At 35.3% G+C, this 72089-nt stretch overlaps 1 long non-coding RNA gene across 1 annotated transcript; it reads left to right on the plus strand.

Moving 5' to 3' along the window:
* Positions 1-7036: 7036 nt before the first annotated feature.
* Positions 7037-36150, plus strand: LOC107130310 (uncharacterized). The gene is made up of 3 exons (XR_001492281.3): positions 7037-7189; positions 24000-24095; positions 35578-36150. It is a non-coding gene; the product is annotated as an uncharacterized lncRNA (long non-coding RNA).
* The last annotated feature ends 35939 nt before the right edge of the window (positions 36151-72089 follow it).

Raw genomic sequence — 72089 nt, forward strand, 5'->3', positions numbered from 1 at the left:
ACAGAGCACTTGCTCTTCAAGTGGACCACTTGGCTCTCTCCCAAGTGCACTTTCCTTTCTTTCCTGCCCTATAAAGCCTTTTAATAAACTTCCACTCCTGCTCTGAAACTTGGCCTCAGTCTCTTTCTCTGCCGTATGCCCATCAGTTGAATTCTTTCTTCTTTCTTCTGAAGTAGGCAAGAATTGAGGTTCTGCAGACCCAGATGGATTCACTACCAGAAACTCAAATACCTTCCACTAGTAACAAACTGATGAAGAAGAACTGACAATCATAGTTTGGCAAATTCATAAGTCAACTGGCTTGAGTCTTGGTTTAGACAAAAGATGAGACTCTTTCTCTTTGACTCTTTAAAGTCTCTTTTTTTTTTTTTTTTTTCCAGATGGAGTCTCACTCTGTCGCCCAGGCTGGAGTGCAGTGGCGTGATCTTGGCTCACTGCAAACTCTGCCTCCCAGGTTCATGCCATTCTCCTGCCTCAGCCTCCCAAGTAGCTGGGACTACAGGCTCTGAGTCAGTTGAGTGGTGGGCTTTTCTCTGGTATAATCTTTGTGAATGTGCAAAGTAAGATTTGAAACTAATCTCAAAATATCATACAGCTTTTAAGGTTGTTGATGCTGTTATTGGCATAATGATTTACTGATTAAAAGGAGACTGTTGTTCAGGCAGCAGGACTGGCAACTCAGTATGTGGTTTGCTTATAAACCTGTGAACACAGAAATTTCTGCTCCTAATAGGTAAGAATATTATCTTTTCCTAATCATTAAAGATGTGGTTGCATTAGCATATGGAGTGAAATACAAAGGCTCTATCTTAAATAAATGAAACAATTTGTCACTGCATGTGACAAGACTTCCTCCCTGTGATAATGAATACTTGTATAGGAGAGGAAACTGCAAAGAACTGGGAATTGGAATACAAAGAAAGGAGCTAAATCTCACCTTACTGAAAACAGAGCTTTTGCTTTTAAGTGTAAATCTACCATGTATTATGTCTTCTGTTGAGATAATGGCATTATTCAATGTGTTTTAACTGCGACCTTGAAAAATTACAAAGAAATGTATACTGCAAAAGAGAAAAAATTAATTAGGCTTAACACTAAAAGACTTTCTTTTGTTTAAATTATCTAAAGTAAAAAGAATTATTAAGCCTTTGTAAAATGAACTTTGACTCCTTTTCTAATTATCAAGTGAAAATTTCCATAACTAATTATTTGTTTTACAAAGATAAGTTTCCAAATCCATATTGCACTTGGAAGAAGATTCATTAAATTACATAATTGTATGCTGAAACTACATCTTAGATTTATGGAAAGGAAATTTTCACAACTGTTTCCATAAATAAATAGCAGACACTGTGAATAACCATACTTTGAAGGAATCTGATAAATGTAAAAATAGAACAATGCCTTAATTTTATATTGTACAGAATCTTGCAAACCAACATGTAAGACTCTGAGACATTCATTATTGTTTATAAAATAATTGCAACAATAGAGTTTAAATGAGAAAATGTATCTGCCATGAGAATTACAAATTATAGATTTATTATAAGGATAAAGTCTTATGTAATTGTGGGAGAGACTGAGGAGAAAAAAATCTAAGGGAGATTTGGGAGATCAGGGAAAAGTCACAAATCAGTCCTACAAAATAATGATTTACGCAAAAAAGTCAGGAGTTGCAGGGGATTCTGGGAAGCCAGTAATGTAGAGCTGCCAAATAAAATGGAAACATCAGAGAAGTAAAGGGAAAATATTAGGGGAAATTGTCCACATTGCATAAATCCTGCTTTTAAAGGTGTTCAGCAAAACATCTGATTGTGGGCTTCGGTTTCTTTTCAGCCTCAGGGCTGGCAGTGAGAAGAGCTGAACACACGGTAACACAAGACAGTACTAACAATCTTTTTGTCTGTCACAGCATTTAATTCAATCACCTTCAAAGAGTAATGGTAGCTGCTTAACTTCTGTCTTCTAAATGTGAAACAATTTCTTATTTTGGCTAACTCTATTCACAGTGACAGGAGGCAGTGAAATGCCTAGGCAAATAGGGACGGGTCCCCAGTGAAACCCCAGCTCCAAAGAAGACAGTTTAAAGCCTGAAAGCCAAGCTGCGAGTCAAATCCACAGACTGGATTAAGAATCTGTCTTGCCATTTGGCAGTCTTTCCTTTGATTGATCCCCACTCTTAGCCTCTTTTACATATACCTACCCTTTCCTAATTGGTTTTCTACAGTTGCGCCCACCTTTACACCGTGTCTTCTCTTTAACCTTTTTTGCATACTCAAATCCAATCTGCATGCCCTCCCCATTCTGAGTCCATAAAATTCCTGGATACAGCCACACTAGAGGAGAAACCCACCTGAGTATGGGGGTGAGGAAACACTCCCGTGTCCCGTCTCCACTGAGAGCTGTTCTGTCACTCAATAAAATTCTTCCCCACCCTCCTCACTCTGAATTGTCAGTGTATCCTCATTTTGCTTGGATGTGGGACATGAGCATGGGAACCACCGAATGCAAGTACAAGTTATACCACAGGCAGACCAAATGGGTGGGGTGTCTCCTGTGGCAAGGCCTGGCCTGAGGGAGGCCTGGGTAGCAGGGAGGCGTTGCTAATTGTGGAGGTTCCTGGTTGGCAAAGTGGCTGAGAAAAATCCTGCATCACTAGGCTGGAGGATATGAAATATGAAATTTAGGACAACAGTTTTAACATAACTAAGTTGACAGAGTACATACTGCTACATAGTTGAATATAAATTATATACACTTCCAAGTAATGGCTAAGAAAAATAATTGAGACAAGTGCATAGAAACTAATCTAGTAACAACCATATCGATTTTGCTTTTACCATTATAGAAAGCGTAAGTTTATAGAAGACAGAAATGTGTATTATGGTAATAAATTAAAATTGCAGAGACTTTTGGACTAAATTTAGTAGCATCTGAGAAAAAAACTCAGATAATGGTAGGTAAACATGAAAAAATTTACTCTGAGGATGAAAAGAACAAGCTCATTGATGGTCTGAGTGTTTTTGATATGGAAAAATATTACAGTTAATAGAAAATAGAAATATTTTAAATTGTTAGCAAAATTGTTATAGAAATCTCTCCAAAAATATCTTACATAAACTTAGTGAGGTCATTCTGAATGGAAAATGAATGAGGGTAATATGAAGATTTCACCCATGCAAATCACATCTTCTTTTACATGGATAGACCTTCCTATACGGGAATTCACTGGAACCTCAAAATCAGAATTTCAGGACAGTTTTGTCTTATGTGGGAACAGGGAGCAAAAGAAGGTAAGCAGGAAAAAAAAATAAGAGGTGACAAAATATTTTTATCTTGTTTCATCTTCAATTTTTCCCAACAATACATTTTTTAAAAATTTTAATCCTATAGAACTTTATAGTACACAACCGTACACCTTTTACTCAGGTTGACAAAATGCTAAGAGTGTGCAATTGTTTTGCCTATAAATACATAGATGGATGAATATGTAGATGGATGGATGGATGGATGGATGGATGGATGGATGGATGGATGGATGGATAGACAGAGGTAAAGTGTGTTTAAAATACTTTCTAGCTTCTCGTATCAATGGCAAGGTTGGTATCCCAACAGCCTGAATCCGGGATGGTCTTTTGTCTTGCTTTAATCCATGGAATGCAGCAGAAGTGACATCATGTGAGTCCTCAATCTAGGTCATGAAGCTACCTCTCTCCTCCTATTGGAAATCTGCTACAATAGGAATATGCTCCAGCTAACCTTCACAAAGTCCAAGTAGAGCATAATTAAGGTGCTCAAACCAATAGCTGACAAAGCACTAGGCATGTGAATACAGTGATCCCAGATCATCCACTCCCAGAAGGACTGTCAGGTGACTGACTCCATTATGATTGAGTTCAGGAAGATGAGCAGCATCATCCATCTGAACCTTTTCCATATTGGCAACCAGAAATATGTGAGTTAATAATTGATTGTTACACTAAGCCATTAAGTTTGAGGTCTTTTGGAACAGAAAAGTCTAAGCAATACAATCGATAAATGATTACTTTAGCCATTACTCAGTGAGTAACAGACCTAAAACTTGTTTGTTGTTAAGTACTTCAGCATATAACTTCCAAGAATATATAATTTCAGTGTAATTTTCATATTCAAGTAACTTAACTGATTAATATTATCTAATATGCGTACTGAAGTTTTCTTAGTTCAGTAATGTTATTATATCATTTTCAGTTTTTATCTGGTATAATCAAGGATCAAAATTAAATTTATTAGTCATGCCTCTTTAATATCCTTTAATCTAAAAGCATATCTTTAATTTATGGTGTTTTCATTTTTTAGAATCCTTGCCAATTTTTTTGCAGAATATTTCTCAATATAGATTTTTCAAATTATGTAGCTATGATTGGATGTAAGTAAAGCATTTTTGATAGATAAGACCTATATGATGCCATCTACTTCGCAGTGTATTACGTTAAAAGGCACATGATTTCAGTTTGTACTGAAATTGGTACAAAATTGATTATGCTAATTTTGATCATGGGGTTTAAGTGGAGTCCTATTTTATCATTTTTTTTTTTGGTACATCTTGATTTTTAATTACAGTAAGAAAGTCATTACCCATTTCCAGGTCCCAGGTGAATCTACCCATGCTGTGTATATATGCATTCTTTTGATTCTTTATGATTTGAGGTACAGATCCAATTTTACATTTTCTTAAATGGCTACTCAACTGAATTATACCATTTATTAAATATTATTATAGCATTGGCTTGATATTTTATCTTTATCACAAATTAAATATCCGTATTACTGGGTGGGTCAGTCTATTTTGACTTTCTATTTTGTGCCTCTCTCTACTCTTGAAGCAATATTGCTTAATATAGAAGCTCTAGGGCAATACAATCCAGTAGACTTTCAGAGATAATAGAAATGTTTAATAGCTGCATTGTGCAAAATGAGAGCCACTTGAAATATGGCTAATATGACTGATAAACTGAGGTTTTATTTTATTTACTTTTAGTTAGTTTAAATTTTAACTTACAAAGACATTTGTGGCTAGTGGCTACTGTACCAGAGAGTATACTATCAAGGGTGTTTTATATTTGTCAGGTGTCAACTGTCCTCATTACTTTCATTTTTGATAGTTTTTCTAGAATTTATCGAATATCCATTTTCTCATACATAATTTAGAACTGACTGTTCCCTAATCCCAGATAAAGAATGTTGATATTTTATTGGCATTATATCAAAACATATAAATTAATTTAGAAAAAAATAGCATATATGTTTCCATAGTAAACAATTCAACCTCGTCCCAAAAGAGGTCTGACCTTTGCCTTCGAATTCTAGGATGTGACTTAGGGTGAGGGCATTGGGTCATGCAATATCAGGTTGAACTGCAGACGGGATAGAGACTGAGGTCAACCTTCAATAAAAATCCTGGACACCAAGATTCAGGTGAACTTCCTTGGCTGTCAACGTTTAATGCCTATTGTAACACAGTGTTAATGTCGTACATGACTTTACTGGAAAAGGACACCTGAAAACTATATTTGGAGCTTTCCTGTACTCTGCTTTGTGGGTCTCTTCCCTCAGCTCATTTTAATGCATGCCCTTTCACTGTAATAAATGATAACTATGAGTATTGACAGGTTTCTGTGAGTTTTGTGAGTCCTTCTAGTCAATTATCAAAGCTGAATGTAGTCTTGAGTACCCCAATACTTGCAACTGATGTGCGAAGTAAGAGCGGTCTTGAGGACTAACTCTTCAGTTGGTGTCTGAATTAGAGTGATCTTTTGGACTGTTTTCTAACCTCACAATATGACAATGCATTTCATCCAAAGATGCATTTTCAGTTGCTTAAAGCTATTTTTATATGATTTGAATTTTTTATGGTTTTTCTTATATAGATTTTGCACTTTTTTTTCTAATTTTATTGCTAAAAGTTTTTTTCTTTCTTTTGTTTTTGGAATACTGCTAGTGTTAGAAGAGTTTTCCCTTCTGGCTTAACTCCTAACTACTTTTTGTTTGAGTATATGAAGGCTACTATGCTAATTGTATGTTTGGTTACTTTGGGAATTATTTGCCTTTAGTTCTATGATTATCAGATATTCTTCAGGTACATTATTAGTTCTTGTGGAAATAGGGATCATTTTATTTTTTCCTAATTTCTGCCTCAAATTCTTATCTCTTTTCTAATTGTATTCGATAAATTGAATAGACACATCTGCAAACAGGGACAATTTGACTTCTTCTTTTCCTAACTGAATACCCTTGATTTCTTTCTCTTGCCTAATTGCCCTAGCCAGAACTTCCAACACTATGTTGAATAGGAGTGATGAGAGAGGGCATCCCTGTCTTGTGCCAGTTTTCAAAGGGAATTTTTCCAGGTTTTGCCCATTCAGTATATTGGCTGTGGGTTTGTCATAAATAGCTCTTATTATTTTGAGGTACGTTCCATCAATACTGAATTTATTGAGCGTTTTTAGCATGAAGGCCAGCCCCATTTGAATCAAACTTTGGAATGTGTGGTAAGATATAAGGGAAAGTTTTACCATTGCAGAGTCCAGATTTTGCTGACTAGAACTCTGCCACAGTACCTCCTGATTCAGAAAAGAATAAACAGTGTATAAACCAAACTCTGCTGAAATAATCATTTTCATTAGCTCGATTTTCATCTGACCCTGAATTGACCCTGGAGCTCTAATTATACTTAAACTTTAAGTATAATTGTGAACATACGGTAAATGAAGAATACGTGAACCTGAGTAAATTTACAAAGTCAGCTATGTAAAAACAGATTCTTAGAGGTCAAACTAAACTAATATGTAAATCCATAATGGTTTTCACCTCCAGAAATAGAGGTTATTCTTTCCTTCAAAATAATTACTATCATTCTAGCTTTATAAGTATGCATTGTTATTGCTTTGTAAGACAAGCTGATTTCAAATCTTACTTTTCCTCTATTTTTGAATCCTTATTATAGTATTTTTATGTTGCTCTATTCTCCTTTTAAAATGTTTCTATTTCCTTAATGCAGAAACAATTGATCTTGATGGAACAATCTTGTTTTTATATAAAATTTCAAGCTGGTGATGACACGTATAAAAGGAAAAGTGCTGCAAGCAGTAAATTCTGTTCAGTTTTCATTCCATTACATCAGCATATCTAAATGATCCTCTTTAGCCCAGTAAGTACCTATCCTGTGCTTATTCTTTCCAAAATGTTTTCCATTTCTTTAAAATCCAAGTTGATGATAATTCTTTCATAAGGCAGAATTCAAGTAAATAGTGGAAAGGAAAAAAGACTTTGCAATGACCTTTTTATATGTGATTATACAATGTAATCCCAAAATATTTGAAGAGCTAAAGATTAGGCACTAAGCTGGGAGTTGAATGAGGAGACCTAAATCAATGATGATAATTTACATTTTATTTTTTAATGTAGAAAATATTTGAAGTATCATGTATATTTTTCTCTCTGTTATTATTTAATACTAACGAGACTTGGCTGTGACTAATTTATTTTTTGACTGGCAATTTAATTATGAATAAGCCAACAAGATTATCTCATACTTCAAAGAAATAGTCATTTTCCTAACAGTCTTTGTATTATCTGATGTATATTTAGGAAAATTATCACACTAACTTACCACCAATTATAGTATTATTGATATAAAAAATGAAGACCACATACAGAATGATTACAGAAAACTAACTACAAGACATTTGAGGTTAGTTTTCATGGAATTATTAAATGAAAACCAAAGAAAGCATTTGATTTAGATCAGGCAAATAGAATCTTCTCAACTCAAAGCTCCAACATCTTTTTATTTGATATTAAAGCATTAAAGTAACTAATTAGTAGTTCCAAACACGTTTGCTACAAATCTAGTCATGTTTACCTTTTAACGAAACTGTGGCCTCCATGCTCTTCCAGATTTGACGTCCAAATACTTTATGCAACTCCTCAATTATCTAGCAAAGCAATGGACAACAAATCAAGACAAGGTATAGGAGACTATAACACAATTGGAGAGCACATGCAGTTTTGAGATAGAGAAATAGAATGTTAAGACTAATAAGACATCTGGCATCGTTCTTGGAACAGTGGGTGACAGATTGTTTGTTACTTGATTGTAAGATTGATGCAATGACAATGTATGAACGACTGACTCCACTTGGCTAACTAGGATAACGCCACATGTAACGCAAACACATTCAATCACAGTGTTACTATAAAGCCCAGTACCAAGGCAAAAACACAAATTAGAAAGACATATGAGCAGCATGTGAATTATAATGTTAAAGATTTCACTTTTGAGTTATTTCATTTATTGAAGAATGAATAGGTTTATTCATGTCTGGATTTATTTTGCCTACTAGCTTAGCCACAGATACCCATAATGCTTGTCAATCAACTATGCTGGTTCTCTGTGGCCATCACAGTGAATATTTTTATAAAAAATACTGTGGAACAGATGCACACACAATAGGAATGTAACAGTAGGAAAACCATTTCTGCCACCTAAAAAGTACTCTACAGAGAGATTCTTAACTTTTAATGACATAAAGAGAAAGGATTCCATGAGCTGTAAGTTATATAGTATTTATAGCTTATTCATACTTACAAAAGGGATTATATTGAGTATTTAAAATTCTTATATAAGATTATAATGTTTCTATAAGCATTGCATTTTGAATTCTATCCTGAATAGATATTTGCAAACAGTGATGTCTCATATTAAACTGTAATTTGTATTTTTTCCAATTTTCCATTATGAATTCTCCTTGTAACCTATTCTAATGCCTTAAAATGTCCTAAGTGAAGATCATTATTATACAATGTAATAAAGATTTTCTGCTTCAGATGAAACTAGTCTCTTTTTTTTTTTCTGAATGTAGAATATCTGGTCATTATTCTTTATAATATATGCTTAAATTCTTTTGTTTGGTGAATGTTATTAAGTACCACATTAGTCCTATATCTACAGCATCTGTAAATAAATGTTTGAGAAATTAATGAGATTCTTATTTAAAGCACTTTTTTCTTTCATTTGAGTTTTGCATTTTCTACCTATAGTGTTCTTGTGCAATTATGATACTTCTCTTACTAGATTTGTTTTCTTATTTAATTTGTTTTCAGTGATCTTCTTTCTGATTTAACAATTTGGATAGAAATTAGGAGAATGATAAGATGGTGGCCTGATAATTTATGATAATTCCATATTCCTTGCGGAAAATTTAAAGAACAATTGAACATGGTTGGCACAGAGTAGGTACGTCAGGAGCGTCTAAAACTCTGCATTCTTTTTTGTTCTTGAAGTTTTTATTTTTTTAAAGTTAAAAATGAACTCTAATCACGATTTTGTGCATACTAACTTTTTAAAGTATCTAAAAAATTTATCAGTTTGCCTCACTAAGATTACACCATTACTCACCCATTCATTTATCACTCAATTTTTACTTGTCTTCAGCCTTATTCTTTTGACTGTACTTTATTACTAATAAAGTTCTTAATATTTACTCTTTATTTAAAGAGAATTCCTGTAGATAAAAAGAGCCCTGAAGTACTGAAAATAAGCAATTTCAGAAAAATATATATCAAAATTTATTAAGTTCAGCAACAGTAATACCGATTAAATTAATATTTAGGAGAAATCCTGTCAAATTGATAGAAATTATAGGTAAATATATAGCAACAAGTACTATAAAAATGCATTTTGAAAATTAACGCAATTTAAAAAATTAATGAACACTAAAACAAATTAAAAGAAAATTTAACAGCACTTAATGTTGATAAAATGAAATATTGCTTAAATTGGTCCCAAAACAAAGATGAATTTTTGGTGCTTGTTCTTTCCAAAAAAAAAAGTAAAATATTACACAAATGTCGAATAATAATAATTACGGGGAATTAAAAAAAGAAAACAAAAAAAAAAGGAATAAAAAAGGAAACAAAATTGTAATAGAGTAGAAATTGAAATATATGTGAAACAAAAACCAGGATAAATTGTGTGCCAATACATTCAAAGACTTAAATGTAACTGATAGTTTTACAGGATTATATTAATTAATAATTTTAACTCATGAATTTGTAGCAAACAAAATATAGTCATTAAATAAATTGAATTTGTAGTAAAACAGTTTTATAAAGGACAATTTTTATTGGTATGTTTACCAGTCCAAGAAGCAGTTAGTTCCTATTTTACACAAAATATTTTACACAAAGTAGGAAAGGTATCCAACTTGATTTTATACCAAAATTGGAAAGAATACAAGAAATTTGCAAACATTTTTTCAGTTAAAAATTTGAATACAAAATATTTTCAGACAAAATGAAGCAGAGTACCAGAATTTATATATCAGGATAAAGTAGTACAAATACCATGAATATAATGTCATTCACCATCACATAAATTTATCAATGTAATTTACCTCATGAACATAAAAATTATTTTGCCAAATGCAACAACTCTTCTTAATTTAAGAAAAAAAGACAGGCAAAGCAAAAAACTTGGTGAATTAAGTGTAGATGAAATATATTATCTGCTGAAAATTGTAGCAAATATACTTTTTATATATTTGGTATATTTGTACTTACTGTTTTCTTTTTTAACTAATTTATATATTTTTAAAATTACAATATTGATTTTTAAATCACAGATTTTTAAATGATAGATGTGTTTGTGTGTCTATGTGCCCATGAGTGTCTGTATGTGCATACACATATATTTGTGGGTTTGTGTGTGTGTGACAGAAATAAAAAATAAGAGAGAGAGAAAGTACCCAAAACTGGCTACCTCTAGAATACATACTGAGATTGGCAAGAGAGAAAGGTGTGTTGGAATTTTCTTATTTTATTGTGTACAATATTTAGTGTTTGTATATTTATACAATATACGTATTTTTTTAATTTTGTTTCGGAAACTTGTGAGTTATTTCTGGACTATTTCTTTTTTCAAAACTTTTATTTTAAGTTGAAGAGTACAAGTGCAGGTTTGTTACATAGGTATCATGGGTGTTTGTTGTACAGATTATTTCATCACTCAGGGATTAAGCCTAGTACTCATTAGTTATTGTTTTGATCTTTTCCCTCCTGCTACCTTCCACTTTCCAATAGGCTACTGTGTTTGCTGTTTCCCTCTATATGTCCATGAGTTCTCATCATTTATTAGGTTGGTGCAAAATCAATTGCAGTTTTTGTCATTAAGAGTTCCCACTTATAAATGAGAACATGCGGTATTTGGCTTTCTGTTCCTGCATTTGTTTGCTAAAGATAATGGCCTCCAGCTCCATCCGTGTTCCTGAAAGGATGTGATCTCATTCATTTTTTATGGCTGCATAGTATTCCATGATATATACGTACCACAAATTTCTTTTCCAGTCCATAATTGATGGGCATGTAGGTTGATTCCATGTCTTTACTATTGTGAATAGTGCAGCAATAAATATGTGCATGCATGTGTCTTTATAATAGAATTATTTATATTCCTTTGGGTATATACCTGTAATGGGATTACTGGGTCAAATAATATTTCTGTCTTTTGGTCATTGAGGAATCGCCACACTGTCTTCCACAATGGCTGAAGAAGACATTCATGTGGCCAACAATCAGGAAAAAAAAAGAGCAATATCACTGATTAGTAGAGAAATACAAATCAAAACCACAATGAGATACCATCTAACACCACCAGAATGCCTACTATTAAACATCAAAAAAATAAAAGATGCTGGCAAGATTGTGGAGAAGTGACACTGTTGGTGGGAGTGTAAACTAGAAAAGTCTATTTCTGATGTATTGACAAATCATTACTTAGACTATGGCAGTCAGAAAGCCAGTCCCTGTATTACAGTAAATTTATCATGGAAACGCCTTTCTAGGAAGAGTCTTGGGAGGCGACATGATAGCCTTCTCTTGGTGATATCTGACTTGACTGCTGGGTGCACATGACTTTTCTTCTGTGATTTCACATTTGATATTTGATATTTAATAAATATTATGACAGAATGGTGAAATTTTGCTTTGTACAATAAAATATATTGAGAAACTATGGTGTTCTGCAATAAATTAATATGTCTATTTCTCCTACATTCAAAAAACTTAATTGCTCTGAAGTGCTTAAATGTGAAAATAAATTGGCTAGATGAAAATGCATGTGAAAATTTGCCTCATCTCTGGATGAAAATCACTTTCAGGGCATAAAAGTAACAAAATAGGGTTGAGCGCGGTAGTTCACACCTGTAATCCCAGCACTTTAGGAGGGCAAGGCAGACAGATTGCTTGAGCTCAGGAGTTTGAGACAGCCTGGGCAACATAGTGAAACCCTATCACTACTAAAAATACAAGAAATTAGCTGGGCATGGTGGTGCATGGCTGTAGTCCCAGTTACTCGGGAGTTTGTGGTGGAAGAATCACCTGAGCCTGGGGAGGCAGAGGTTGCAGTGAACCTAGATCCTGTCACTGCACTCCAGTCTGGGTGACAGAAGTGAAACCCTGTCTCAATAATAATAATAATAATAAAATATTTTTTTAAAGTTAGTAGATTTTACTTCAACACATTACAATTTTATCTTAATATCAAAAAGTTAAAACTACAGCTGAAAAACAACCATTAACTATTAAAAAATAAGGAAAAAAGATAATATCTATGGTAAATTAACATTCAAAAGAAAATATCAGGTCAGGTGCTGTGGCTCAGGCTGTAATCCCAGCACTTTGGGAGGCTGAGGCAGGAGGATCACTTGAGGTCAGGAGTTTGAGACCAGCCTGGCAAACATGGTGAAGCCCTGTCTCTAATAAAAATACAAAAATTAGCCAGGTGTGGTGGCGGGCAAATGCAATGCCAACTAATTGGGAGGCAGAGGCATGAGAGTCACTTGAACCTGGAAAATGGAGATTGCAGTGAGCCAAGATTGCACCACAGCCCTCCAGCCTGGGCAACAGTGTGAGACCCTGTCTCCAAAAAAAATAAAAATAAAAAGTCAAAACCCACTCTTAACAGACAAAGACTGTAAAGAGACAATTCACAAAGGAGGAAATATATAGGATTAATAAAATTATAAAAATGTGCCCAATGTAGTAGTAAAATAAACACAACACAAAAATGAAATATCTTAACTGTCAAATTAGAAACAACAACAATATTAATATTTAAAGATTGAATGACACAGGGAAAGTCTAATACTACCATTTGGAAAGTAAAATAACAAACTTTTAAAGAAGCAATTTGTTGATATTTACTTAATTCTGTTGATCCATTCTTTATAAGGAAAAAAAAATTGAATTATATGTCCTGCAGGAAAAACAGTTGCAATCTCAGGCAGCCATCCCAAAAAATACAAAAAATAAAGAGCAATATTAAACATGCAAATTTGTGTTGCTAATATTTTGTTGGTACTAGTACCTCTGAAGTTATCGCCAAGCTACTTTCAGAATAAGTCTGGAGGCAAATCTCACCTAATCTCCCTCTCCCTCTCCCTCTCCCTCTCTGTCTTTGGTGGTGATAATGATGAATGAGAGGTAAGAAACTAGTTCTCTAAGTGGAATACACACACAGGGAGTGTATGCACACACACACATGTTGCAGTTTGGATTCTTTGGGACAATTGGAGGCCATGTCTACATGTCTAGGTTTTTGAGAGTGTGCTCTAGAGAATAATTAATTTTCTTAATGACTTCTCTTATTCGTGCTCTCTTAGTTTTTTTCTTCTTTCTTCTGTTCTGATCAATTCATTGTAGCACATAGCACATTCTCATAACCAAATACCAAACAAGATTTTGGCAAGAGAAATTAAAGTATTTGAGTCTTAACATACATTATTATAATTCTTCCTTAGAGATAATTTCTTCTGGAATTACTATACTCGTGGTATTTGCCAAGGGCATGCCCATGGGGAACATGAAATAAGGCAGCAGATTTAACTTTAGGTGACTGTAGAAGTAACTAGTAACTTTTATGCTACATGAAATATCTACATGGTTAAAACAAGCTCTCTCATATCAAGTGTTAGGCCTCTGTGTGGGCATTCCTAGAACATGTGGATTCCTCATTTCTTAAGGGTTTCATCTCCCGAAAGAAAAAATATTGTACGTGTTTATATAAGAATTTAGACCTATTAGCGTGCATCTTTTGGGATCCTTGAGAGGATTGGCTCCAGGACTGCTTGAAGATAGCAAAATTTACAGATGCTCAAATTTCTTATATACTTATCTCTATCCTGGGACTGCAAGAAAAATGGAGTAAGCAGAGCATTGATTGGAATGACTGTGAGACCATATGTGACAAGGCATGTACAATAAGGATACTTTTAATGTGACATTCAATCATTAAGAACTCCATCTTTGAAGACTTAATAAGTTTCAGAATCTATTCAAGGAGTTCAATATGTATTGACTTGTTTTATCCTCACAACACCACAAAGATAAAGGTAAATTTATTATCCTTATTTTAAAGCTAAGAAGATTGAGTTACAGAGAGTTTTGCTTGACAAGTTCACCCAGATCTTAAGTGACAAAGCAGGATTCAAATCCAAAAACTGTGTTTAATATACTGATCTCTGACTTCATTTCAGTGAAGGTATGTGCACATCTATCCAACTGCATTTAATTTGGCATTTATTTTTAAGCAAAGATTTTGTAAAATTTATTATCTGGTTGATTATAAGAACAATTGACAAATCACTATTTTAAAATCTTCATAGGTTCCATAAATAAGCTAATTTCCTTTAGTTGCTTTATTCTGGAGATTTTATAGAAGGCAAAGAGTTGCCAGTGAAGCACCCTCTTTTATGTGTACTTAACCCAGAATGTAGGACAAGTTTGAAGATCAAGGTGCTCAGAGTGCGTTTCTGGAACTTCTTCACGGATCAGCTTCTGTGTATGGAAGTGCTGTGACCTGAAAAACAGGAGTATCTGTGATAGAGAGAGGCTGTGTAAACCTTTCCCTTTTGTGTCTGGACATAAAACCAGGCCTTGTTTGCCAGTAGATGTTGACACTGGTGAGTGAGATAACAAGGAGGGAGTCACGCCTCACTCCTGCCCTCCTCCAGTATCTCATCTGTAACGTGATTATTATAGCAGTTCTCTAAAATTCTTTCCAGCTAGAAAATTTACGCACTTAAGTAGCTGTGAATATTCTCACTAAATCTCTAACTTTCCTAGTCAGAAACTTTTAAAAGGCAATCCCTTAGCACTCCAAGATTGTTAAATTCAATAGAATGCTTACCATGAATTCTAAAAGTGTTGCCAATGTGTCATTCAGATATTTACAAAATTTTCTCTTGACTTGAATAGAAAATACCTTACTTCTAAATTGAGATCCTTTGCTTTTGCTATCAGAAAAATTATGTTAACGGGAATTAAGAAGGTAGTAAGAGGGGAGGGGAAGAGAGAAGAAGAGAGAGAGATAGGGAAAAAGGGAGCTGGAGAGATAGTGCAGGTTTGTAGCACTGCAGAACAAAGCTAAATGCTAACTATGACAGAGTAAGGTTTATATGGCTATCACTTCCCATTGAAGTTACAGGTTTCATTTATTCAAAATGTTTTTAAAGCAGTCAGTTATTTAGCTAGCCCCCCCCCCAAAAAAACTTATATCTTCCTCAAAGAATGTATTCAATTCTGATTAATGAATAGCAGAGAACTAGCTAATTTTATTTTTATACTAAATTGCACAGCATTGAATACTCTTGATAGAAAAATCAATCATGTAAAATACCTCCTGTCTTCAGGAATGGAATATTTAAAGTGCTTCTGAAGAGAAAGGCATTAGATTTTAAATAATTGAAAACAATTTTTTCAGGAAATTTATCTTCCTTCAGAATTGTTTACTGAATAAAGGCTTAGAATAAAAATGACATTACATGTGAGAATTACCTTTCCAGGAAAGGTTCTTTTCAGGAAAGAATCAAGGAGAGAATACAAAAGGGTAGCATAGGAGGGATTTGAAACTGTCATTATGATGACAGATAGGACAAAATTTAGATAGGAGAAAATGTGTAGTCATTGATACTGTTTGGTTTCTGTTTGTTTGAAAATATGGAGAGGTAGACATGTTTGGAAGTGATTATAATACAACTTGGAGATAATTTGATAATGAAGGAAAAAGAGCTAGGCAATAAGAATGATGGGTATGATCAAACGAACAAGAATTATTATTGTCTCAGAAAAGAAGAGGGAAGAGTGAAAAGAAAGGCAGAAAAGTAATTTGAGTGGTTTTAATATCAATTTTAAAAAATAAGTTTATATTTTCAGGAGTGAAAATAAAGGAGATACGACTTTGGGAACCTTCTCATAACTGTTCCTTCTGGTTCTGCTGTAAAATAATCATATTTCACCATATTTCTGTCTAATAGCAATAGTGAGGGCAGTGACCCATGCCTAACACCAAACTGTAAACTATGAAAGTTCAGCAAATACTTGATTAAATCACAGAAGTCTATTAGGAATACTTATTGCAAATTATTTGAAACTGGACCAGATTTTAATAAAAAGCATAAAAATAGATTATATTACTTGAATTTGTTGATTTCTAAGTATTTTAATTCCTTAAATTATTTTATATCCTAATTAATTTAAGAATATAATTTGATGTTATAATTTCTAAATTCCAACTCAGATGCACATGAAATATGGCAGTATGACAAACTTCAGTATTGTAAGAAACTCAGCTACATCTTTATGACATTTAAATTGTTCTGAGCATATTCTGGAAGCATTTTCTCTGAAAAAAATTAACATTTTAGTTATCAACAAAAACATTCATTTCAATATATAGAAAAGTAGACAATATTATTCAAGTGATTTTTTCATTCTTATTGATAGCAGGAGTATAATGATAGCTTTGTTAATAAAATCACTGTAACAAACTTATTTCTTAAAGTTGTAGAAACTACAAATAAAGTATCATATGTAAAGTTCCTGGTACAGTACTTGGTATAGCATAATTATTTAATGATTGGTTGATAAATAATTATTTAATATTAGCCTCATTGTATTCATTCATCTACTTATCTATGCACAATTTACATACATGATATACAAAGCATATATAATGTAAATATATGCATATATATGTATGTGTGTAGGCACACATATGTAGATTATTTTAATTTGAACCTGTGAAAGGGCACTGAATAATTCTGTTGCATATATTTTTTCTGTGTCAAATTTCTTTGTAGGAAAATATTTAGGTTCTAAATATCAAGGGCTGCAACCATTGGCTCTATGAGCTCTCTGTCCCAAGTGCCTGACACATAGTACATGCTCTATCGATATTTATGGATTGAATTTGAAAATGAATGCAGTGTTTTGAAAAAGCACACTTCCTTGAGGTATCTTAATATTCTTCATATGTGCTTAATACCATGGTGTCTTACTGGCTTTCCTCTGTCTTTCCCATGATCTTATCAATGCATGTCCCATATATTACAGCCACACTCATCATGTTTTTGCAGATACGGCTTTTCTGTCTGAGGTTTTGTCATCTGTTTGTTCATAGGGTCTTCATTTTCTATAAATTTTTGTCACCTAAAAGCTGCCACACTCTTTCTCATTACTTATATTGCATTAGCTTCCTTCCGTATAATTATTTAACTTTTGGGGTAATTATCTCTAATTTCTTAATAGACTTTGAAATTAAGAGCAAATACTGTGACCCATATTCCTTTATTACAATTTATATTATTATTTATTGCATTTATTTTTATTTTCTCCAACAAGAGCTCAATAAATATTTAATGTCTTGGGAAGTTTCCCAAAGCAGAAAATTATTTCTCAATAATATACAATGGTGTGGGGAAATTGTCACTCTCATGTACTGCTTGTGGAAGTAAACTTAGTTTAGTTAAATAAATATCATTAGCTAGGCCTCTGTGAAAACCTCTGCCCCTTTTCACCTCAGCCACTATGAGAAGTTCCTCCATTTGTTCTTATGGCAAAGAATGCACAATCCTAGCACTTAACTGTGTCTCTCAATACTCTGAAATTTCTTTGAAAATGAGGACAGGGAAATGTTCTTGTTGTTCAGTCCAATCCCTATATAGCACTCACTGAATTAACGTCTGTTAAATGGATTCTAAAGTTATAGAATTTTTCTGCTTTTTTTAAATTATCTGCTATTACATTAACAAGAAATATTCTAAGATCATATGATGTTATCATGGAGTGATCAAAATAGTTATTTTCTAACAAATGGATTTTTTTGTTAACCTCATTATTCCTTATTTTATGTAGTAAAAATAATCTGAATTTATATGATTTTTTCTTTGTTTTGGGGAAAAAATTCTACCCTAAATTCAACTTTCTATGTCTTCCTATGACTAGTAAGTGTAAGATAATGAACTTTTTATCCTGATTAGAAGAAATAATTTTATGCCAATCTAAATACAGCCCCCATCCAGAGGGGGCAAACTGATATCCTCACATATAGCAACACTGCCTGCCAGCAAAAAGTTTAGTTCCAATCTGTCAACATGTTTATCAAAAAACAGTATCTGTATAATTATTTGTGCATTTTGCTGCATTTTCTTAATAAAAATGATTAACAGTAGTGACAAGAAGCATATCTCATAAACTGAATGCAAATTAAACAAAAATAATTTTTTTTTTTTTTTTTGGTGCTTCTCAAAATGGCTAGCCCTAGTTAGAAGGGGCTTGAGATTTAATTCCTCCATCTGTGAAGGAAAAGAAACAAATTGTTAAATGTGTGTGAAGTATTATGCTAAAGAACTATTATCAATAATTGTGTCTAAAGTTAAGTTTAATTAAGGTGGTTGTAACATTTTAAGCTCTTTTGAAAACAAAACCATGTTCATAGCTTCCAATTCAGTTGTTCAATGTTAACTATTCTTTCAAGAAGAATTTCAAGAACCCAATAATATTGAAACTGACTATACAAATCCAGATTATTACCTTAGTCTAGCCTCGAGTTAAAAGTAAACTCTGGGCAGCACCTTAGCATACAACTAAATAATACTCAGAATATTATTCAGAATGAATAAATGTGGAGTAGACAACTAAATAAATATTTGACTATGAAAATAAATTATCGAGAAAATAAAAATAACAAATAAAAGTCTGGCTTTTCTAGAAAACATGAAGAGCTTGCTCTTATTTTGATATATACAAACTTATATGTACCCCCACTTTAGCATATATTAGCTTAATTTAACTGTTTTCAAGTCTTTTTTTTCCCTTTTTTTCAAGACTATGGATATTTTGTGAGAAGAGCCAACTCTGTATTTCTTTTTTATTTTTCATTATAACTTTTATTTTAGGTTCAGAGGTGTACGTGCGGGTTTGTCATATACGTAAACTGCATGCCTAGGGATTTGATGTACAGAGTATTTCATCACTCAGATAGTAAGTATGGTATCCAGCAGGTATTTTTCTAACCCTCTCCCTCTTACCTGCCTTCACCCTCAAGTAGGCCTTGTTGTCTGTTGTTCTGCTCTTCGTGTCTATGTTTTCTTGTTGTTTAGCTTCCACTTATAAGTGAGAACATGCGATATTTCATTTTCTGTTTCTGCATTAGCTTGCTTGAGACAATGGCCTCCAGTTCCATCCATGTTACTGCAAAGAACATGATCTCATTCTTTTTTTCTGGTGGTGTAGTATTCCATGGTATATATCTACCACATTTTTTTTAATCTAGTCTACCATTGATGGGTATTTAGGTTGATTCCATGTCTTTGCTGTTGTGAATAGTGCTACAATGGACATATGCTTGCATGTGTCTTTATGGCAGAGCAATATATATTCTTTTGGGTATATATCCAGTAATGTGATTGCTGGGTCAAATGGTAATTCTGTTTCAGGTTCTTTGAGAAATTGTCACACTGCTTTTCAGAGTAGCTGGACTAATTTACAGTCCCACCAGCAATGTATAAGGGTTCCCTTTTCTCTGCAACCTTACCAGCATCTGCTATTTTTTGACTTTTTAACAGCAGTCATTCTAACTGTTATGAGATGGTGTCTCACTGTGGTTTTGATTTGCAGTTCTCTGATAATTAGTGATATCCAGCATTTTTCATAACTTTGCATTTCTTTATGAATTCTTATCACCTAAAAGATACCACACATTTAGCAGGTGTTCAGAAAAAATGTGTATTGAAAGAGAGAGATAAAAGAAAAAAGTTAAAGCAAATAAAGGAAGATCCAAGAAGCTTATTAACGGTAATATTTTCACATATTTGCTGTGAAGTATGAGACAAAGGTTAGGGAATAAAAACAGCTCTCACTACGCAGCAAAAGTATGTATAGATGTTGATACTTTTTCCTTCACCTCTGTCGGTATAATTGCAAAACTTTTAAGTAGTTCGATAGGGAATTCAGGTTTACTATATACTTTGTTGGGAGAAAAAAATATGAGATAGTTTATTTGTAGCTTTGTCTGGATAAATTATATATTCTACTCTTGATACTGATTATTGCAAAATAATCCTTATGCTATAGTGTGCTAAAATATTAGTTGGAAACTAATTGCTGTGAACTTTTTATCTGCAACCGATGAGCTTCCTACGAATTATTAAAAGGCTAATCAGGGCAAAATTGTTTCGTCAGCAAATTAATCTATATTGCATAAAACGCAAGCTTCTGCAAAGCTCAACCTTTTGGCTAAAGATTTTAGGTCACCACATTCCATATTTTGATCTCCATGACATTCAGATAACTGGTTTAAATGTTAAAAATTCAGTCAATGCTGAAGTTGTTTATGCCTACCTCATGCCAAACATCTAGTTTGACATTTTGTACTGAATTGCTAGAATTGATCATTTGTCTTGACATCAGGTGATTACAGTGATACACCTCAGATACACACATGCATGTAACACACACGCACAAACACGTACACAAACAGTGATGGCTTTTCTGCTTTATAGTAAGTTTTATTCATTGTAGGAAGTTACAAAATCCAGGTAATTGTGAATGTAACTGGTTTTTGGCATGAGTTGGCCTTCTTAGGTTGCAGGCAGAAAGTAATTTTATAGTTTTCTGTTAATTTCAGTTTCTGAAATAAAATGCTAGGGTAATCCCATGTTTTAAGATAATTTTTAGTAAGTACAAATTATTTTGGTCACTATTAGTTGCAAAAACATGCTCCTTTCACTAAGTAAATCCCCATCTACCACAAAAATGAAAATTCCAAATTCACATCTTTCTTGGAACGTTCTCATCCCCCATGTGCCAGCCTGCCTCTGAGTGGACAGTGAATCCTGAAGCAAAGGCAGAACTGGCTTCTGTCTTGCTCCGACTTCTCTCCTAGCTTGCAACTGCTTCTGACACCTACGTAATTAGGCTAGAACAGCAAGTGAAAAAAACAAGCTTTTCATTAGTTGAATCATTTGCAGTCTGGGATCTGGTTTGTGTGTGTGTCAAATGGACAATTCCTAGCTCTTTGTTTCATGGGAAAGGGACTGCTGTGATGTCTTTGATGTGGGTCTGCCTCCCCTGAGGGCGGTAGCTTAGCCCTCTCCTCGCAGAGCTACTTCTGTTGTGCTCTCTTTAGTACCAGTAGTCGTTGTTAGTGTCACTTATAAAGTGATTACAGACAGCCTGTCTGTTGCTGGGTCCACATTTGGACCCTTGAAAACATTGGCCATTGCCTACACATCAGTGGAAGTGCAACACTCATCTAGGTCAGCACTTCACAGTTGTTTCTTCCCAGACACGAGAAGTGCCAGCCACGTAACCTTTCCTCCTGCTTGCTAAAGGGTGAGTCAAATGGCAGTCCCTATGTCCTGCAAATTCTAGGATCACTGATCAAACTCTCTGAGTGATCTTGTTGAAATTCCCTTCACCTGAGGCAAAAGGAAGCCACCTCCATGTGCGGAGCACACGAAGTCTCTCAAAATATTTCCTTTTCCCTGCCTCCTAAACGTCAATCTCTTTCATGAGCCATATCTCAATGACAGGCCAGTTCTGGCTGAACTCGATTTGGACTACATCTTTTGCAAATCCTGGAAAAGAGGTGCAGCAACTCCTCAAGATGCAAGGTTTGTAGAATTGATTGGTTGTTCATTTTAGACTCTAGAGTCTCTTTGAAAACACTGAACAAAGAAGACAATTCACATTTAGTATCCAATTGCATAAAGAATAACACAAAAATTACTATCCAAGTACAAATGTTACTTATTTTTCATTCTTTTTCTCTCCTTTAATATAAACAGAATTGAATTCATATTGTAGGTAGGGTTATATATATCATTTGTTGTTACTCATTATTGTTTATGAGGTCATGAGCATTTCTCCACGTTGCTAAATACTCATCCAAAATGGAAATATTTAAATAATTGAATAGAATTATTGGATAGAGTTATTGAATAGAGTTATTGGATAACTTCTTTCTAGTTCATAATTGCTGGGCTTCATGGAGCCATGTCTTGACCTGTTAAAGAGGATATGTCTACAATCTGAAGTTCCTGAGCATTGACTGAGCTGGGCCAGTGACTGCTGGCTCTCTGCATTGGCTCACTTGGGAAGGAAATGAGTGGTTTTTAAGTATAGTTGGGAGAATGAAATGGAAATGTAGGCTATTTCTCTTTTCTTCTGATAAGAAACAAAATTACATTTTTGAGCCTCTTTAAAAGGTAGATACAGCCATGGGAGTAAGACGTGGGTAACAGATGTAGGCAGTGTGTCCCATAAAAACCTCCTCAATGATCTCTACTCTCTTGTTTTCTCCACTCATGTTAGAGTTCCAAGCTTAGAGCTGTATTAGATGACTTTGTGTTGAGGATAGTAGATTTTTTTTTAACCTTTTTATAGCAGGCTCCTGTTACAGACCAAATAGGCTCATAGCCCAGTGCTCACAGAGATTAATACCTATGGTTCTGGCTTTTGAGAAAAGAAAAGGTGTATTGCAGAAACAGCCTGTTGAAAGGCTATTGTTGAGCTTAAATATATCTATCCAATTTGAAGTGTGGGGCACATTTTAAGATATCAGAGGGCAAGAGAAAGGATTTAGGAATGTTGACTTGGCAGGGTCTGATTGGAGGGCTTCAAATTTGACCACTTACAGTAAGGTATGTTGAAGCAGATTTTACCTAAGATCTTCTGGTCCAACAGACTCCTCACTTCTGAGAAAGTTCTGCCATTCTGGCTCCAGTTGTGCATCAATCTTCTTGGCTCTGAGAGGAAGAATCATTTATTCCAGGTGTTGTTAGAAGTCAAAGCTTTTGCTATTGTGCATGCCCAGGCTGTATAACACAGTTTTTGGGTCTGTCTTATTGAATGATAATTTTTTTTTTTTTTGTATTTGAAAATAATCCAACCCTAAATCAACAGAGATCTCCAAATGAAGAAAGCAATAGTTTTCCATCAATTTACCTTTGCACTACTTCTTAGTAGACTTCGTTTCCTAGAATTCTTATAAATAAGCAGGAATATATTGTGACATACTGGCACTGTGAAGTACCAATCATTATAGTTAAGAGCATATTCTAACAATAAAATGTAAAAATAATTGGTCGGGTAAAATAAATGTAGGATTTTTTTAAACTAAAGTAAAAAAGTAAGACGTTTGTTTTAGAGATTTATCTATGTTAAAAAACCAAGGGTGGCATATAATATAATTTTGGAATAATAACTTTTAAAATTTGAATGTGGCACTTAAAAATAGGTATGTTAGCAATATTTGAACTTTTGCCAATCTCCAATGATGATTTTGTAAGTCTAATTTTTTAAAATTAAGAAATTTACTTAAAAAGAATTTATTTTGTTTTATGTGGAAGCTACAAGAATTTTTATTTGAATCCAAATTTAGCCTAGTAGATTGTCATTCAGTTAATTGTTGGAATACATTTGTGAGCTATGGGAGAGTTCTTGGATTAAAATAGAGATTCTATACTACTGACCTACTGACTGAACAATTATAACTCTTGGTTGGGGGTCAGAGATCTAACAAGAAGTGAACTTAACTTTATCAACAATTTAAAGCTAAGTTAAATATTAACAATTTATATTTTTCAAAATTCTTATTGTCTTGCTGATAAAAATTATAGAACTATCAGAATGAATTTTCCATGTCAGCCTTAAGAATGACCTTCTGGCATATAAGACACTTCTTACCATGTAATGCAAGGGAAAAAAATGTTCAGGTAAGGGGGTTCTCCCTAGAAACCACATAATCTCTGTCACTTCCACTTTCTGTTTTGAAGGAGTTCTCATATGTAAATTACCTGGTATTTCGCAATGTGACATTGCCACATCTCATTGGTATGGGCGGCCAAGTCTACTCTGACAGGTGAACAAAGATTCTATACTAGCTAGTGACTGAAATAACTAAATTGCCTCTGTTGGGGGTCAGGGATTGAATGTTGACATAGAGATCTAACCAGAAGTGAACTAACACAGACTTAAAGAAACCAAGAGACAGAGGGTAAAAATGGAAGCTGTGAAACCACAGAAACCATGGGTAAGCAAAAGTCACAAAGGGGAGCAATAGGGGAGAGAAAGTAGGTGATCATTGAAAGTGTCAGTAGACATAAAAGCAGAAACAGAATAATTGAATCACCGTAATGGGAACTATAGAGCTCTAAGCATTGAACACCTGCTGGTGAGGTGAGAACATGATTACTAGGTGGTTAGAACTGAATACAACCTGAGAAGAATTATAACTTCATTACACATGAAGCCATGCAGCCATTGAGGCTTTATAGTTCTTTCTTACTTCTCTGGTGGTGCGGAGGTGGCTTTAAAACAATGCCTCATTAGCTGCATTTATGTACACATATCTCTTTTACTCACAACCCATCTGACAATTCTAACACAAATGGCTAGAATGCTATTGAGTAGTCGTTTTTTATTTCATGATAAAGAATTGTAATTATACTCATTCGTTCTTGATTATAACAAGTCAGAACATTTGTGTTGTTTCAATTGTTTTATTATTCTGTCTTGTGAAAATTTTTATATTTCTTTCATAGATGAGATAATAGAGATAGAGAAGTCAAATACCTTGCCCAAATAGCTCTGACGAGTAAATGGAGAATAAGGGTAAATGCGTGAATATAAGTGCATATGATTTTTGCAAAAAATGAGAACATACCCCACAATTTGTTCCATAAATTGCTATTTTACCAATTATGTTAGATAGTTATTCCTCCGTGTAAGCATACATATTTCTTCCTCAATCTTGTTAACTATTGAATAGTATTTCATAGCATTGGAATGCTGGAATTTGTTTAATCATTTCTCTACTTATGGCTTATTTATTTCCAGTTTTTTATTCCTAGAAATGTAGCAAGATATCAAGTGATGGCTTATTTATTTGCAGTTTTTCATTCATGGAAATGTAGCATGATATCAAGTGAGACTTTTCTCATGCCTGGATACAAATCTGAGGACAACAGAGCTAAGTAAGTCACAATCTATGGAAAACTACAGAAACCTGGGACTAGTCTTCCTCTTAAAATGATTTAGAGGTGGCCCAGTCCTTCCTTAGAATGAGTACTAAATAGGAGGAGAAGGAAAGAATATTGTAATGTGAGTTGTCAGCCTGCCAGAGAATACTGAAACTTTTCCTTCATAAATTGGGAGTATGCTTGTATGCTTCTGCTTACCCATGGTTTCTGTGATTTCACACCTTCCATTTCGCCCCCTCTCTTTGGTGTCTTTGAATCAGCATTAGTTCACTTGCTGTTAGATCTCTATGTCAACATTCAATCCAAGTTGAGTAAGAAAAGTCCAACATTTGATCCACGTTGAGGGAAAAAAAGGTCCAAAAGTCCAGGTTGATTCTCTGAATTTGAAGATGCCTGAGGAAGGGAAAATCAGCATCCCATTCACAGCTATACATCTGCAAACATTCAGGTCCTCAAGCCCACTCCTTGCCAGTATCCCTCTTCTTTATAAACCAGGATGGTAAAAAGAGTTTGCCCTGACAAACATACTTGGCAACAGTGGTTGATTTAAAGATTCCAATGGCCATCCAGGATAAGAAAGAAAATAACCAATAAGGAGGGATGAGTAAATGCCAATAAAATACAAATATTTTATCAATATTTTGTCTTTTTCAATAGTTTACCCTGCTACATTACCAGAAAAGAGGACTGTAAAGGGGACTTAAAGAGTAGTTCATTCCCCTCCACCATCTGAGTACCTCAAGCCATACTTTAACCTGTTCTGAGAGAGGGAAGGACATAGTCTTATAATTGGATTTGAGATATTGACATTCAGTGTGATAATATAACCCCTCATTCAGATCATCTTTCCCACTGAGAGCAACTACAAACTCCAGATAAAACAAGACAAAAACAGCTACCTAAGTGTTCAGTGATTCAGTGGAGTCAAACTTAGAAAAATGACAAAAAACAAGTTGTCAGTTTCCCATTTTCTTGTAGTTTTTCCCTGCAGGCTGCCCACGGACGCAGAGCAGCTCATCACAGGCAACTAATTTTGATAAAAACCTCACTTACTTTCTGATATAGAAAAAAGGAAAAGGATCCAGGACAACCATGGCCAGCTGTCAGAAAGTGAGGGGAATTCTCGCAGGGGAGAAAAAATGGAGGATGAGATCCCATGATTCTGGGTATGCACTCAATCTCCGATTGATCCATAAACCACGTCAGTGGGGATGAACTCAAATCACTTCAGCAAAGGCTTAAGTAATAGGATGGAGATTTGAACAAGCATCCACAGAAGATGAGACTGAGCTAACAGAATAACTTGAAAAGATGAATTATTAGCTAAAACAAAAGCATCAATATAGAGGAATATAAGAGATCCTGGATTGAACACAACATACTATCCACAGTGCCACAGTCCAAAATTATCAACATTAAAACAAAATGAAAGCATATGTCATGAAAAAGATTTGGAAACAAGTGTTTATAGCCCTTTCATGTACAATAACAAAAAATTGGAGATAACCCAAATATCTATCAACATGTGAACATAAAATCAAAGAATATTCAATAGAATGCTGAAAAAGTCTGACTGTGCCAAGTGTTGGTAAAGATGTAGAGCAACTGGAACTCTTGTATACGGCTGGTGGGAATGTAAAAGAGCCCAGCTACTTTGGAAAACAGCTTGGCAATTTTATGAAAATTTAAACATATGCTTATTATATGTTTATATGAAACCCAGGCATTCCACTACTAGGAATTTATCCAAGAGAGATGAAGTCATATATCTCCATCAATATTTGTAGATAAATGTTTACAGCTACATTATTTGTAAAAGCTCAGAACTGGAAATAACCCAAACATCGATCCACAAATAAATGTATCAAAACGTTTTCCATAGAATGAAATACTACTTGGCAATAAAAAATGAATTATCAACACATGTTGAATCACAAAATAATTATGCTAAATGAAATAAGTCAGACACAGAAAGCACACATGATATATGATTGCATTTACAAGAATTTCTAGAAAATGCAATCTAACCTGTGTAGATCGGTAATTGGCTGGGGATGGGAGCGATGGGAAGATCAGTTTGATTGCAAAGAAAAACGTGGAAAATTTGGGGGAATGAAAGAAGTGTACACTGTCTTGATTGCAGTTATTTCACAAGTGTATCACATATTCCAAAACTTACCCAATTATGTGCTTGACATATATAGTTTATTGTACATAAAATATAGTTCAATTGAATAATATAAAAATATAGATTTGAGATAAAATTTAAACTGTAACTGGAAAGTTCTGGACATGTTCTGGTTGTAATGAAAGGGACTGCTACTCAGCTGGCAAAAGAAATTCAGTGCAGTGTGATTAGAAGTAGTAAAGAAAAATAATACTGTTTGATGATAGTAGCCCACAAATTTCAAACTGCTACATGCCCTAGATATCCAAATAATTCATTCATGACCTTTATTCATTTTGTATCTTGATAAATACTGCCAAATAGCCCTTCCAAACAGTTAAACTAATTTTAAAGTCTGACAAGAAATGCTTGTGACTGCTCATTTCCCCCTCTGCATCATCATTAATACTAAATAGCTACAATCTCTTTATGGAGTGAGATGATCAATGAAAACCTTAAAATAAAATGCAATGCAGGAGCCAAAAGGACTAGAGAAATCCAAAACTTGAAAGGTCCTAAGAGAGGGAGGAAAAGTGGGGGAGAGACGCTTTCCAAAGGATCAGTGTGAATAATGTCAAATGCTGTAGAGAAGTCAAAGTTTCTATTTTATTTAAGAACACGTAAGCTGTCAATGGTTTAGTTGAAAGCAATTTCAGGTTATCATGGTGAGAACAGAAAGTGATTATCATTGTTGAGGGGTAAATGAGGTGAATGAGAGAAAACATAATCAGTTTTACTGTTTTTTTTGTTTCTGGAGGATTTTTTTAAAAAGAATTTTACTGCGAAGGGAGAAGATAGTCACTATAGCATAAATGTTATTTTTTTGTTTATTTAAATTTTTGGAAGTGGTTTTACTTTGCATATGACAGATACTTGAGTATGTTACAACATTCACTAGAAACTTAATGGCAAGGTCATTTTCGTAAGAGGCAATAAGAGAAATTTGATATAATGAGATTCCAAGTGAATGAGATTCAATATGATTATATGTATAATGTTAGGATAAATGCTGTGGCTATTTTAGTATTTGAGAGGAAGGCAAGCATTTATGTAAATGCAATAAATTCTGTAAATCTGGAATTCTGATGCTCCTTATGAATGGATCTTTTCTCTGAGAATTATCAGGCTATTGTAGGTGCTCGATATTGTGAGGTTGAAAAAAATGATTCTTGAGAATGGGAGAAAGAAACAATTTGGCTTGGCAAGTATGAAAATTCAGCTCAGCACTGCTAGGGGTTTCAATAATCAGATAGGATATCCCCAGTCCAGGTATCTGGAAATAACCACAGGGTTTATCTAATTCCTTCTAAAGATACAGTAGGATTTATTTTCTTTTAATCTGCACTAAGGAATACAAAACATTTAAATGTAATGACATGGCAAATGTATGCCATCTATACTCATAAGTACAAACAAAATATACTTTATTTTATTTCCTATGATGGAGCTAAACTTTTCCTTCACATATTCCATTTTATCTACTAGGACAAATAAGAGAAAAATATTTTAAATTTGCCAATTACTGGTATCAGAGTCTTGAGTGTAAATAATCTAATTTAAATGGCTCTTTATTTTAGATAATTGTTAGTCATGTTCTTTTTTACATCCTTGCCCTTCAGCTTTCCTTCACTTCTTCACTCCTTTCCAAAAATTTGTGAGTATATAGGTGATTTTTATGGCAGTCACAGATGTTGTTCAATCATCAAATTGATAATACCCGGGGTGTGAACAGACTCAGTTGCCCTTTTGAATCACTGTACTGGCACACAACTATGCAGTCTTGGTCCTTTTGGTCCTTTTCTTCAGTTAAAAAGTATCTACATATCACTGAAACCCAGTTGCTATCATTTCATCTTCTTTGCAGCACTGACAAGGCACACGTGAATTTTTGGACACAATCTAGATAACTCACTACTCATGGGAGTCTCTCTTGGGTTAATCTAACTGGGACCTTCCTTCTGCTAAAGTAGTGCTATCCTCCTCCCTCAGTAATGAGTAGGACACCCATGTGGATGCAACCTCCTCTTAGCATCCTACAGTCTCCCTCAGGCAAGGCCAGAGGAAGCAAGCTACTAGCCCACTGTTCTTGGAATCCTCCATGCACATTTTGATATTTTCTAGTTGTGATTGGCACCAGGGCAAGACAATAGGTAGAGGTAGATGAGGATGTCTACAACAGGTAAAGATAGATGAGGATGTCAAATAAATAAATTAATTTAAGATCCAAAATACTGCTCCCCTTATTTTTATTTTCTGTAAATTTAATTTAATCCTAAATTTTACATAATAAAACATAAAGACTACATGAGGTATTAGAAAAATGAATTTTCAATTCTTTCTCAGTAAGTAGCAGGTAACAGTATTTAGTTCAGTAGAGATATTTAGAAACTAGTGTCTTTCGCGGTTCACTCTAGATTCCTCTTCTTCCACTTTTGTTATTCCTATCCTTTGTCTCACAGGTTTTGGCCCAGTACTCACATTTGTCAACATAATTTTATTCCCAGCCTGTACTTTTAATCAGAACCTTAGTACTGTTTTGTTAAGTAGACTGTCCCATCCAGCATAATATTCAAAATACTATCTGCTTTCACTGATAGCGCAAGAACAGCTGTAAAACCTTTCAGCTCTCCTCTCTTGGTCTTTCTCTCTAATTTGTGAACTTCACTTTCATAATCAAATGCATCTTCTTCAAATACAAATATTCTGTTTTTTTTTAATGGTGACTTTAATTGATCCTAGGCTGGAGATAGTTTTTGTTTGGATTCAGACTCACAGTAAATTCTCCTATTAGTTAAATATTGAAAGAATTGATGCTGCTGTACATTATCTCTCAATCATGATTTCAGCCAGGTAAGGCATGTTACCATCTAACCATTTCACTCTGCCATGGATGTTTGTCCCATATTTGCCTAATCAGCATCCACCCCTGCTTTCTATATCTGTCAGTCATAGTTTAGGACATGACTCCAAGTACAGCCACTGAGAGAAGCCCTGTTCCCACCACATGACACCTAGAGCATAAGCATGGGAGCTGGGATGCTGAATCTGGCCTGAGTGGAGGCAAGAATAATGGAGCAAAAATGCACTCATAGTGGCTGGCCTAAGCAATGTGGTATCCACCAATCGCGCTCAATGCTAGCAGCTATGGATTACTGCCAAATCATGGATATTAGTTTTCAATTTTCTGTATTTAAATCTTACTCTAAAAAATAACATTGTTCTCTTACACAAAATTCTTTCCATATATTCATATTTGCTCCTCATTCTTTTTAATTTTTTTAGATATTTAGGTTGTTTTTATTGCTTCTTTTTTTTTTTTAATTATACTTTAAGTTCTGGGGTACATGTGCAGAACGTGGAGTTTTGTTACATAGGTGTATACGTGCTAAGGTGGTTTGCTGTACCCATCAACCCATAACCTACATTAGGTATTTCTCCTAATGTTATCCCTCCCCAGCCCCCCACCCCCCAACAGGCCCCGGTATGTGATGTTTACCTCCCAGTGACCATGTGTTCTCACTGATCAACTCCTACTTATGAGTGAGAAACATGCAGGGTTTGGTTTTCTGTTCTTGTGATAACTTGTGAGAAATATGGAATATGGTTTCCAGCTTCATCCATATCCCTGCAAAGGTCATGAACTCATTATTTTTTATGGCTACATAGTATTCTATGATGTATATGTGCCACATTTTCTTTATCCAGTCTATTATTGATGGACATTTGGGTTGGTTCCAAGTCTTTGCTATTGTGAATAGTGCCGCAATACACATACGTTTGCATGTGTCTTATAGTAGAATGATTTATAATCCTTTGGGTATATACCCAGTAATGGGATTGCTGGATCAAATGGTATTTCTAGTTCTAGATCCTTCATGAATCGCCACACTATCTTCCACAATGGTTGAACTAATTTACATTCCCACCAACAGTGTAAAAGCATTCCTATTTCTCCACATCATTTCCAGTATCTATAGTTTCCTGACTTTTGAATGATGGCCATTCTAACTGGCATGAGATTGTATCTCATTGTGGTTTTGATTTGCATTTCTCTAATGACCAGTGACCATAAGCATTTTTTCATATGTCTATTGACTGCATAAATGTCTACTTTTGAGAAGTGTCTGTTCATATCCTTTGCCCATTTTTTTATTATACTTTAAGTTCTAGGGTACATGTGCAGAATGTGCAGGTTTGTTACATATATATACATGTGCCATGTTGGTGTGCTGCACCCATTAACTCGTCATTTACATTAGGTATATCTCCTAATGCTATCCCTCCTCCCCCCACCCCATGACAGGCCCTGGTGTGTGATGTTCCCCTTCCTGTACATTTATTGCTGCACTATTCACAATAGCAAAGACTTGGAACCAACCCAAATGGCCATCAACGACAGACTGGATTAAGAAAATGTGGCACATATACACCATGGAATACTGTGCAGCCATAAAAAGGGGTGAGCTCATGTCCTTTGTAGAGACATGGATGCAGCTGGAAACCATCATTCTCAGCCAACTATCACAAGAACAGAAAACCTTTGCCGAATTTTTCATGTTTTTTTTTTTTGTTGTAAATTTGTTTAAGTTCTTTGTAGATTCTGGATATTAGCCCTTTGTCAGGTGATAGATTGCAAACATTTTCTCCCATTCTGTGGGTTGCCTATTCACTCTGATGATAGTTTCTTTTGCTATGCAGAAGTTCTTTAGCTTAATTAGAGCCCATTTGTCAGCTTTGGCTTTTGTTGCCATGCTTTTGGTGCTTTAGAAATGAAGTCTTTGCCCATGCCTATGAACTGAATGGTATTGCCCAGGTTTTCTTCCAGAATTTTTATGGTCCTAGGTCTTACATTTAAGTCTTTGATCAATTTTGAGTTGATTTTTGTATAAGGTGTAAGGAAGGTGTCCAGTTTCAGTTTTCTGCATACGGCTAGCCAGTTTTCCCAACAACATTTATTAAATAGGGAATCTTTTCCCCATTGCTTTTTTGTGTCAGGTTAGTCAAAGATCAGATGATTGTAGATGTGTGGTGCTATTTCTGAGGCCTCTGCTCTGTTTCATTGGTCTATATATCTGTTTTGGTACTAGTACCATGCTGTTTTGTTTCTGTAGCCTTGTAGTATAGTTTGAAGTCAGGTAGCATGATGCCTCCGGCTTTGTTCTTCTTGCCCAGGATTGTCTTGGCTATGTGGGCTCTTTTTTGGTTCCATATGAAGTTTAAAGTAGTTTTTTCCAATTCTGTGAAGGAAATCATTGGTAGCTTGATGGGGATCGTACTGAATCTACAAATTACTTTGAGCAGTATGGCCATTGTCAAGATATCGATTCTTCCTATCCATGAGCATGGAATATTTTTCCATTTGTTTGTTTCCTCTCTTATTTTGTTGAGCAGTGGTTTGTAGTTCTCCTTGTAGAGGTCCTTCACATCCCTCGTAAGTTGTATTCCTAGGTATTTTATTCTCTTAGTAGCCATTTTTAATGGGAGTTCACTCATGATTTGGCTCTCTGTTTGTCTGTTATTGGTGTATAGGAATGCTTGTAATTTTTGTACATTGATTTTGTATCCTGAGGCTTTGCTGAAGTTGCTTATCAGCTTAAGGAGATTTTGGGCTGAAACAATGCTGTTTTCTAAATACACAATCATGTCATCAGCAAAGAGAGACAATTTGACTTACTCTCTTCCTATTTGAATATCTTTTATTTATTTCTCTTGCCTGATTGCCCTGGCCAGAACTTCCAATACTATGTTGAATAGGAGTGCTGAGACAGGGCACTCTTGTCTTGTGCTGGTTTTCCAAGGGAATGCTTCCAGCTTTTGCCCATTCTGTATGATATTGGCTGTGGGTTTGTCATAAATAGCTCTTATTATTTTAAGATACATTCTGTCGATACCTAGTTTATTGAGAGTTGTTAGCATGAAGGGGGTGTTGAATTGTGTCAAAGGCCTTTTCTGCATCTATTGAGATAATCATGTGGTTTTTGTGATTGGTTCTGTTTATGTGATGGATTACATTTATTGATTGCATATGTTGAACCAGCCTTGCGTCCCATTTTGTTGGAGCGTAAACTTAGGGATGAACTTCCTCATTCTCTTTCTTAAATAAAGTCAGTTCCTTGGGGTGAGCTGCAGTGCATTCTGTTCCTGTATTCTTTCCCTGAGGAAAAATTCTGATTTATTGCTTCAGAGTTATGATCAAGACAACAAAGTTATGATCCAGATCCTCTTGGAGTTACATACCTGTTTTATGAGCAGAGTTTTGAGCATAAGTGGTATCCTCTTGTCTTCCCAGCTTGCCTCTCCTCTGTGGAATTTCCATATTATGAGAGAGTAGGGTCAATGGCTATTGCGGTATTAGTGTTCTTGGTCTGTGGTGCCTGAGTTAGAGCCTCTGCTTTAAGGATGGGTGCCAGGTCAAAGATTGTAGTCTGAGATATCTTGGCTAAACTAATCTGGAATTTAGCCTCTGCAAAACAGAGCTCAAAGAGATGAAAAATGATGGCAATCTACTTTTTCTGGTGAGATATAGTAGCCTTTGATGGCGAGCTGGGACAAAAAGAATTCTTGTCTTCTTGTCCACACCTGCCTGGTGGAAAGTCTGTCATGCTGAGGTGGAGGGGTCGCGGCAGAAGGATGAGGCTGTAACTCAAGTCCGACAGACTAGCTTTTCTTACAGAGATTTACTAAATTTCCATGACTAAATGTTTCTTGGTTTGCTCTATTCCCTTGTGGCAATTTTTAGAGACTTTGAATGTTTCTTTGTGTTTTTTAAGTAATTTTCACCACTTAATGGTTTTGCACTGGGAATAGGTTAAATTATTATTTATGATGTATATTAAATTTCTATTTCTAGTCTAACAGTGTCATTGAAAGCCTGTTTTATTTTTTCATGCACATAACAAATCTATTTATCTGTGGAAGGCTAGATTATATGAAGAAAATAGTTTCTGGTATTATTTCCAAGACATATATACTTCTTTTTATGATTTAGTTTTTTTTTTTTATTTTTTAATGTAACAGTCCTATTGTGTGAAAGGCTTTTAGAGGAGTATTAAATTATGTGTTACATATCATAACATGCTAATTCTGAAGAACAGAATTTTTGGCAGTAAATTACCAAAAGAATATAGCTCAGAAATTTCTAGGATAAATGTCCATTGCTCTGTCTCTTTTTGGGTAAAATGGATATAATTGTTCAGTGTTGTTTTGAGGATTAAATTAATACATGCAAAATAGTTAAAAAGAGTACCTGGCACATGGTATGCACCCAGTAAATGTTGACAATTGTTGCTGTAATTGTTGTAGTTGTTATTCTCGTGAATGAAGATGGCTTGGTGGTGAAACATAGGTTTAACAATAAAACATTTTTGTCAGAATAGATTTTGATTTAAAAATATAAAGAAAGTTTCATTTTCTTTTTACTCTAAACATTAGTAAGTTTTCTGAGAGGATAGAGATATAAAATTAGCATTGGCTCATATTCAATCTTTCACAAAGAACAGTTTTTGATACACTCACCCTCTGATTTAAAAGCTCACTTAAATTCAAAGGAATGTAGTAATTTCTTTGATTCCAGTTCACATCATGAAGCCATCTTTTGAGAAATGCTATTGCTTAGCTTTGGAGCTGAATACAGATTCTTCTTGAATTCCACTTCATCCATGTTTCTAATCTGTTTTCTATACTGATCTCTTTGAGATTAAACAATCTTAAGTCAAAGCTTTATTTGTTTGAGCTATAGAATGTGCTGCAATTATTTAAAAATCAGAGGCTTCTTCTGTACTCAGCAGCTGGTACAGATTTTCAGAAAAAGAACTCGTGAGTACAAAGGGACAACACAAACATCAAATATGATAATAAATTTGACTTATTCACTACCCTGAGATTAAATTTCTAACAACTTAACTTATATCAAGTATAATATTTGTATTTTTTCCAAAAAATTATTTCAATACAAGCTCAAGAATACTGGTTGAAATTATGAGTACTGTAATATTGAAATTATTATTTACATATGTGAAACTAACATAAACCTTTGTCATTTTTCATCAGGTAGTTCAATAGGATGTTGGAAAAGAAGACTTCCACTCTAATAGGAGGTAAAAATGATCATCTATTTACCTCATTCTGATTTCTTTTAATTGCTTCACAATCCACTATAAAGATTTGCTCTGACCCTAATATTTTAAATTTTCTACCTTTTTTCTACTTTTCTCTCACATAAATTAGATGTTTCATTCTTTTTCCTACTTATTATTTCATTCACACAATTCTCTGTTGAGCACATAAAGGTGGAAGTATACAGCCTTGTTCTCTGTTTTTAACGCTCTGTATCTTTTTGTTTCCTTTTCTGTGGAATCAGTTTTTCATTATCCTTATAAGGAGATGCCATTTTTTTCCAATTCTTCCTTAAAAATATAACTTCTTTAGCAAGTCATTTCTGTTCCTTATAGAATAGTGAATGGGACTGTTCTTAGTGTATTGACTGGTCCCTTTACATCAACATTATAACTTTTAGGTATTAGTTTACTTTCATGTGATTGTTATTTCATATATCATTGTGAACATATTTTTTCCAAAAATAAAATACATATTGACCTAAAAGAAATTTCATCTAAAAGAAAACCTGCCTAATGTGCTACATTTTGATATTTCAGAGGAATTACTTTTAGTCTAATTATTATAATTTATTATAATCTCATAATCTTTTAATATGGTGGCCTATGCACTAGTTTGTGAACTGATTGCAACTGGTGTGGGAGGTAAGGCGCTCACAAAAATATGTAAAATATGTGGGTTTTTTTTTTTTTTTTTGTAGAAAGGCATTTTCTATGAAGGATAGAGTGTGTTTATTTCCATTCTAGACTAAGCTCTCTATCGCCTAAAAGACTGGTAACAGTCTGTAGACTGGCACTGGTTCACAGACCTCATTTTGAGGTCTATAGCATTGCTATAGAGAATTTTAATCCTCTTTAAACCCATGTACCTGAGAAAAATCTTTATGTTGCCTATTCCTGTAGAAAAAAATTATAAATTTACTTTCTGTGGGTATATTTTTTGGCATTCTTAAAATTATAAAATACGTTGATTTTGTCAACTACAAACGTACTGATTATAAAATTGTTCTTTTCCTTCATAGAAATAAACATGGCTTTATGGTTGAGAAATTTTATCTTCAGGGTACAGCATGGAAAATAGAAATATGCTAACTTTTCTAAGGGGATATCAAACAGATAATTGATTAAAAAGTGTTAGAAGGCCTGGTGTAGCAAAAGGGAGAGTTGTTGGCAGAATAGAGAGAATAAGTGTGTTTTCCAGAAAACTACAAATGCCACTGGACTAGAATCCAGGAACCAGTGCCTACTGCTGGTCTGCAGTAGGGCAGCTGCTCAGGGACTGAAACTGCTAAAAATGGATACCAGAGCTATGTTGGTGCTTGCTTACCAAGCAAACCCTAAGGAAGTTTAGCCCCTGATGGGGCTGCTGGAATTCTCAGTCACCTAATCTCATCTGAGCTATAGCAACATCAGCAATTTCCAGCACCTACCAGCAATTGCCACTGCTGTCTATACTAAAAGCTTCTCAGTTCTAACAGCCTTCAAATTACCTTCCAGAGGCAAAGAGGGAGCATGGTGAAAGCAACAGCAAGAGAGAGGAGAGAGGAGCCACATACTTTTAAACAAGCAGATCTCACTATCACAAGGACACTATCTTACCAACAGGACGATACTAAACCATTCATGAGAAACCACGCCCCATAATCCAATCACCTCCCGCTAGGTCCCACCTCCAACACTGCGGATTAGAGTTCAACATGAGATTTGGGTGGGGACACAGACCCTTATCACAGGCCAAGGTCAAGGCTTGGTTTGGTTTAGAAGAAGGCTCACCGCAACCTCCGCCTCCCAGGCTCAAGCACCTCTCCTGCCTCAGTCTTCTGAGTAGCTTGGATTGCAGGCTCACCCCCACTACCACTAGGCAAATTTTTGTATTTTTAGTAGAGCCTGGGTTTCGCCTTGTTGGCCAAACTAGTCTCAAACTCCTGACCTCAAATGATCCACCCACCTCGGCCTCCCAAAATGCTGGAATTACAGGGGTGAGCCACCATGCCTGGCTCGAGTTTTTTAATATATTAAAATATAGACTAGAAACCAAAGTTTTCTCAAATAAAATTAAGAAAGATGTATAGCAAGAAGAGCAAAAGGAAGTACAAACTTTGAAATCATAGTTTTGAATCTTTATTTCAACGTTTGTTCTGTTAACTTTGAAAAGCTGTTTTCTTCCCTAAGGTTCCTCACCTATGGAAATGAAAGTGCCATTTTATCAGGATTATGATGAGAATTGTCTGAGATACTGAACACAAATCATGAAATTATCTTTGACAGGAGTTTGTAATATAAATTTTTTGAAAGTGCTGAATTTCAAATTAATAATAAATAGCAATATATACAGTGAAAGGGTAAAAACTCATTTTGACATACTTAGTAAGAATAGATTAGATAAAATAGTATGATATATAGCTAAATATATGGCCTAATATAAAAAAATATTATTGCCATAAGCCATTATATTTATATGTGTGTATAAGTGGCTGCTAATGACAAAATTTATAAACACACACACACACATATCCTCAATAGCCATGTGTGTTAAGTGACTACTGTTTTGGACAGTGCAAGTATAGATTCCAAGTTTCACGTGGAATCCTAATTTTGTTCACTTTTCTTGTTCTGTGTTCTTGGACAGTTATTTAGCACATGTGCTTTAGTTTGCTCACTGGGAAGAAGAAGACGAGGAAGAAGGGGAGGAAACTGTTTCATAATTTATCATGAGAGCTAAATGAATTATGACATTTAAGGAACTTAGAACAGCACCTAGCATATGTTAAGCACTATGTAAGATTTTTCCATTAATTGCAACGTAGTTTTCTGTAAGGAGGTGATACATACCTGTGTTTAAGAGGATCAGTTTAATTCCTGTGGGGAAAATTTGGGAGCATGTTACAATATTTGGGTTGACGCATGATGGCATGAAATATAATAAAAGCCACAGGGATGAAGATAAATGGGACGTATTTGAGAACTATTTATGACATGCAGTTACAAAACTTGTTGATTGATTATACATAGCTGACAAGGGAGAGATGAGACAAGGTTGAAACCCAGGTTTTTGACTTGAGCAAAATGTAGGAAGATAAAGGACAGAAAGGGCAGGATAAATAAAAATATACCTAATTTAGCTTTGATAAACTCTTTGAGATTTCTGTGGGTTGTTAAGTGGAGATGTCTTAGAGATATGTTTGGAAATCTCTAGCATACGATAGGTAATTGAAGCCTTGAGAGTAAATGAGATGACACTGGAATGGTAAAATAAAAAACTTAGAGGAACCAAGAACCTTATAAAATAATAGTATAAACATCTCTATGCTGTACAGGCTACAAACCATCTTTATCTCTAACTCTTATAGCCACCATGTAAATAAAATACACTTCTAATTGTTCAAATTAGATAAATGGGATTTGGAGATTAAGCTTTATGCTAGTGGCTGCTCAAGAATTTCTGCAGGGGAGTGAACTACAAGTACTCTGGTTAGAAGGTAAACACTGAAGCTGGAGTAAAAGGGTATTTTACATAATGTGAAAAGTATCAAACAAATGGAAGGTGTTAGAGATTGTACAAGATGTAATAAGATAACCCCACTCCCACCTCCCTTAGCATCGCTATCAGCTGTTTTGCAAGATCCTCATATGAATAAGTTATGAACTGAGGGGTTATGTGTTGAAAACAAAAACAGTATGATTCACAAGAGATAACTTATTTCAATAGGCCTTGTCATTCATGCTTCAAGCAACGTTTTAAAATTTTCAAGAGGATTAAAATAGTGATGCCATGAATTACTCATTTTAATTATCTAGAGGCATCTGAGATAAACTTCATAATTCAATTATGAATTATAAAAAATGCTTACCTATTTATACTCAGTTAAATAAAAAGAAACTGAGGCCCAAATGGAACACATAAAACAGTTGTTAAGAATATGTTTACCTTTATTTTAAGCAAGCTTCAAATGTAAAATTCACTTTATATCTTATAAGGATTATAGGGAAACACAAAAGGGTCTCTGAATTATGACTGGTCACTAACCTCTTTATAAATTTAATGAAGCTCCACTCTAGCCTGGGTGACAGAGCAAGACTCCATCTCAAAAAATAAAAAAATAAAAAAATCATGAAGCTCAACTGATAAGAACCACTACATATTGAAATTCTTTTAGACTATGTTCCCTGGGAAACACAGTCTGAAAAACATACATGCTGAGGTAGAGGATAGAAAGCAAATACAAGGTGCTGAATTCCTAAGCTGGCGAGAGTATCACAAGAAAATGCAGCTGCCTCCTCAAGCATATATGGCTTCTTCCAGTCAGTTTATATGAAACTGTTGTTTTTTGGAACAGTCCATCACAGAGAAGGAAGGAAAGCATATCTGTCAGTTCCTTCCTATCTTCATATCTTACTCCGAGAGGCAGTAGTCTTATCCTTCAAGTACATTTGCAGTTGCTATTATCTGGTATCTTTGAACACATATTTGAGAATCCCATTTTTTTATTCCCCATGTTGGGACAATTCATCAGGGCTCAGAAGTGGTTAAAAAAATAAAAAGCCAGTGAGTCCAGTGTGGTTAGACTTCCTACTGATGTCCTCTCACTTGGAAAGGGCTGAGTGCCAGCAGTGAGAGGAGATAAGACAATAAGGACAGTGGCCCAATGTCTCCTATGAAGAAGCTGCTAGGGCCAAGGAAGAAAACAGCTGGAGCAGATCTGGAATGGTTTATGAACAGAGTCTGATACATAAGTTAGTTTGAATAATTACAGATGTAGTAATTTAGAAGTCTTTATCTAATCCTAGATCTCTACTCCAATTTTCAAAAGTAAATGCCACATGCAAGCAAATAGCGACAGAGTAAACTCAGGGAATCAGAATCTAGTGGTAGCGCTTCATAGTTCACTGTTTGCTTTTCTCCTGCTGAGAGGAAATTCAACCAATCACTAAGTGAACAAAAGCATAATATACTTCAAAAATCTTGTTCACTTACTATGGGTAAGGTATGATATTGGACTCTGGCAAAATCAAAGATAAATAACATCAAATGGAACTCAATAAACTTACAACCTTTTGAAAATGAAAGATATCTATTTTATCTGAGGTCTGGTTCCAAGATGGCCGAATAGGAACAGCTCCAGTCTACAGCTCCCAGCGTTAGCGACGCAGAAGACGTGTGATTTCTGCATTTCCAACTGAGGTACTGGGTTCATCTCAATGGAGCTTGTCGGATAGTGGGTGCAGCCCATGGAGTGTGAGCCGAAGCAGGGCAGGACATTGCCTCACCCAAGAAGTGAAAGGGGTTGGGGGATTCCCTTTCCTAGCCAAGGGAAGCCGTGACAGAGGGTACCTGGAAAATCAGGACACTCCCACCTTAATACTGCACTTTCCCAACAGTCTTAGCAAACTGCACACCAGAAGATTATATCCTGCGTCTGGCTTGGAGGATCCCACACCCACAGAACCTTGCTCACTGCTAGCACAGCAGTCTGAGATCAAACTGCAAGGTGGCAGTGAGAATGGGGAAGGGGCATCTGACATTGCTGAGGCTTGAGTAGGTAAACAAAGTGGCCAGGAAGCTCAAACTGAGTGGAGCCCACCACAGCTCGAGGAGGCCTGCCTGACTCTGTAGGCTCCACCTCTGGGAGCAGGGCATAGCTGAACAAAAGGCAGCAGAAACTTAAATGTCCCTGTCTGACAGCTTTGAAGAGAGTAGTGGTTCTCCCAGCACAGAGTTTGAGATCTGAGAGCGGACAGACTGCCTCCTAAAGTGGGTCCCTGACCCCCGAGTAGCCTAATTGGGAGACACCTCCCAGTAGGGGCTGACCGACACCTCATACAGCTGTGTGCCCCTCTGAGATGAAGTTTCCAGAGGAAGGATCAGGCAGTGGCATTTGCTGTTCTGCAATATTTGCTGTTCTGCAACCTCTGCTGGTGATACCCAGGCAACAGGGTCTGGAGTGGCCCTCCAGCAAACTCCAACAGACCTGCAGCTGAGAGTCCTCACTGTTAGAAGGAAAACTAACAAACAGAAAGGACATCCATACAAAAGCCCCATCTGTATGTCACCATCATCAAAGACCAAAGGTAGATAAAACCACAAAGATGGGGAGACACCAGAGCAGAAAAGCTGAAAATTCTAAAAATCAGAGCACCTCTTCTCCTCCAAAGGAACAAAGCTCCTCACCAGCAATGGAACAAAGCTGGATGGAGAATGACTTTGATGAGTTGAGAGAAGAAAGCTTCAGACAATCAGTAATAACAGACATCTCCGAGCTAAAGGAGGATGTTTGAACCCATCACAAAGAAGCTAAAAACCATAAAAAAAGATTAGACAAATGGCTAACTAGAATAAATAGCATAGAGAAGACCTTAAATGACCTGACGAAGCTGAAAACCATGGCACGAGAACTACGTGGCGTATGCACAAGCTTCAGTAGCCAATTCGATCAAGAGGAAGAAAGGGTATCAGTGATTGAAGATCAAATGAATGAAATGAAGTGATAAGAGAAGTAAAAAGAAATAAATAAAGCCTCCCAGAAATATGGGACTATGTGAAAAGACCAAATCTACATCTGATTGGTGTACCTGAAAGTGACGGGGAGAATGGAACCAAGTTGGAAAACACTCTTCAGTGTATTATCCAAGAGAACTTCCCCAACCTAGCAAGGCAGACCAATATTCAAATTCAAGAAATACAGAGAAAACCATAAAGATACACCTTGAGAAGAGCAACTCCAAGACACATGATTGTCAGATTCACCGAAGTTGAAATGAAGAAAAAAATGTTAAGGGCAGCCAGAGAGAAAAGTCAGGTTACCCACAAAGGGAAGCCCATCAGACTAATAGTGGATCTCTCGATCCAAGCCAGAAGAGAGTGGGAGCCAATATTCTACAAGCCAGAAGAGAGTGGGAGCCAGTATTCAACATTCTTAAAGAAGAATTTTCAGCCCAGAATTTCATATCCAGTCAAACTAAGCTTCATAAGTGAAGGAGAAATAAAAACCTTTACAGACAAGCAGATGCTGAGAGATTTTATCACCACCAGGCCTGCCTTACAAGAGCTCCTGAAGGAAGCACTAAACACGGAAAGGAACAACCGATACCAGCCACTGCAAAAACATGCCAAATTGTAAAGACCATTGATGCTAGGAAGAAATTACATGAAGTAATGAGTAAAATAACCAGCTAACATCATAATGACAGGCTCAAATTCACACATAAAAATATTAACCTTAAATGTAAATGGGCAAAATGCTCCAATTAAAAGACACAGACTGGCAAATTGGATAAAGAGTCAAGAACCATCAGTGTGCTGTATTCAGGAGATCCATCTGATGTGCAGACACACATAGGCTCAAAATAAAGGGATGGAGGAAGATCTACCAAGCAAATGGAAAACAAAACAAAACAAAACAAGCAAGGGTTGCAATCTTAGTCTCTGATAAAACAGACTTAAACCAACAAAGATCAAAAGAGACAAAGAAGGGCATTACATAATGATAAAGGGATCGATTCAACAAGAAGAGCTAACTATCCTAAATACATATGCACCCAATGCAGGAGCACTCAGATTCATAAAGCAAGTCCTTAGAGACTTACAAAGAGACTTAGACTCCCATACAATAATAATGGGAGACTTTAACAACCCACTGTCAACATTAGATCAATGAGACAGAAAGTTAACAAGGATACCCAGGACTTGAATTCAGCTCTGCACCAAGCGGACCTAATAGACCTCTACAGAACTCTCCACCCCAAATCAACAGAATATACATTCTTCTCAGTACCACATCATACCTATTCCAAGATTGACCACATAGTTGGAAGTAAAACACTCCTCAACAAATGTAAAAGAACAGAAATTTTAACAAACTGCCTCTCAGACCACAGTGCAATCAAACTAGAACCCAGGATTAAGAAACTCACTCAAAACCACTCAACTACATGGATATGGAACAACCTGCTCCTGAATGACTACTGGGTACAAAACAAAATGAAGGCAGAAATAAAGATGTTCTTTGAAACCAGTGAGAACAAAGACACAACATAACAGAATCTCTGGGACACATTTAAAGCAGTGTGTAGAGGGAAATTTATAGCACTAAATGCCCACAAGAGAAAGCTGGAAAGATCTAAAATGACACCCTAACATCACAATTAAAAGAACTAGAGAAGCAAGAGCAAATACATTCAAAAGCTAGCAGAAGGCAAGAAATAACTAAGATCAGAGCAAAACTGAAGAAGATAGAGACACAAAAAACCCTTCAAAAAATTAATGAATCCAGGAGCTGGTTTTTTTGAAAAGATCAACAAAATTGATAGACTGCCAGCAAGACTAATAAAGATGAAAAGAGAGAAGAATCAAATATCCACAGTAAAAAATGACAAAGGGGATATTACCACCCATCCCACAGAAATACAAACTACCATCAGAGAATACTATAAACACCTCTGTGCAAATAAACTAAAAAATCTAGAAAAGTGGATAAATTCCTGGACATATACACCCTCTCAAGACTAAACTAGGAAGAAGTTGAATCCCTGAATAGACCAATAACAGCCTCTGAAATTGAGGTAATAATTAATAGCCTAACCACCAAAAAAGTCCGGCACCAGATGTATTCACAGCCAAATTCTACCAGTGGTACAAAGAGGAGCTGATATCATTCCTTCTGAAACAATTCCAATCAACAGAAAAAGAGGGAATCCTCCCTAACTCATTTTATGAGGCCAGCATCCTCCTGATACCAAAGCCTGGCAGAGACACAACAAAAAAAGAGAATTTTAGACCAATATCCCTGATGAACATCGATGCAAAAATCCTCAATAAAATGCTGGCAAACCGAATCCAGCAGCACATCCAAAAGCTTATCCACCATGATCATGTGGGATTCATCCCTGAGAGGCAAGGCTGGTTTACCATACACAAATCAGTAAATGTAATCCATCATATAAACAGAACCAATGACAAAAACCACATGATTATCTCAATAGATGCAGAAAAGGCCTTCAACAAAATTCAACAGCTCTTCATGCTAAAAATTCCCAATAAATGAGGCATTGATGGGACGTATCTCAAAATAATAAGAGCTATTTATGACAAACTCACAGCCAATATCATACTGAATGGGCAAAAACTGAAGCTTTTGAAAACTGGCACAAGATAGGGATGCCCTCTCTCACCACTCCTATTCAACACAGTGTTGGAAGTTCTGGCCAAGGCAATCAGGAAGACGAAAGAAATAAAGGGTATTCAATTAGGAAAAGAGGAAGTCAAATTGTCCTTGTTTGCAGATGACATGGTTGTATATTTAGAAAACCTCCTCGTCTCAGTCCAAAATCTCCTTAAGCTGATAAGCAACTTCAGCAAAGTCTCAGGATACAAAATCAATTCGCAAAAATCACAAGCATTCTTACACACCAATAACAGACAAGCAGAGAGCCAAATCATGAGTGAACTCCCATTCATAATTGCTTCAAAGAGAATAAAATACCAAGGGATACAACTTACAAGGGATCTGAAGGATCTCTTCAAAGAGAACTACAAACCACTGCTCAATGAAATAAAAGAGGACACAAACAAATGGAAAAACATTCCATGCTCATGGATAGGAAGAATCAATATCGTGAAAATGGCCATACTGCCCAAGGTAATTTATAGATTCAATGCCGTCCCCATCAAACTACCAATGACTTTCTTCACAGAGTTGGAAAAACTACTTTAAAGTTCATATGGAACCAAAAAAGAGCCCACATTTCCAAGACAATCCTAAGCCAAAAGAACAAAGTTGGAGACATCATGCTACCCGACTTCAAACCATACTACAAGACTACGGTAACCAAAACAGCATGCTACTGGTACAAATACAGAGATATAGACCAATAGAACAGAACAGAGCCCTCAAAAATAATGCCACACATCTACAACCATCTGATCTTTGACAAACCTGACAGAAACAAGAAATGGGGAAAGGATTCCCTATTTAATAACTGGTGCTGGGAAAACTGGTTAGCCATATGTAGAAGACTAAAACTGGACTCCCCTCCTTACTCCTTATACAAAAATTAATTCCAGATGGATTAAAGACTTAAATGTTAGGCCTAAAATCATAAAACCCTCAAAGAAGACCTAGGCAATACCATTCAGGCCATAGGTATGGGCAAGGGCTTCATGACTAAAACACCAAAAGCAATGGCAACAAATGCCAAAATTGACAAATGGGATCTAATTAAACTAAAGAGCTTCGGCACAGCAAAATAAACTACCATCAGAGTGAATACACAACCTACAGAATGGGAGAAAATTTTTACAGTCTACCCATCTGACAAAGGGCTAATATCCAGAATCTACAAAGAACTTAAACAAATTTACAAGAAAAAAATCAAACAACCCCATCAAAAAGTGGGCAAAGGATATGAACAGACACTTCTCAAAAGAAGACATTCATGTAGCCAACAGACACATGAAAACATGCTCATCATCACTGGCCATCAGAGAAATGCAAATCAAAACCACAATGAGATACCATCTCACACCAGTTAGAATGGCAATCATTAAAAGTCAGGAAACAACAGGTGCTGGAGAGGATGTGGAGAAATAGGAATGCTTGTACACTGTTGGTAGGACTGTAAACTAGTTCAATCATTGTGGAAGATAGTGCAGTGATTCCTCAAGGATCTAGAACTAGAAATACCATTTGACCCAGCTATCCCATTACTGGGTATATACCTAAAGGATTATAAATCATGCTGCTATAAAGACACATGCACACGTATGTTTATTGTGGCACTATTCACAATAGCAAAGACTTGGAACCAACCCAAATGTCCATCAATGATAGCCTGGATTAAGAAAATGTGGCACATATACACCATGGAATACTATGCAGCCATAAAAAAGAATGAGTTCATGTCCTTTGTAGGGACATGGATGAAGCTGGAAACCATCATTCTAAGCAAACTATCACAAGGACAGAAAACCAAACACTGCACGTTCTCACTCATAGGTGGGAATTGAACAATGAGAACACTTGGACACAGGGTGGGAAACATCACACACCGGGGCCTGTTGTGTGGTTGGGGGAGAGGGGAGGGATAGCGTTAGGAGATATACCTAATGTAAATGACGAGTTAATGGGTGCAAGCACGCCAACATGGCATATGTATACATATGTAACAAACTTACATGTTGTGCACATGTACCCTAGAACTTAAAGTATAATTTAAAAAAGGAAAAGAAAGCCATCTAATCAACCAAGTTCCAAGCAATATTAGAAGCCAGAAAACAAAAATGTTCTACTTAGTCATGTCAAAATGGTTTATTTAGTTCTCAAAGAAGATAAAATGTCTAATATTTCTCAAAAAGGATATTTACTAATGTTCTATGTTGAAAAGTATGACAGGAATAACACAATATTACAGATTCACATGGGTTCTATGCTTGGTTTTATTATATTTTAGTTCTAGGGCTTCAGGGAATGGGTTACTCTCTCAAAGATTTGTTGCCTTTGTCTGTAAAATAAAGATATCAGAACAGACTATATCTAAAGCAAATATAACCACATATGACAAACCCGCTCCTAGTACATTGAACAGAGAAAAATGGAGAGCCTTTTCTCCAAGATCTGAAATAAGGTAAGGATGCTGCTCACTTTCACTATCTTTATTCAACATAGTTCTAGAAGTTCTAGCCAGAGCAATTAAACAAGAGAAGGAAATAAAGGACACCAAAATTGGAAAGGAAGAAATCAAATTTTCCTTGTTTGCAAATGAAATTATCTTAAATTTGGGAAAATGTAAAGACTCCACCAAAAACTATTAGAACTGACAAATTCTGTAAAGTTTTAGGATACAAAATAAACATACAAAAATCAGTAGCATTTATATATTAAAACAGCCAACAGTCTGAAAAAGAAACCAAGAATATAATCCCACTTACAATAGCTACAAATAAAACAAAATGCCTAGAAATAAACTTCATTAAAAAAATGAAAGATCTCTATAATGAACACCATGAAACACTGATGAAAGTAATTGAAAAGGAAGAGGACACAAAAAAAGGAAAGTTATTCAATGTTCATGGATTAGATGAATCGATAGTTAAAATTCCCATACTATCCAAAGCAATCTAATGATTCAATAGAACTCCTATCAAAATACCAATGATATTTTTCACAGAAATAGAAAACAATAATGCTAACATTTACATGGAACCACAAAAGACCCAGAATAACCAAAGCTATCTTGAGCAAAAGAACAAAACTGAAGGAATCACATTACCTGACTTCAAATTATACTATAGAGCAATAGTAACCAAGACAGCATAGGACAGGCATAAAAACAAACACATAAGAGCAATGAGACAGGACAGAAAACCCAGAAATAAATCCACACGTTTACAGTCAGCTGATTTTTATCGAAAGTGCCAAGAAAATACATTGGGAAAGGATGATCTCTTTAATAAATGGTGCTGAGAAAACTGGAGATCCATATACAGAAGATTGAAATTAGACCCCTATCTCTCACCATATAAATAGTCAAATTAAAATGGATTAAAGACTTAAATTTAAGACTTGAAAATATGAAACTACTATAAGAAAACATTGGAGAAACACCCCAGGATATTGGTCTGGGCAAAGATTTCTTAAGACTGCTAAAGATTTCTTGAGTAAGATCTAGGCAACCAAAGTGAAAAAGGACAAATGGGGTCACTTCAAGCAAAAAAAAAAAAAAAAAAAAGCTTTGCACAGCAGAGGAAACAATCAACACAATAAAGAAACAACTCACAGAATGGGAGAAAATATTTACAAACTACCCATGTGTCGTCAAGGAATTAATAACCAGCATATATAAAGAGCTCAGACAACTCAATAACAATAAAAATAATGCAAATTAAAAATGAGCAAAAGATCTGAATAGACATTTCTCAAAAGAAGGCATAAAAATGACAAACAAGCATAAAAAAAGTTCAATGTCACTAATCATCAGGCAACTGCAAATTGAAACTACATTGTGATATCATCTCACACCCTTTAAAATGGCTTTTACCAAAAAGTCAGGAAATAAAGGAGGCTGGCAAGGATACAGAGAAAAGGGAACCTTTGTACACTGTTGGCAGGAATGTAAATTAGTGCAGACACTATAAAAGACAGTATGGAAGTTGCTCAAAAAACTAAAAATAGAACTTCCATATGCTCCAGCAATCCCACTGCTGGTATACATAAAAAAAATCAATGTATTGAAGAGATATCTGCACTCCCATGTTTATTAAAGCAATATTCACAATAGCCAAAATATGGAATCAACCAAGGTGTCCATCAGTGAATGAAGGGATAAAGAAAGTGTCATGCATATGCATGATGGAATGCCGTTTAGCCATAAAAAAGTAAAATCCTGTCATTTGCAACAGCATGGTTGGAACTAGAGAAGATTATGTTGACTGAAATAAGCCTGGTACAGAAAGGCAAATATCACATATTCTCACTTATATGTGGGAGCTAAAAAATATTGGACTAATGGAGATAGAGAGTAGAATGATGATTACAGAGGCTTGAAAGGGTAGTGGGGAGGGAGAGATGAAAAGGGGTTGGTCAATGGGTACAAAAATACAGTTAGAAAGAAGATCTAGTGTTCAGTAGCACAATATGGCTACTAAGGTTCACAATAATTTAGGGTATATTTCAAAATAAGTAAAAGAGTCGAATTGGAATGTTCCTAACACAAAGAAATGGCAGATGATTGAGGTTAAGGATAGTCCATTTACCCTGATTTGATGATTATACATTGTATGCTTGTATCAAAATATCACATGTACCCCATAAATATGTAAAACTAGTATATATCCATAACAACTAAAAATAAAACATTAAAAAAATATAGTTGATTTATCCCTAAAATTATAAATTTTTTTGTGTGTTTTAGGAATACCTGTCTATATAATCTAAGATCTTGAGTTGCAGCTTCTAAATCATATCTCACATTTATATTTTCCCCATTTATTTTACTTTTGAAAATATGGTAACTTTTAAAAAGAAAATGTTTTTCCTCCCTCCTTTTTTAATGTTACAGTTCATAATTTTTTTACCATTACCATTACTTGCCATGAATGTTTAATACTAAGTCAGTTTTTCTCCCTTGAATCAAGGCATTTGCTTACCTGGCATTTGATTAGTGTCTAGATGAGCTCCTAATGCTTTTCAAATAAACTGCACTTTACTATATTGCCTTGTTAGGCTTTCTTATAAATAACCTTTTACTCTTTTATTATCTTCATCTTTTAAATTACATTTTCAGATATTGCACAGCTCTTCAGAAAGTAGAATTTTGTTTTCCCTTTGAGAAGTTGCTGCCTTGGTGATGATTTAGTTGCACATTAGATTAGTGATTGTTATAAATAATATAATATTAAGATAGAGTAGCATCTACATAGGCTGTCATGCCTTGAAGTGGTTTCCTGACAACTTGATATTTTTAATTGATTCTTGAAGTTGAGACACCTGGTTTTCAAAGAGAGCTACATGTAACATCCATGGTGGGAGCCAACATGAAATTGCCACATATGACATTTAATTATAAGATCTTTATATATAACAAGTCTGGCATATGTATGTCCATATTCTAAGCAATACTGAGCATCTGTGATCTATAAATAAATTCCTCTTAAAGATCCCAAAGTCCCTCTAGGAATGAGGCATTTGACAAGTGAAGTGTGGGAACTTTTTCTCAGGTTATACTTGGTGAACTATTTCATAAAACTCATTTAGTGATTGGTTGAATTCCTCTTGGCAGGAGAAAAACAAATACTGAATTATAAAATGGTAACACTAGATTCTGGTTCCCTGAGCTTACTCTGTTGGAAGCTATTTTCTTTCATATGGCATTAAGTTTGAAAAAGTTAGGAGTACAGATCTAGTATTTAGGTTAAAATTTCTGGTTCTATTTTCCACAATGTATCCAGGACAAGAACAATAGAATTATATACCTTGTCACATTAGATATCTAGTTGCTGGTGATAAATATTGACAGATACAACATATTGCCTAGTATAAAGTAGGTTTTAGCAAACAATAATAAAATTGTTATAGGGAAGGCAAAATTCCACCTCCATCCTTTTAGGGTTTCCAGTTCAAGAAATAAATTGACATAAGATAGATCAAAATGAAGAAGGGCATACAAATTTACTTAATACAAGTTTTACAGGTCATGGAAGCCCTCACAAGAAAATAAAGACCCAAAGAAGGAATTAGAATCAATCACTTACATACCAAATTTGACAAAGAATAATAAATTATGAAAATGTGATAAGGCAAAGGGGCTTGAGCCAGGATAGTTAACTGGGTAGAAAAGTGGCCAGGAAGATAGGAATTAAGTGTAACAAGGTTTGCACAAATTTTCTTTGGCTTCAGTTTTACATTTTTGATGATAATAATGCGATTTTTCTTCTAAGATAGGGAGAACATCTTTCACATGAGACTTTCATCTCTTGCTTTTAAGAATGCACAAAGGTCAAAGTCATCTTCTTATAATTGCTATTTTTCAATTGCCTTTAACTTAAATAATTAATATGCAAGAATTACTGATTGTGGATGGCATATTCTTAACTCCTTCACTTTAAAACTGAATTAGAAAAATGCCTTATTTTGGCAAGAATCTTGTTGTTTCACTCATTACTATAACTTTTGTGCATAGTATGGTTCCTGGCCCCATAAAAGTTGCTCAGTAAGTATTTTGCTTATAAATATTAAAATGAATTTTAGTCTCTATGTATAACCATAGCTATATATATATATATCCATAGCTTTAAAACCTCTGAGTCAGTTTCAAAATATTTGAAGGCACTTTTTGTAAAGATATGAGGACTGGCCTAATAGAACAGACTTCAAGTATTGGCTCTGCTAAAAATAAGATGTGTGACTTTGAATAAATTACTTATTTTTGTTGGTATTCAATTTCGTGATGAGTAAGATGAGTGAGTTGAAAAAGAAAAGTTAATATTACATTGATAGCAAACATTCTTCAATTTGTATTGACTTTTAAAAACAATAGCAAATGATATAAAATATAAACCACATGAGAAAGTAAAATATATGAAAAAACATGCAGTGTGCAGTCATGAATAAATGGAATTAAATTGTTGTATGATTCTAGTGTCTTTAGAAAAATATTAGGTTGGTGCAAAAGCAACTGCGTTTCTTGCCATTGAAAGTAATGGCAAAAACCACAATAACTTTTGCACCAATTTAATGGTAAAATAATAAAAGTGCTATGGTAAATGAAGAGTGTATATTTGTAGTTCATAGGTTAACCATTAAAGAATAATACAATATATGACTAAAACATCTTGTGTGTGTGTGTGCGTGTGTGTATGTGTGTGTGTGTGTGTTTGTTAAACACTATAACAAATATTTTCAGTCTGGATAAGAAAAAATAAGAAACTTATGCAGTTATATATATAAGCCATACTATAAATATTAAGGACACAGAAATATTGAAAATAAGAGGACAGAAAAAAAATACCACACAAACACTAAATAAAAGGAAAGCTAGTCTACTAAAAGAAGAGAGAGTACTTTGAGACAAGAAATACAATTAGTAAAAAAGAGGAACATTTTATAATGATGAATGTATTGATTCAAAAGGAAGACATAACAATGCTAAATTTGGAAGCACCTGAAAAACAAAAGAACAAAATATGAAACAATAAAGGGAGGTACAAACAAATCCACAGTTGTATTTGATATTTTAACCCAATGACCTCAGTATCTGGTAGAATGAGCAGATCAAACAAGTAAGGATTATGTATTATTATTATCGCTAACAACTTGATCCAGTTGGAATACGTAAAACATTACTTCCAACAAATATATAACACATTCAAGTGGACATAGAAAGTTATTAAAATATATCATATGTTGAAATGTAATAAAATTTTAAATGATGTTCTATGTATGTAAACTTAAAATAGAAATTAAGTTGTGAAGATAGACAACTCCTAAACATTTGGACAACACTATGCTAAAAAAACTTAGGGGTCAAAGAAGAAATCACAATGAAATTGAGAAAATATATTGAACTGAATGTTAATGAAAACAGGTCTTCTCTAATGGTAGCAGTTAAACAGGATTTGACTGTTAAAGATTCACAGGACCCCAAATGACAATGCATATAAATCTATGATTTATTGTAAGGAAATACTACAAAATAGGAACAAGTAAAAATAAACACAGTAGCCAAAGACTGCTTCACAGTTAGAAGTCTACAGAGGATAGGCACAATCTCCAATTCTTCTCTTCTCCTTATGTAGGGTCATAATTGACATTCTTCTCTCTCAGATCTTAAAGCACTGACATGTGAATGGAACACCCTTGAAACCAGGGAGCCCAAAATAGCGTGCAAAACCTATTTCCTTCTGATCACGTGGGCGTTTTCATACTGCATAGACATCCTCAATGGTAGAGCCCTCCAAGGTTTTACCTAAGATCAGGCACAAATAATCAGTCTCCCTGTTATCAATAAACAATGTTGACAAACCGTTATAAAGTATCCCAGACTTCACCTTGGACACATGGTTACAAAAAAACACTAATCAGTATACTCATCTCTTGACCAGTAATGACTACCATTTAAGCACATTTATTACTTCAACATAGCCCACAACAATTCAAGGCCTAGTAAAATTAACCCTCATAATACAAGGGCATTATTCCACTTCCAGGGATTCAGCTGAGGAGCTGAGGCATTGTTCAGAGAGAAATTTATGATAATAGTTGTATGCATTAACAAAAAGGTAGACACCAAAGATATCAACTTCCTACTTAAGAAGACAGTAATAGAAGAGCAAACTTAAACCAGAGGAAGTAGAAAGAAGGAAATAATAAAAATAAAAACAAAGTATAGAGATAAAATCTAATTGCAAATATATGATCAAAATAATCAACAGAGATAGAAGATTCTTTTATCAGGTTAATAAAAATTTTAAAAGCCTCTTTTAAGTTAATCAGGACAAAGAGAGAAGATAAATGATCAATACTGTCAATGAAAAATACATAATACTGCTATGATAACATGTCTAAAATACAAACAAATTGTTGTCAATAAATATAACAGTTTGGAGAAAATGGACAAATTCCTTGGAAAAACACAACTTGCCATAACTGAAATCAGAAGAAAAACAAACCTGAATGAATTTCTCTGTATTGCAAAATAAAGAGTATACAATCCCAGATGATTACACTGGCCCAGGAGAAATACAATTCCAGGCCTAGATAATTATACTGGCAAATTCTTCCAAATATTAAAAAGGAAATGATGCAAGGCTTCCATATATTCTTTTCCAAAATGAAAAAAAAAAGTGTGTACCCTTCCACTTCATTTATGAGGCCCATAATTTCTTAATCAAACCTAACAAGAACACTAATAAGAAAGAAAAATCACTGGCCAATATTTCTCATGAACATGGGCACTAAAGTCCTGAAAATGACATTGGGAAATTGAATCCATAGATATATAAAAATAATAACTCATCATGATCAACTAGAGTTTATTCCAGGAATGCAAGTTTGGGTTCACATTAAGAAATCATTCACTGTAGTTTATCACATTAACAGATTGGTGGAATGAAGCCAGGTAATCATCTCAATAGATGCAGAAAAGCATTTATAAAAGTCGATACTTATTCATGATAAAAAAAAAAAAACTTTCAGCAAACCAAAAATAGATGAGCAATTTTAAAATCTGATGAATGATATTGTATTACTCAGGGTTCAACCAGAGAAACACTCCAGCAGAAGATATATATTTGAGATTTATTGCAAGAAATTGGCTTACATGATTATGGGGCCTGCTAGGCAAGTTCGAAATCCTTGGGAAGGTCATGAGGAAGGGCAAGCTAGAATTCAAGGCATGAGCTGACATTGCAGTCCACAAAAAAATTGTATCCATAATGTATAAAGAACTCCTTTAAATAATTATAAAAGGCATAAAACAACATATGCACTTCACAAAAGTGGATACAGAAATAGCCAATAAACATATAAAAACAGCTCAACTTCATTAATGGTCATCAGAGAAATGAAAATTAAAACCACAAAACCTCATCTGTCAAAATGACTAAAATGAAAAAGACAGAAAATACCCATGATTGGGGTGAATGTGAAGGAAGTAAAACTCTGTTAGACTGAGAGTTGTGAGAACTCTTACTCGGTTTGGTACAACCACCTTGGAAAGCTGGGACTTACCTACTAAAGTTGATTGAACACAAGCCCTGTGACTCCTGATGACCCAGTAATTCTACTTAGGTCTACAAAGTGGTAGAAATAATTACATGCAAACATGCAAATACTAAAAGGCATGTACGGAATAGTTCAAAACAGTATAATTTATAATAACTCCAAGCTGTAACCAATTCAAATATATTTCAACAGGGGAATGGACACAATATACATTACAGCAGAATCATTCAATAAACTACTGCCAGCAAAAACAGTTTTAAAAACTTGTTATACACAAAGTGGATGAATCACACAAACAAAATTAGGCAAATGAAATGAGTTATACTTGATATGCTTCTATATATATAAAATCTCAAAACTGGCAAATCTAATCTAGTTATTATACTTTTGAGGAGGGGTATATATAACCAGGGATGACTATAAGCAGGATTTCTAAGGTGCTGATAATGTTCATTCTTATTCCAGGTCCTGGATTCAAATTTGTTTTTAAAAAAAATTGAGCTGTGCACTTCTCTCTGTGTATTTATTTTAAAAATTATTATGCTTACATGGTAGCTAAGAACACAGGTTCTGGGAGTCAAATGACCTATTCCACATTTATGAGGTTTGACCTTTGGGAAATCATTGATCCTTCTCGTTTTTAGGTTCCCCATAGTAAGATTAGAGATACTAATACTACCTACCTTTTAAGGCTGTGGGGGGAAGAAGTGAAAGTGCATGTAAAATATTTAGAAACAGAAAGTGCACAAACAAATTTATCTGTTTTTATTATAAAATCATACTGATCATCAATATGTGCATATTCATGTTTTTAGATGAGCACACATACATACATACATATATATGATATCATGTTTTTTTATTTATATCCATGGCAGTTCCTCCTTTTTTGTTCATCTTCATAACTCAGAATCTTATCTTTTATTGCCTATTTCTCTTTTGCAGTCATGTACATAAAAATCTGGTACTAAAATGTAGTTGATGACAGTGCTATGAGAAACAGACATTGCAATGGTGCCCTTTATTTCGTTTTTCAGGCATAACACTAACTTCTATGTAACAGCCTAAAGGATAATTTTGTGTCATTTTTAATTCATATAACTGGGGGATTAAGCCATATCATCATTACAAAATCCATCTTTACTACTTGTAAACAATTGACTGGTTTGTTATCCTAAGGCAAAACTAGGTGCTGTCAGCATATTATATATTATTTATGGCTATTGTGGAGACTAGGTCATTGGCATTAAGTTAGAAGAAAATAAAATACCAATGTCAGGCTTTTGAACAATAAATTGTTCAGACCAGAAAGGGTGATGATGCATTTTTTTTTTCTAAAATCTTGGAGACTGCATCATGGGCAGGAACTCAAGTGAATTTACATAGAGTGACCACATAATGGTTTTGACTAAACTAGGACATTCTTGAAGATGAAACGGGTGTTAATAATTTTGCTGTGACATCAGAAGTTAGCTAGGACTTCTGTAGGCAAACTGGAAATAGGGTCACCTTAGTTAGAAGGTGTCCATTGAAGGGAAATTTAGACCTAAGTGATGTGGGTGGTGGAGGCATCAGTTGGGGGGTAGAAGTGTATTACTACTTGTGGTGGGCAAAATTGTAGTCTAAGCTCTAAACAAATTTGAACATCAAAGGTCCCTGAATAAGATAGCACAGAACAGATATGTTTCCTACAGTTGTATACTCTCTCAATTCATACCTAGTTCAGTCACAAGAACCATATCCCTCTGTGTAACATTTGTAAGCAGCCATGAGTCTTCATGACTTTAAAAAGATACTATGAAAAATATGTAAGAAGCAACAGGCTCCCATACTCATGGTTAGGTAAATAATGCTATGACATGGAAAACATTAAGGTCAGAAATTTTGGTCTTGACACATAATGCTCCTACTGATTACCTATGACTGACTCTTGTAACATCCAAACCACTTACCCCACTCCAAAGAAGAGTTTCCTCATTCCCATGCCCAGTGTAGACACTTCTCCATATCCCCAGAGCACATTATGCACACCTCCATCAAGACACTTTTCACAAGGTCTCTCAAGCATTGATTACTTGTGTCTTTGACTCTTCTCTAAGACTTTTGATAGTACAGACCAAATCACATTTACCTATATGTCCCTAAGGCCAAACATACTTTCTAGTGCTCAGTACTTGGTGGTCATTAAAGCTTTATTAAATACATGACTAATGTTTGAATAAAACTTTGTGTTTTACAAAGCATCTATTTCACACCCATCTATTTTACTTAAGAATTGCTCAGAGTGGATGCTCAGTTAAATATATGAGTTGAATTTTTATCTATTCAGAATGATGCAGACATTCTCCTAAGTTTATGTTTCAACAAGTGTTTAGCATATTTTAAGTGAAAATCATAATGAATTGGTTTGTCTACAACCTGCAATTCAATTTGCATGGAACAGTTAGAGGAAGAAGTCATTCAGGCTTCCATATGTCTGGTAGAATGGCTATCTCAGCAGCAATGATTAATAGATTCGTTCAGTATATTCAAGGAACGTTGCAATATAACAGCAAAAGAGCACCAATTTCGTATACTGCGTTGTTGATCCTAATGTTTTATACATGATTTCTTAGTTCATTCCAGACACATCAAAGTTCATTACTGACCCCTGATAAACACATTTATCCTTGTCAGAGAACTTTGCAAGAGCTTCTTTCACTTTATTGTCTTATTTAACATACTCTAGCTACATCATCCCAGTGAGAACTATGTCTTAATGCTTCCATTGTTTGCTTTGGAATATTACTTTTTGTTTGTGTCTTTATTTGGAGTGGCCTTTCAAAATTTTACATTTTTCTCTACATATAATATTCCAATTAATGTTTATGTAGATGATTAGATACAGATGTTTTAACTTGTTTACTCTAGGACATCTTTATTAGATTATAAAGTTTTGTATTCCACTTAATTTCTATCTTTAATTTTTATATTACGTAGGAAAATCTTAAAGACTTTAACAGTGAAATTATTTATCTATAAATAGTTTTAAGTTTATCTTCAATATGTGTTATTGGATTCTCAGCTTTTAGTTCTTGATGTTAACTGCATGTGCCTCTGTTACAGCCCAAATAAAAACTGATGTTTATGGTGAATAATAGTTATGTGTATATATGTATCTTTTATTAGATATGTACCATATATATATATATGTATGTGTGTATATATGTTAGTTTATGCTTATACTGTGACTAAAAGTTGTTGGCTGCTCAAAAATGTTATATTTTATAACTTGTGTATCAGTATGAGAAAATATAGTCAAGACCAGTTTCCTAAAAATAAATCTTAAGAAGTAAAGCACAATGTTATTTATATGAGACTCTACTAAATATTAAAGATCACCTTTAAATAATATTGTTGATTGACTTTGGCAACAGAATTATGTAAAAAGCAACAATTAATACTTCAAGTATTCTTTGATGAGCACTGACTTTCATTCTTTAACTGTCATAATTTTTTAATAATATACAATACAACTTTCACTTTTCCATCTTAGTCTTTCAATTTAAAAACTTCTTTTTTGTAGTTCATCACACATTGTTATCTAGTATCCCTTTTTGATCTGCTCCTTGTCTTTATTCCAGGAATTTAGTTGACCAATTCAGGGAAATCGAAGCTGTTAAAGAATCCCACAGAAATCCTGCAGTGTGGATGTTTAGGATATACTCTAGCTTTCTTTTCTGTACTATAAAGCTAACAGTTTCAGATTCTGCCAGACATTGTCATCAATCAGTGTAGTGTTGTGCTTCTTATTTTGACTTCAGTGGTATGCGTTTCTGACCAACATGGAGGCCTCCTTTGACTCTCCTTCTAGTAAACGGAACATTATACTAACTTAAACTCGTTAAAAAAAAATACAGCAGCTGGATTAAGTATTAAGTATTTCCTTGAAAATTAGCTTTGCATCTCGGTATGTAGATCACTGTACCTTCTAATATTAAATATACTTACATATTCAATGTAAATACATTATAGAAATAATATATTAAAATTATTTAATGAATTGGATTTCTAAAAGGTTAATTTTACATGTAAAATATATTTCATTATTTTATTATATTAGGCTTTTAGATAGGTTTTCTTCCCATGCCAGTGAAAATCTAGCATTATGTTTAGAGAAACAAAGCTGTGTAGCAAACACCAACAGAAAATAGACAAGACTAATCAGACAACTGACTAGACACTTTTAAAGCCCACTGACTTAATCAGTTTCATTTTACAACAAGTTGCAAAGGACTCACTAGTTTGCTGGACTTGTTCTTAATGAAATAATGCGCATGGAACATTTTAACAGGAATCAGCAAGGGAAAAAACTTTCATTACTGAGCTGCTGAATTTGCACTCTAAAACCTCTAAGGCAAGGCTTACTTTAACAGAATTGAGACTTTAAAAAAATAAATAAGTAAAAAAAAATTTTTAAAAATTAAAAAAAAATACACGCAGAAGTGTGCAAAGAGAATTATCCCAGACTCAGATGATAATGATTAATAGCCTCAGATATAAAAGTGATAGCCACAAATCTAAAAAAGATGAATCCAGTTTTAACTTCAGAGCAAAAAGGGAATAACATTAACTTTTTTTCCTCACATCCCACACTATTATTCATTCAGCGTCCTATTTCAACTTCAGGATCATCTCAGTCTGCTCATGTTTGTGATATTTGCCTAATTTTTTGTTTCAAGATTTATGTTTTCACTTTTTATTTGCTTAGGGTTAATACTGTAAATATTTTAAATAATTGATTACTTTAAAGAAGGTTTGTTAAACATTTTTAATTTATTACTAAATGTTTCTTTAATATAAAATATCATTTGAGGAATGAAGAATTTAGACATGTACTGTGTTATAAAGGAATAAAGGAATGATTGATGTCTGATGATTATTTACTACTAAACTTGAAGAGCTAATCAGAAAATAAGGCTAACAATCTGTGTTGTATATGAGGCATAAAGAGAAATAGAGAAACAGTTAAGTAGGTTATAAATAAGTAAGTAAATAGGTAGTAAGTTGAGAGGTAGTTCACTACTCAAATAGTTATAGTTACAGGAAAAGGTTCTGTTGCAGAATTAAGGTTCTGGGATACATGTGCAGAACGTGAAGGTTTGTTACATAGGTATACACATGCCCTGGTGGTTTGCTGCACCCATCAACCCATCATCTACATTAGATATTTACCTAATGCTATCTCTCCCCTAACCCCCAAGCCCTCGACAGGCCCCAGTGGGTGGTCTTCCCCTCCCTGTGTCCATGTATTCTCATTGGTCAGCTCCCTCTTGTGAGTGAGAACATGTGGTGGTTGGTTTTCTGTTACTGTGTTAGTTCGATGAGAATGATGGATTCTAGCTTCATCCATGTCTCTGCAAAGGATATTAACTCATCCTTTTATATGGCTGCATAGTATCCCATGGTGTATATGTGCCACATTTTCTTTATCCATTCTATCATTGATGAGCATTTGGATTGGTTCCAAGTCTTTGCTATATGTGAATAGTCTTGCAGTAAACATACGTGTGCTTGTGTCTTTGTAGTAGAATGATTTATAATCCTTTTGGCATATGCCCAGTAACAGGATTGCTGGGTCAAATGATATTTCTGGTTCTAGATCCTTGAGGAATCACCACACTGTCTTCCTCAATGAGTGAACCAATTTATGCTTTCACCAACAGTGTAAAAGCTTTCCTATTTCTCCACATTCTCTCCAGCATCTATTGTTTCCTGACTTTTTAATGATCACCATTCTAACTGGTGTGAGATGGTATCTCATTGTGGTTTTGATTTGCATTTCTTTGATGACCAGCGATGATGAGTTTTATTTCATATGTTTGTTGACTGCATAAATGTCTTCTTTTGAGAAGTGTCTGTTCATATCCTTTGCCCACTTTTTGATGGGGTTGTTTGATTTTTTCTTGTAAATTTGTTTAAGTTCTTTGTAGATTCTGGATATTAGCCCTTTGTCAGATGGGTAGACTGTAAAAATTTTCTCTCATTCTGTAGGTTGCCTATTCACTCTGATTGTAGTTTATTTTGCTGTGCTGAAGCTCTTTAGTTTAATTAGATCCCATTTGTCAATTTTGGCTTTTGTTGCAACTGCTTTTGGTGTTTTGGACATGAAGTCCTTGCCCATGCCTATGTCCTGAATGGCATTACCTAGGTTTTCTTCTAGGGTTTTTATGGTTTTAGGACTAACATTTAAGTCTTTAATTCACCTTGAATTAATTTTTGTATAAGGTGTAAGGAAGGGATCCAGTTTCAGTTTCTACATATGGCTAACCAGTTTTCCCAGCACCATTTATTAAATAGGGAATCCTTTCCCCATTTCTTGTTTCTGTCAGGTTTGTCAAAGATCAGATGGTTGTAGATGTGTGGTATTATTTCTGAGGGCTCTGTTCTGTTCCATTGGTCTATACTCTGTTTTGGTACCAGTACCATGCTGTTTTGGTTACTGTAGCCTTGTAGTATAGTTTGAAGTCAGGTAGCGTGATGCCTCCAGCTTTGTTCTTTTGACTTAGGATTGTCTTGGCAATGCAGGGTCTCTTTTGGTTCCATATGAACTTTAAAGTAGTTTTTTCCAATTCTGTGAAGAAAGTCATTGGTAGCTTGATGGGGATGGCATTGAATCTATAAATTACCTTGGGCAGTATGACCATTTTCACGATATTGATTCTTCCTGTCCATGAGCATGGAATGTTCTTCCATTTGTTTACATCCTCTTTTATTTTACTGAGCAGTGGTTTGTAGTTCTCCTTGAAGAGGTCCTTCACATCCCTTGTGAGTTGGATTCCTAGGTATTTTATTCTCTTTGAAGCAATTGTGAATGGGATTTAACTCATGAATTGGCTCTCTGTTTGTCTGTTATTGATGTATAAGAATGCTTGTGATTTTTGCACATTGATTTTGTATCCTGAGGCTTTGCTGAAGTTGCTTATCAGCTTAAGAAGATTTTGGGCTGAGACGATGGGGTTTTCTAATACACAATCATGTCATCTGCAAACAGGGACAATTTGTCCTAATTGAATACCCTTTATTTCTTTCTCCTGCCTGATTGCCCTGGCCAGAACTTCCAACACTATGTTGAATAGGAGTGGTGAGAAAGGGCATCCTTGTCTTGTGACTGTTTTCAAAGGGAATGCTTCCCATTTTTGCCATTCAGTATGATATCGGCTGTGGGTTTGTCATAAATAGCTATTATTTTGAGATATGTCCCATCAATACCTAATTTATTGAGAGTTTTTAGTATGAAGACTGTTGAATTTGGTCAAAGACCATTTCTGCATCTATTGAGATTTTTGTCAAAGACCTTTTCTGCATCTATTGAGATAGTCATGTGGTTTTTGTCTTTGGTTCTGTTTATATGCTGGATTGTGTTTATTTATTTGTGTATGTGGAACTTTTTGATGGGGTTGTTTTTTTGTAAATTTGTTTAAGTTCTTTGTAGATTCTGGATATTAACCCTTTGTCAGATGGGTAGATTGTAAAAATTTTCTCCCATCCTGTAGGTTGCCTCTTCGCTCTGATGGTGGTTTCTTTTGCTGTGCAGAAGCTCTTTAGTGTAATTAGATCCTAATTGTTTATTTTGGCTTTTGTTGCATTGCTGTTGGTGTTTTAGTCATGAAGTCCTTGCCCATGCCTATGTCTCGAATGGTATTGCCTAGGTTTTCTTCAAGAGTTTTTATGGTTTTAGGTCTTTAATCCATTTTGAGTTAATTTTCGTATATGGTGTAAGGAAGGGAGTCCAGTTTCAGTTTTCTGCATATGGCTAGCAAGTTTTCCCAGCACCATTTATTAAATAGGGAATCCTTTCCCCATTTCTTGTTTTTGTCAGGTTTGTCAAAGATCAGATGGTTGTCAAAGATCAATGATTGTGGTGGATATGCTTTTTGATATGCTGCTGGATTTGGTTTGCCAGTATTTCATTGAGGATTTTCACCTTGATGTTCATCAGGGATATTGGCCTGAAATTTTCTTTTTTTGTTGTGTCTCTGCCAGGTTTTGGTATCAGGATGATGCTGGCTTCATAAAATGAGTTAGTGGGGAGTTGCTCTTTTTCTATTGTTTGGAATAGTTTCAGAAGGAATGGTACCAGCTCCTCTTTGTACCTCTGGTAGAATTCAGCTATGAATCCATCTAATCCTGGGCATTTTTTGGTTGGTAGGCTGTTAATTACTGCCTCAATTTCAGAACTTGTTATTGGTCTATTCAGGGATTCGACTTCTTTCTGGTTTAGTCTTGGGAGGGTGTATGTGTCCTGGAATTTATCCATTTCTTCTAAATTTTCTGGCTTATTTGTGTAGAGGTGTTTACAGTATTCTCTGATGGTAGTTTGTATTTCTGTGCCATCAGTGGTGGGTGGTATCCCCTTTATCTTTTTTTATTGTGTCTATATGTTTGTTTGTTTGTTTCTCTCTTTTCTTTTTGAGACGGAGTCTCCCTCTGTCACCCAGGCTGATGTGCAGTGGTGCGATCTTGGCTGACTGCAACGTCTGCCTCCTGGGTTCAAGCAATTCTCCTGCCTCAGCCTCCCTGAGTAGCTGGGATTACAGGCGTATTCCACCACACTCGGCTAATTTTTTCTTTTTTCTTTTTTGTAGTTTTAGTAGAGATGAAGTTTCACCATATTGGCCAGGCTGGTCTCGAACTCTTGACCTCAGGTGATATGCCCACCTCAGCCTCTCAGAGTGCTGGGATTACAGGGTTGAGTCACCACACCTGGCTTTCTAGTGTCTATTTGATTCTTCTCTCTTTTCTTCTTTATAGTCTGGCTAGCATTCTATTAATTTTGTTAGTCTTTTCAAAAAAGCAGCTCCTGGACTCATTTATTTTTTGAAGGATTATCCGGGTCTCTATCTCCTTCATTTCTGCTCTGATCTTAGTTATTTCTTGTCTTCTGGTACTTTTGAAGTTGTTTGCTCTTGCTTCTCTAGTTCTTTTACATTGTGATGGTAGGGTGTTGATTTTAGATATCTCTTGCTTTCTCCTGTGGGCTTTTAGTGCTATAAATTCACTTCTAAACACTGCTGTAGCTGTGTGCCAGAGATTCTGGTATGTTGTGTCTTTGTTCTTGTTGGTTTCAAAGAACTTATTTATTTCTGCTTTAATTTCATTATTTCCAGTTGTCATTCAGGAGCAGGTTGTTCAGTTTCCATGTAGTTGTGTGGTTTTGAGTGAGATTCTTAATTCTGAGTTCTAATTTGATTGTACTGTGGTCTGAGAGATTATTTGTTATGATTTGTGTTCCTTTTCATTTGCTGAGGAGTGTTTTACTTCCAATTATGTGGTCAATTTTAGAATAAGTGCAATGTGGTGCTGAGAAGAATGTATACTCTGTTGATTTGGAATGGAGAGTATTGAAGATGTCTATTAGGTCCACTTGGTCCAGAGCGGAGTTTAAATCCTGAATATCCTTGTTCATTTTCTGTCTCGTTGATCCATCTAATATTGACAGTGGGGTGTTATAGTCTCCCACTATTATGTGAGAGTCTAAGTCTCTTTGTAGGTCTCTAAGAACTTGCTTTATGAATCTGGGTGCTCCTGTATTGGGTGCATATATATTTAGGATAGTTAGCTCTTTTTGTTGCATTGATCCCTTTACCATCATCTAATGCCCTTGTTTGTCTTTTTAGATCTTTGTTGTTTTAAAGTCTGTTTTATCAGAGACTAGGATTGCAACTCCTTCTCTTTTTTTGCTTTCCATTTGCTTGGTAAATATTCCTCCATCCTTTTATTTTGAGCCTATGTGTGCCTTTGCATGTGAGATGGGTCTCCTGAATACAGCAAACCGATGTATCTTAACTCTTTATCCAATTTACCAGTCTGTGTCTTTTAATTGGAGCATTTAGCACTTTTACATTTGAGGTTATTATTGTTATGTGTGAATTTGATTCTGTCATTATGATACTAGCTGGTTATTTTACCCATTAATTGATGCAGTTTCTTCATAGTGTCAATGGTCTTTACAATTTAGTATGCTTTTGCTGTGACTGGTACAGTTTATTCCTTTCATGTTGTTTGAGGAGTATCTTTGTGGTGTTCTCTGTGGTTCCTGAATTTGAATGTTAGCCTGTCTTGCTAGGTATAATCTACTGAAGTGTGTTTTCCAACTTACTTCCATTCTCCCCATCACTTTCAGGTACAACAATTAAACATAGGTTTGGTCTTTTCACATAGTCCCATATTTCTTGGAGGCTCTATTTCTTCCTTTTCATTCTTTTTTCTCTAATCTTGTCTTCATGCTTTATTTCATTAAGTTGATCTTCAATCTCTGATATCCTTTCTTCTGCTTGATCAGTTCAGCTATTGTTACTTGTGTATGCTTCACGAAGTTCACGTGCTGTGTTTTTCAGCTCCATCAGGTCATTTGTGTTCTTCTCTAAACTGGTTAGTTAGTAATTCCTCTAACCTTTTTTCAAGGTTCTTAGCTTTTTTGCATTGGGTTAAAACATGCTGCTTTAGCTCAGAGAAATTTATTATTACCCACCTTCTGAAGCCTACTACTGTCAATTTGTCAAACTCATTCTCTGTCCAGTTTTGTTCCCTTGCTGGAGAGGAGTTGTGATCCTTTGGAGAAGAAGAGACATTCTTGTTTTTGCAATTTTCAGCCTTTTTATGCTGTTTATTTTTCTCATCTTCATGGATTTATCTACCTTTGGTCTTTGATGTTGGTGATCTTCAGATGGGGTTTTTGTGTGGACGTCTTTTTTGTTGATGTTGATGCTATTCCTTTCTGTTACTTAGTTTTCCTTCTAACAGTCAGGCCTCTCTGGTGCAGGTCTGCTGGAATTTGCTGGAGGTCCACTTCAGACCCTGTTTGCCTGAGCATCACCAGTGGTGGCTGCAGGACAGCAATGATTGCTACCTGTTCCTTCCTCTGGAAGCTTCGTCCTAGAGGGGCACCCACCAGATGCCAGCCAGATCTCTCCTGTATGTCGATGCCTGCTGGGAGATGTCTCCAAATCAGGAGGCATGCGGGTCATGGATCCACTTGAGGAGGCAGTCTGTCCCTGAGCAGAGCTTGAGCACTGTGCTGGGAAATCTGCTGCTCTCTTCAGAGCTGGCAGGCAGGAATGTTTAAGTCTGCTGAAGCTGTGCCCACAGCTGCCCCGTCCCCCAGGTGCTCTGTCCCAGGGAGATGGGAGTTTTACCTATAAGTCCCTGACTGGGGCTGCTGCCTTTCTTTCAGAGATGCCCTGCCCAGAGAGGAGGAATCTAGAGAGGCAGTCTGGCTTCAGGGGCTTTGCAGAGCTGTGCAGCTTTGTTTACAATATGAGAGGAAAACGACCTACTTAAGCCTCACTAATGATGGACACCCCTCCCCCAGCCAAGCATCCAGGTCAACTTCGGACTGCTGTGCTGGCAGCGAGAATTTCAAGCCAGTGGATCTTAGCTTGCTGAGGTCCATGGCAGTGGGATCTGCTGAGCTAGACCACTTGGCCCCTGGTGTCAGCCCCCTTTCCAGGGCAGTGAACAGTTCTCTCTCGCTGGTATTCCAGGCACCCATGGAGTTTTGGAAAAAAAAAAAAAAAACAAACAAACAAACAAAAAAAACACTCCTACAGCTAGCTTGGTGTCTGCTCAAAGAGCAGCTGAGTTTTGTGCTTGAAACCCAGGGTCCTGGTGGTGTAGGCACCTGAAGGAATCTCCTGGTCTGTGTATTGCAAAGACCATGGGAAAAGCATAGTATGTGGGCCAGAATGCACCATTCCTTACAGCACAGTGCCTCATGGCTTCTCTTGGCTAGGGAAGGGAGTTCCCTGACCCCTTGTGCTTCCTGGGTGAGGCAACGCCCCACCCTGCTTCTGCTCTCCATCTGCGGGCTGCACCTACTGTCTAACCAGTCCCAGTGAGTTGAGCTGGGTACCTCAATTGGAAATGCAGAAATCATCTGCCTTCTGCATTGATCTCACTGGGAGCTGCAGACTGGAGCTGTTCCTATTTGGCCAGCCATCTGATTTTTATATTTTTTAAAGACTTTCTTAAACTGTGCATTCCAAGACTGCTCAACCAACTCTTATTGGTTGAGAATAATATAATGTATGCATCATAAAAAGAATAAAAATGAACTCCTCTAAAATATTTTCAGAAAAGTTGTTTGAATTGAATGATACGATGTTAAAAATGATGATCTGCTCTCCACTGGAGTTTAGAGTCCAAGTCTGTGTGGTGCACAGGATATATTTAAATGAATGCTTGAATAAGTATTTCTGCAAAATCTCCTCTATAATTGTCAAGATGCATTAAGTTTATGCTACTTCCAAACAATTTTTTGTCCTCTAAAAGGCTCTAGCCTTTATGAGTTATTCAATACACGTGTGTAATCAGGCTATAAATAAAATAGGTTAGAATAAATCATGCAGCTTTTCTTCCACCTTGTGTAACATTTTATCACTATGAGTCAAGACAGGAACTGCCTGAGGAAAAATGACAATTAGTTCACTGCATGATTAATATTTTTGTCATTATAAATATCTTTTTAAAATTCTTGTTTTATTTTGTATCTAGAATTTGTATTTATAAGAAACCTTTTGTATTTAATCAGATCAATTTCCCATTACTCTCCAAAAATACTCATTGCCTATTCATTTATTATATTTTCTTCTAAGCCAGCTTCTTCTTGAGAAGTTAGTTGAACTTCTGAGAAGCAGGAAGAACAGTGATATTATTTCCTTTCCATTACTGCACCATCCAATAAATCCATAAATAAAATCTAGTGTTCAAATTCTAAAGCAAAACTGAAGAAGGCAACATAAGCTGGTGGAAGTACATTCACGAAAATCTTAGGAGCTTGGCCTTGAGTGTAAACACATCTTCAGGTCAGACTCTTTCAGTGAGGACAAGTCACATGGCCACCACGCACCATAGTAAGGGAGGCTGGGGAATAGGAACCGCCTGCTCTTGTGACTCCATTTATTTTTATAGCCTTCTTCTCACAGAATGATCACTCACTCTCCTCCCCAAAAGAAACAATCCAAAGGCAAACTCCAGGATCTCAGGGTGACTCAAGACCAGTCTACTAGGTTTACATGTGGTTCCTCATGTGCTAGTGATTAGAACACAAATTGACTTCTGCCATAAACACACACATCCATACATTAATGCCTTGGCCTAGAAGTAGCATGTATCATTTTACCTACATGTCATTAAAGGATAGCAAATGTTCCATTTGACACTGAAAAATTTAGAAAATTATTCAGCCAGTTGCTTTTCATAACGTGCACATATTGAGAAGTATTTATTTTTGGTATTATCTGACAAAACATCAAAATGATTAGCTAATATTTCCATTATTGTAGACATGTATCATTGATTACATATACTCACATCTTTCTGCAATAGACTCTCTCTATAGTACTTGCCTTTACACACATATATACTCATAGGCATTCTTCTGAAAGTACTTTAAGTATTTCAGTTCATTTAATTGGGTTATGTAAAATAATTAATGTGTCGCTAAAATTTCTAGTAGCTGAAAGCTATTATAGTTTTCTAGTGGCTGAAAGCCATTATAGTTTTAAATGGCCCACCCTCACTAAGTTTTAAAACTATAAGCCAGTTTTAAAACTTATGTAAAGCCATTATAGTTTTAAAACTAAGTGAGGGTAGGCCATTTAAATTAGTAAGCCTGTGTTTTCATCATAAATCAAAGAAGTGGTGAAATATTGATTGTATAATATACACATTTTAAAAAATTCTTCAGTAGCTTGAAAATTATACTTTATTTTAATGTTTTCTATAATTACAAAGTAATTAAAACAATAAAAATAATTGGTATAATTTAATTTTTTATAGTTCACCAAATTCCATAATGATATTGATGTTTTCCCTCTTCGAAGGAAAGTTTGTATTGCTATTTATAATAAATGTATAACTTCACACATCTTATAATTGAAATAAATTTAAATGGATTATGACTTTACTGGATCCTTCTCATCACAAGGAACCCATCTTAGCTCACAAGGCAAAAAAAATAGTTAAAACACAAACGACTGTCCCTCTTTTCTATCCTCCACTTTGCAAGGAAGTCAGGACAAGTCACAGTAATCCAGTGAATTCCTGTTCAGAAGGGGTATTACTCAAAGTCTGAAGGGACCTCAAATCCATCACAGTATAGGCAAAAAATCCTGTCCTTCCCACCACAGTGTCAACATATATATCTGTTAAACTTTTGTACATAATTTGTTCTGTGGTCAGTTTCCAAATGAAATTGAATATCTTTGATGGTTGACAATTGTTATTACTTACATGAATCTGAATTAGACAGAACCAAAAAATGCCCAACTCATTTTTTTTCCACTCACTATCTACACCACCTCCCATATTTTGAACTAGATCTTTCCATTTTTAATCACTGCATTACACAGCTCCATCAACCTCATGCTTTCTCTCTCCTTTTCCCTCATATCTTTTACATTGTTGCACTGATAATTCCTGTCAATCTCTACCTTAAAAAACTGCTGTTACCTTTCAAATAAATTGTTTTATATTGGCTTTACGAAATCATGAGAGTATATTTAGTCTGTTAAATTAGATTAGATCCTCCAGAGATTTAACCGAGGACAATAAAATATTAACTTCCTACCGTTTTTCTTTTTTTCTTTTTTTCTTTTTTTTTTTTTTGAGACGGAGTCTCGCTCTGTCGCCCAGGCTGGAGTGCAGTGGCCGGATCTCAGCTCACTGCAAGCTCCGCCTCCCGGGTTTACTCCATTCTCCTGCCTCAGCCTCCCGAGTAGCTGGGATTATAGGCGCCCGCCACCTCGCCCGGCTAATTTTTTGTATTTTTTAGTAGAGAAGGGGTTTCACCGAGTTAGCCAGGATAGTCTCGATCTCCTGACCTCATGAGCCGCCGTCTCGGCCTCCCAAAGTGCTGGACTTCCTACCGTTTTTCTAATGACAGTGAACCTTCTCCATTGTTCAGGTATACTTACTTTTCTTTTAAATGACAATATGTGGATGCCATCCCTTATGGCATTTAGACATTATTGATGTGCCACTATTTGAACAATGTTGAGAAGTACACAAATATCCATAATAAGACATCTTATTACAAAAGGAGTTAAGTAATTTCTCCAAAGGGACATAGCACATTTGCCCCAGATGCAGCATAACATCAATTTATGAAGCAATGATTGTCATTAGTTAAGAAAGATCTTAGCTTTATTGACATGTTGGGTGGAAGCATTCTTTATTGAGGGAGGAGTTTCTTATTCCTTGTAGGATGTATATGTCCCTGACTTCTACCCACAAGATGCCAGCAGCCCTCACCTCCAAGTTGGGACAACCAAACATTTCCCCAGATATTGTGAACTATCCCTTGAGGGACAAAGTTGCCCCCTATTGAGAACCACTGGGGTAACACTAATTGCGATAACAGAGACCCCAAAACACATAAAGGTTTAGAAAACAGTAGTTCATTTCCCCTGTAATATTCCTGGCAAGGTAAATACATTAGTAAGTCATCTCTCTTTCATGTAGTCTTTAGGGATACATGTTGAAGGAGAATGCCATCTTCAATAAAGTCTTCCAATTTTGTCTTGTATTCTCCATCTAAGCCAGTCAAAAGGGTAAAAGAGCATTGAGGGGGAACTTAAATGGCATCAAATCTTTGGCCTTGAAATAATGCACATCACTCTAATTTACTTTCCATTGGTGGGAATAAACTGCATGGCCACAGCGAACTACAAGAGAAGCTGCAATAATAGCATAGCTCTATGCCTAAAAGAAGAGAGAAATATTTTCAGCAGTTAGCCATAAGACTTCCTACTCAGCAAGTATCCATTTGGATTCATTTGCATTGGATCCTTGTTACATCCTTGCATATACAACACACTTACATCCTTTTTACAAGAGACACAACCCAATTTCTTCTCCTTTTACTTCATTCAGTTCAAACCCCAGTATCTCAGGGTCATACAGTCTTCTCTATTGAGATAAGCTGTGGTTCTTCATGGTGCAAAGATCTTTGAATGAAGAAACAATTTATTGGCCTCACCCACAACTACGATCTCTCAATATACACAGACCTCTCAGGTTCTAAAAAGCTTGGCCTACAGGAGGTACACATCACTGCATTTGTATTTCACTGGCAGGAGCTAGTCACAAGACTACATCAAACTGAAATGGAGGTTGAAATATGTAGCCTAACACAGAAAAAGGAACTTCGTTTTGATGAATGAGTAACAAAGTTATCAGTTTCTGGCACATAATGTAATCTGGGGAGTGACTAGATTATACGCCAAGAATAGAAGATTAAGCCCCCAAATAATATTGGACATGAAGCATGCCTACAACATTTTGGTTCTAAATAATCAGTCAGAAATAAGTAGATTTTCAGAAGAATCTGGGGTGCCTAAAGGAGTACATTTACTTCCTCTGTGGGAAGGGAGTGACGAGACACATAGTTAGTTAGAAGGCAGAGCATTATTCCCAATAGGAGCACAAAACTAAAAAGCAAGGAAAACGCCTACTGTTTTAGTTTTTTGTTTTGTTTTGTTTCTGCATGTGTGGCTGTTTTTTTTTTTTTTTTTAATAAGTGGAGTAAGAATGAAGGCCTCTCTTGGGGCACATTGTTTTCCAATGATTATTCTAGATAGTGTAAAGACTGTGTTAAAGATAACAGTTCTAAATTATACTCTCAGCACCTAGAGGGTGATAAATGTTTAGAAACAGGTCAGAATTGATCTGACAAGATTGAACTTCCTCAAGTTAAGCCAATACTAAATGGCTATCACAAGCTAGGAACAGACACCCATTCTCTTCAATGTTACTTTAGTTTTAGCTTTTTCATTAAATTTTTGTTTGTCTTCTGAATCTTTAAAAGTTTGTTTATAGATTTTTTGATATGTAGTTTCTAGAGCTTTATTCAAGGAAAACTTGCATCAGACAAGTTAAACAGGTAAGAAGTCTTGAATAAGACTATTGCAAAGGGAGACAGAGATTGAACTCAACACTGCTTTAAACAAAAGGTGGGAGAACGTTTAAGAACTGAGTTGAACTGGTATAAAATAAGGATGTTAGGTGGTAGGTTGGTCAATGTGATTAGTCCGTTTGTATTTGCTAATTGGCATTTATCAAAGTTAGGCTACTATGCTACCACAAAGACTGGGAGTTAGTGGCAGTATCTTCCTTGATGATTATGTTTCAAAGGGATGGCTCCTAGATCCTTAAGAAGGGCATTGCTGCGTTGTAAAACTGTCCAGAGGTT

The sequence above is a fragment of the Macaca fascicularis genome, chromosome 7, assembly GCF_037993035.2.
Source record: "Macaca fascicularis isolate 582-1 chromosome 7, T2T-MFA8v1.1".
Classification (NCBI taxonomy): Eukaryota; Metazoa; Chordata; class Mammalia; order Primates; family Cercopithecidae; genus Macaca; species Macaca fascicularis.